The sequence below is a fragment of the Lactuca saligna genome, chromosome 1, assembly GCF_052625555.1.
Source record: "Lactuca saligna cultivar CGN05327 chromosome 1, ASM5262555v1, whole genome shotgun sequence".
Taxonomy (NCBI): Eukaryota; Viridiplantae; Streptophyta; class Magnoliopsida; order Asterales; family Asteraceae; genus Lactuca; species Lactuca saligna.
In genome coordinates, this window is record NC_136417.1 from 188,384,098 (window position 1) to 188,456,186 (window position 72,089).

General features: G+C 40.2%; 1 non-coding gene across 1 annotated transcript; it reads right to left on the minus strand.

Moving 5' to 3' along the window:
• Positions 1 to 30,323: 30,323 nt before the first annotated feature.
• Positions 30,324 to 30,430, minus strand: LOC145028035 (small nucleolar RNA R71). Its single transcript, XR_013675792.1, has one exon. It is a non-coding gene; the product is annotated as a small nucleolar RNA R71 (small nucleolar RNA).
• Between the last annotated feature and the right edge of the window lie 41,659 nt (positions 30,431 to 72,089).

A 72,089-nucleotide genomic window follows, 5' to 3' on the forward strand; every position in this document is an offset into this window, starting at 1 on the left:
GTCAGACACCTTTGAAAAGTTCAAAGAGTTCAAGAAAGAAGTGGAGAATCAATTGGGCAGGAAAATCAAGATGCTTCGATCCGATCGAGGAGGAGAGTACCTAAGTCTTGAATTCCACGATTATCTCAAGGAGTGTGGAATAGTTTCGCAATTGACGCCTCCTAGGACACCGCAGTTGAATGGTGTGGCAGAAAGGTGTAATCGAAACTTATTGGATATGGTTCGCTCTATGATGAGTCGTGCTTCACTACCTATCTTCTTTTGGGGGTATGCCTTAGAGAGTGCCACCCATATCCTTAACCGAGTCCCTACTAAGAAGGTTGCCAAAACACCTCACGAGATGTGGATGGGGAAAGCTCCCTCGTTGGCACATATCAAGGTTTGGGGTTGCGAGGCTTTCGTAAGACGAGATACTCACGACAAGCTTGAACCTCGAAGTGAGCGATGTATTTTCATCGGCTACCCGCAAACATCCTTTGGATATCTCTTCTATAGACCGAAAGACAATGTTGTCTTTGTTGCGAGGAGAGGAGTTTTCCGAGAGCGAGAACTCATAAGCCAAGGAGACAGTAGGAGGCAAATCGAACTTGAAGAGATTCAAGAGTCGATAGATGAAGGAACCTCTACCGTTGGCATTCAACCCGAGGAGGAAACTCCGGTTGAACCGATTGACGAATCCTTACCTCTTAGACGTTCTGATAGAGTTAGAGTTCATCCCCAGTTTTATGGTTTTCATATTACTACCGAAGGGGACACGTATATTAGTGATGGTACACTAGTAAATCTTGATGAACCTAATAGCTATAAGGAAGCCATGGCAGGCCTGGAGTCTGCGAAATGGAAAGAGGCAATGGATAGCGAGATCCAATCCATGTACGATAACCAAGTTTGGAATTTGGTTGATTATGTGCCCGAACGTAAGACCGTAGGGTGCAAGTGGATGTTCAAGAAGAAGACCGACGTGGATGGAAACGTACACACATATAAAGCACGATTGGTCGTGAAGGGCTTTACTCAAACTCCCGGAGTTGACTATGATGAGACCTTCTCACCAGTTGCGAAGATTAAATCTATTAGAGTAATGCTAGCAATTGCCGCATTTCATGATTATGAGATTTGGCAAATGGATGTCAAGACCGCTTTCCTTAATGGAAAGTTGGCTGAGGATGTTTACATGGCTCATCCAGAGGGGTTTGTGGATCCGAAGCATCCGAATAGAGTGTGTAAGCTTGAGAAGTCCATTTATGGACTTAAGCAAGCGTCTCACAGATGGAATCTTTGCTTCGATGAGAAAGTCAAAGAGTTTGGATTTGTACGAAGCGAAGACGAATCTTGTGTATATGTCAAAGCCAGTGGGAGTATAGTAAGCTTTCTCGTTCTATATGTCGATGACATATTACTCATAGGGAACGACATCCCGACTCTGCAGAAGGTTAAGTCCTGGCTCGGGAAGTGCTTTGCTATGAAGGACCTCGGAGAGGCTTCTTACATTTTGGGAATAAGGATAGTAAGAGAAAGAAGTAAGAGACTAATTGGACTTAGTCAGAATACTTACTTAGAGAAGGTACTAAAACGTTTTAGTATGGAAAACTCAAAGGGAGAATTACCGATACAAGGAAATGCCAAGTTGAGTAAGACTCAAAGTCCGAGTACCGAAGCTGAGATAGCGGAAATGAGCCGAGTACCATACGCTTCCGTAGTTGGCTCAATCATGTACGCTATGACTTGTACTCGCCCTGATGTAGCCTTCGCTTTGAGCATGGTTAGCAGATATCAAGGGAATCCTGGCAAAGCACATTGGATTGCGGTGAAGAACATCCTTAAGTACCTTCGGAGGACGAAAGAATGGTTCTTAGTCCTTGGAGGGAGTGATGACTTGAAGGTGCGAGGGTATAGTGACGCCAGCTTTCAGACCGACAGGGACAACTATCGTTCGCAGTCGGGCTGGGTCTTTACCCTAAATGGAGGAGCAGTGACATGGAAAAGTTCCAAGCAGGAAACCGTAGCTGATTCAACGTGCAAATCAGAGTACATCGCAGCGAGCGAAGCGTCGAAGGAGGCAATATGGCTAAAGAACTTCATCGGTGATCTTGGAGTTGTGCCGGCCATAAAGGAGCCCATGGAGATTTTCTGTGATAACGAAGGTGCGGTTGCCTTGACCAAGGAACCGAGGGATCATGGTAGATCTCGACATATCGACAGAAAATATCACTTCATTAGACATCGTGTAGAAGAAGGACAACTCGTAGTGAAGAGGATATCATCAGAAGATAACCCAGCAGATCCGCTTACGAAGGGACTGAGTAGGGTTAAGCACTTGCAGCATGCTAGGAGTATTGGGCTGAAGGATGATATTAGCATAGATTAGATAGTATTAGAAATGTATAATAGATAAATGTAATTAACATTTGATGATTAAATAAAGGAGTTTTATTTATGAGTAAAGTTACTGTCACATGTTAATTGTTTAACTATTGTTTCACTTTGCATGTTTTGACTTCCAGAATAATTGAGTTTATTAGGAATAATCGAATTATTCAAATGGTCCACAATCGTTCATATGTTGGGAGTAGATATGAATGAAGATTGTCATGAATTGGTGTGTAGAATGTCTAAATGGTGTTAGACATAGCAAGGGTTGCTGCAATGTTCATGAGTGCTTATGAACTGGTTTTGAGCATTGGAATAAACCCGTGCTTGCTGGAATCACTTTATGGAATACGATATAAAAGGTGATCGCGAGACGATAATATCATATAGTCTTAAAACCTAGATATATGGTTTATTATTTGTTAATTGATTGTGCATTGATAATGCGAAAACGCATCAGTAACTTGATGTTATAAAACGCATTGTTGTGTATAGTTGGTTAATGAATAAGTAAATGCATATAAGTCGAAGTTTATCTGTAAATTTTATCCTAAGAGGGTAGAAGAGATATCTTGGCCACTCGATGATTTGATTTGACTTATGTGCCGGGCCCGGTCAGAACTGAATTGATGTGTTCGATTAAGTTCTATGTCGAATAAATCAGAGATCGAGAAATCTAAATGCTAGACTAACCATTCCATAGGATTGTCAGCATGATATCTAACAGAGGACTGTACGATCCCTTATCTAAAGGACAAGATTGATTAGATCAGAGTTGACAGCGTCTTTGAGAGCTACGATTGCAAACTGAATTGTACTTGTATAGTTACTAGACTTATCCAAGTGGGAGACTGTTGGAATAGTGTCTAAGGCCGTAACTATATTCGGTTGTGCATGGTCCTTTTGGGTTGCCTTCACCATAGCAACTTGAAGGATGATTTGTTAAGAGAGAGTAAATATTATAAGGAATAATATATGGCTATTTGATTAATATAAGTCATAAATTAATTGGTATTAATTTGGTGATTTAAAGAGATTAATTAAATAAGAGGGTATAAACTGTCAATTGTTTGATAGTTACACTTTAGACTATAAATCCTTATCCTAGATAGGATGGACGATTTCTAGGGCTTGGATAAGCCAAAATCGTCCATAGGGTTATCTATGGAATGGATTTGGATAGCCTTAAGAGAAGATTATCCAATTAGGGTTTAGGTTGAAACCCTTAAGGAGTCTACAAGTATAAATAGACCCTAGGGGTGAGGGAATTCGAAACACAACCTTAAGCAAGGAACCTCTGGCTGAATTCCTCCCCTCTCCTCTCTCCTAAATCATCTTGCTTGCTATTGGTGTTTGTAAGCCATTAGAGGAGTGACATTTGTGACTCTAGAAGCTCCAAGACAAACAAGATCAACAAGGAACTCAAAGGTATGTTTCTAGATCTGTTTTAATATTGTTATTTAACCTAATTAGCCATTAGGAGTCTTGGATTCAAAGCATGTTTAATTAGAAAGCCTAGATCCAAGCATTAGGGTTTTGCATGCGCACATAGGAAAGTTCTTATGGCTAAAACCCATCAAGATCTTGTAAAACACCAGGCAACCATTGACTTACAAAAGATCCAACTAGCCCAGGCACAACAGGAAATAACTTTGCTACAAACTCAGCGGGCAGTTCTTCAAAGTTGCGCTGGTGACGTTACAAATATGTTAACAAGTGTTCTTGACACCCATGATCCCTTCCTGACCCTCACTATTCGTCAGCATCTCCAGGCAAAACTCCTTCCTGCAATTAATATCTTAAGTGAAATGAAGGGTGTCTCGGAGAAGCTTGTTCTTCCGAGACAAGGGGGAGAGGAAGGTGTGGCCAAGACAGAACCGAAGGGTAATGTAGCTTCGGGTTCTGGTAAACAAGTCCTAGTTGAGAGCGAATCAGATTCAGACGAAAGTATCACTGAAGCTCTTCAACGCAAGAAAAGGGACAAAGAGCTTGATGAAACGTTAAGAATAGCTCGTGAGGCCGAGGCCAGGGAAAGAAAGATCAGGGAGGATGAGGAAGCCCTTCAAGCCAAGAAGACTCTGTTCCCAGATTGGGACAGAGACACACTCATCACTCAAGCGATTGAGTTTCCTTCCATTTATTGGTTGGAACCGATTGCATCCTTTGAGTGTGAAAATTCAAAAGACTCGCAGTTTGACATGCCTATCACGCGCAAAGCTTTCACTTTTCATTGCTTTGATGTCACTGCCAATGTCCCTCATCCGAACCTGAAGGTTGACAGAGAGCTCATCGATTTCTATCTGAAATACGGTCAACCGCAGTACTTGACTTGGAGTGCTCAGAAAATTATTAAAGTCAAGGTACTGAAACCGACACAGGCTGGGAAATTTGTGAACGTCAACTTCAAAATCAACAGAGGAACGGCCAACACCGAACATCTTATTTCTCTGGCATATCTTCCCAGTCTGAATCCACATGATTGGATTTTGCTATACAACATTCTTCTCTCCAATCAAAGAGAGTATGAACCAATTCTTAAACATCTTAAGAGAATGTTGGCTTCCTACGTCCATGAGCTCGCCACTATGGATAAGGAAATAGCAAAAGTGATGAACAAGAAACCGACCGTCAAACCCACTTCCAAGACCGGAGATGTTCATAAAATGAAGATAGGGCAAATTGATTCTTCCAATCTGACGGTTATGTTCACAAGGGGCGACAAGCATAAGTTTCTGTTTGCTTTGGTAGACAAACATCTGTTTTCTATAGAGTGTCTGGAGCATATCATCAATATCATTCACCGATGCAAACAGAACTCAACAGCAGATAAGAAGAACTTTACTGACATGCTTCGTTGGTATATTACCTTCAGGCATCATATTCTGGCTTTAATACCGAAGATTTTTGAAACGGTAAAGAAGCCCTCTGCTGTGAAAAGAGAGTGAAGGTCTCGCTCCAAATTGACGCAAAGGGGGAGATTGTTGGGCTTTGTAGATTACGTCTTTTGGGCTCGACTGATTATGCTATTTTGTATTCCAGTTTGGGTCTGTCCAACCGTGAACCTTTTATGTATTGTATAGAAGTTTACGCTTGCATGCATATTAGGTCAAGGTTTTAGAGATCTGAGAATAACAATACATCTAGACGACAACAGGTTTCTTTGATCGTTCTTGTAACCTTCCAATCCTCTACAGTTGATGTTCTTAATCGAGCTCTTCTGAGGATTTTGTTTAATCATTCGACACGTTTGATTCCATCTTGTCTTGTTCTTATTATTGTGTTTATATCGTCCTTGTTTACTTACTTGTTCAAGATCTAATCGATCTTTATAGATTAAAGGTTGTTTAATCTCATCATATATATATATATATATATAGGTTCAGGTTCATTTGAGACCATTCTAATTTTGTGAGACCGTAAGACCAAATCTAAAAATAATTTTAAAATGCAAAATAAATGGAAAAATCCAAAAATTCTTTTTTTAAATATTATTTTCGGAATTTGAATTAACTAAAAAAAATATAAAAAAATAAAAAATAATAAAAAAAATTCCGTTTTTTTTGAAAAATACGTGAAATATTCTAAATAGAATATTACACTGATATATTCTAAAAAATAATTTTAAAATGCAAAATAAATGGAAAAATCTAAAAATTCTTTTTTTAAATATTATTTTCGGAACTTGAATTAACTAAAAAAAATAAAAAAAAATTAAAAAAAATCTATTTTTTTTGAAAATACGTGAAATATTCTAAATAGAATATTACACTGTACATATTCTAAAAATAATTTTAAAATATAAAATAAATGGAAAAATCAAAAAATTCTTTTTTTAAATATTATTTTCGGAACATGAATTAATTAAAAAAAAAAAAAAGATGCATCTCACGGTCTCACAAAATATAAGTGGTCTTAAATGAACCTAACCCTATATATATATATATATATATATATATATATATATATATATATATATATATATATATATATATATATATATATATATATATATAAAAGTTATTTACAAAGATGTATATTACATTATTACGCTTATTTTTACTTGGAATTTCACTAAAGTTTTAGTTAATGAATGAAAAATGATTGCATATTTTTCATTTGTCTATTAAAAACATTGTAGTATTATTTTTTTATATACATTTATTTATTGGTTTTATCGGTCAAATAATAGCTTTTCATGAGTCAAATCTAGTCCGGTGTACAACAAATTAGCCCATTAATCCACTTAAAACTAGAGCTGCACATTCGCGGTCTCAGATCAGTCTTGGGTCGGCCACGAAACGGTCCGTTTTTTTGGAGGTCGGTCTCGGAATGGTCCGGTTTTTTTTGGACCGGTCCCGATCCGGTTTTTTTAGATCAGTCTTTTTTGGTCTCGTATCTCAGTCTTTCCATGCACCTTTTTCAATTCGATTTATGAGTTTTTTTTGTTCGGTTTCGGTATTTTTCGATTCTTTTGTTTTGGTTTCGAGTTTTTTCCATTAACAAATATGAGGTTATCACCAAAATTATAAATTAAGATTTATTAAAAATGATAATTTAAATTTAATAAAAGAAAAAATGAAATAAATTAGATTGTTTGTTATTAACAATTGTATAATTAACACAAAAAGTGTATAGTTTGGTTAATTATGTTTTTATAGTCTTTCAAAACTAGAGAAAACCCATTTTCCTTAATTAAATAGTAATTTAGGTAATTAGTAGATAAAATTACATAATCATTTCGTTCTCTATGTTCGATACCCGACTATTGTGCTATTCTATTTTCAACAAGGTACACTGACTTAGGAAGTAAGAATTAGTTATATTAGTAGGTTAAATTAGTACATAATTATTTACACATCAAGTTTTTTGCGCCGCTATTGGGGAACAGTCCATTTTTTAGTTAATTTGAATCTGTTATTTTATTAGGAATTTTTCTATCTAATTTTCTTTTAAATTTTCATATAGTTTTTCTTCTGTTTGACTTACCACGTTGTGGTCATAAACACCATGTTGTGGTGTCGTAACAATTTTAGTTTTTTTTTCTTTCGTTTTATGTTCTTTTTACACGTTTAATTTTATTGTTTCAGTGATTTATGACCCGTGGATCAAAGACACCGATCATACCACCGTTTGACGGTCCCGAGTCAGAATTCCATAAGAATAAGACAACCAAACTCGGAGAATCAAGCAAAAGAACTATAGAATGTGAATTCGAAAGTTTTGAGAAGACTCCTAAGAAAAAGGAGTTAGGTTACGAGCCAGAAAGAGAACAAGAATCAGAAAAAGTAAGTGAACCCAAAAGCCAGACAAAAGCCAACATGACAGACATTGCCAACATGATGATGGAGGCATACAAGAGACGAATGCATGAAGACACCAGACCGGGACTTGTGAAACCCACAATTCCCAACACAACCAGCTTGGAACTGAAAGGCTACATAGTTGCTGAACTGAAAGACATACCCTTATATGGGAAAGACCACGAGGAGGCCTACAAGCACATTGATGAGGTTAATGACATCGCCAACTACTTCAACATACCAAACAAACCATGCGAGACATGTTTTTTAAGAATGCTCCGCGTTACTCTTAGGGGTGCAGCAAAAGATTGGCTGAAGGCACTCCCACTAGGAACAATAACAACATGGGTACAAATAGGTGAAGAGTTCATACAATAGTTTTGCCCAACTTAAAAAGTTTCCAATTTGAAGAAGGTTATTGAGAATTTTGAGCAACAAGCGGGAGAGTCATTGTATGAGGCATGGGGGCATTATAAGGGGTTGCTTAGAAATTGTCCTTAAAATGATCAAAATGTGCAACAAGAAGTCTCGATTTTCTATGATGGGGGTAAACTTCACTACTAGGCAACTCCTTGATTCTCAAGGGCCACTCACAAAGAAAGAACCAACCGTGATCAAGGAGCTAATCAAGGAATTTTCCAAACATTCAAGAGATTATCATAACCCTCAACAAGATGTAACTAGGGGAACCGTGGATTCTGCTTCAGATGACATGGCGGAGGTCTTAGCAATGTTGCATAGAATGGATAGGAGGAAGACTAAAATAGATCAAACAATCCATGCCATATGAGTGGGTGTGAAAACTGTAATGGGCCGCATTTAACTAGAGACTCTAATCTTGATGAAAATGGAACCGAAAGGCCCAAGCTTGCTATTTGAGTGGTGATCGTTATGATGAAGACGGGAGAAGACCCAAAAAGAAGTGGTTACCTTATGATGAGTACAAGAAAACCAAGGGAGAGAAGTATGAACAAAATGGAAGAGGCTTTTACCAAAAAAGAGGAACCAGCTCCCGAAAATAAACTCGATTTCAAGACCATGCTTGCTCGTTTTGTTGATGCGTCACAGAAGAGACACGAAGATACTAAAGCAGTACTTAGAAATCAGCAAGCTGAAATAAATAACATTGAGCAAAAAATTGGGAAACTATCAAAGAAATTCAACGAAAGACTACTGGGCACACTTCTAGGAAACACCAAACAAAACCCGAAAGGAGCTCCCATCCAGGCCATTACAACTAGAAGTGGGAAAATTGTTACCAATCTGAATCCTATTAACATCAATAACCCAGATGATGAGCAGGAAAAGCGAGAAGCACGTGAAGAAAAGATTTTGAACAGTCACCACGACATAGTGAAAACACCACGATGTGGCAAGCACCTGAAAACAAAGTTGTTAAACCCGTTAAGCCATACCTCCCACTGCTTCTTTTCCTAGTAGATCAAGGCAAGATAAAAATGCAGAAGACTACTAGAAGTTCTTAGATCACATCAAATCCCTTCAAATCAATATCCCTTTCATTGAAGCCTTAGCTCAAATGTCAAAGTATGCAAAATTCCTTAAGAACCTCCTAACAAACCGAAAGAAGATGGGGGAGGTATCTAAATTGGTACTAAATGAAACATGATCGGTGCTATGTTAAACATGCTACAAAAGAAGATGGGTGGTCCAGCTAGTTTAACACTTTCGTGCGAATTCGGGAATCTAGACACAAGCCATGCTCTAGCCGATTCGGGAGCAAGTATCAACCTAATGCCTTATTTATTCTTCAAGAAACTTGACCTCCCAAAACCAAGACCAATCCGAATGGCCATCCACTTAGCAAACAAAACGATGACCTTTCTAAGAGGAATTTGTGAATACTTATTAATTAAAATAGACAAGTTTGTTTTTCCCACATATTTCTTTCTTTTAGACATGGAGGAAGACAAACAAGTACCAATTATTCTTGGAAGGCCCTTTTTGAGCACCGCCTGAGCCTTAGTTGACATAACAGAATCTAAACTCACTCTTCGAGTTGGAGAAGAAGCATTAACTTTTGGGGTTAATCGAGCAATAAAACATTATAAAATAAGTGATGATATGGCTTTCTCGGTAGACGTGTTTGATGCAATTTTGGAGAATGAGCTTAGAGGTTGGAAGGAAAAGGAAACTAAGGGTTACATGGTGCTACAAGAAGGAGATTTTGATGTTGAACATGTGTTGCAAGAAATAGAGACGTTAGTAGTAGAGCGTAAGTACAATGAATTGAAAAGGCAAGGAAAGAATCACCACTACGTGGTAATGACACCACGACGTGGCCATTTGAATTTACTCGATCAGACGTAAAAAACTGGAACACCACGTCCCACGGCGTGGCAAGATGCCACATCGTGTTCACTGAACAAAAACCAAAAACCGAGTAAAAAGCTTTGCCCGAACATCTGGATTATGCATTCTTGGAAGAAAATGAACAAATCCAGTCATCATAGCAGCTGATCTCACACAACACGAGAAAGAAAGCCTAGTAGAAGTACTCAAGAAACGAAAGAATGCCATCACATGGAAGATAAACAACATCAAAGGCATTAGTACCTCGAATTGATCACATAAAATCAATTTAAAAGAGGGAGCTAAAACAATGGTTCAACGCCAAAGAATATTAAACCCAAACATGCAAGAAGTAGTGAAGAAAGAGGTAGTCAAACTCTTAGATGTCGGTATCATTTACCCAATATCAGATAGCCAATGGGTGAGTCCTGTACACGTGGTACCTAAAAAAGGAGGCATGATGGTAGTAACAAACAAAGAAAACGAGCTAATTCCAACAAGAACGGTAACCGGTTGGCGTGTGTGCATCGATTATCGCAAGCTAAACGATGAAGAAAGTGGTAGTCAAACTCTTAGATGTCGGTATCATTTACCCAATATCAGATAGCCAATGGGTGAGTCTTGTACACATGGAACCTAAAAAAGGAGGCATGATGGTAGTAACAAACAAAGAAAACGAGCTCATTCCAACAAGAACGGTAACCGGTTGGCGTGTGTGCATCGATTATCGCAAGCTAAACGATGTCACATGCAAGGACCATATTCCTTTATTATTTATTGACCAAATGCTCAAAAGATTATCCGGTCATCTTTATTCATGCTCTTTAGATGGGTTTTCAGGATACTTTCAAATCCCTATTGATCCTCAAGACCAAGAAAAGACCACGTTCACTTGCCCTAGTTGGACCTTTGTTTGTCGATAGATGTCATTCGGGTTATGCAATGCACCAGCCACGTTCCAAAGATGCATGATGGCTATTTTCCACGATATTGTTGAAAGTTCATGGAACTCTTCACCGACAGTTTTTTGGATTTTGGGTCCTCTTTTGACGATTGCTTGTCCAACCTAGATTTGATGCTTGGAAGATGCAAAAAGACCAAATTGGTCTTAAATTGGGAAAAGTGCCATTTTATGGTCAAAGAAGGTATTGTCTTGGGACATAAAGTCTCAAAATCGGGGATAGAGGTGGACCGTGTAAAGGTTGATACTATAGCCAAATTACTACCTCCAACAAATGTGAAATCGGTAACCCAAAATCTTTTGAAAGATGCCACATTCGATTTCTAAAACGAATGCCTTGAAGCCTTTTAATTATTGAAAGAGAAATTAACCAATACCCCGATCATGATCGCCCCAAATTGGAGTCTCCCATTTGAGCTTATGTGCGATGCTAGTGATTTTGCAGTAGGAGCGGTCCTTGGACAAAGGGTTGATAAACATTTTCAACCTATATATTATTTTAGCAAGTCACTAAATCCAGCTCAAGAAAATTACATTACCACAGAAAAGGAGCTTCTTTCTGTTGTTTATGCCTTTGACAAATTTGGCCCTTACTTACTTTTATCCAAAACTTTTGTCTTTACTAACCATTTTGCTCTTAAGTATCTTTTTGCTAAACAAGATGTTTCTCACACCCCAAACCGGAATGGTGGAAACATTCGGGGGCAGAGGACATCATGTATAGTATCATAATAATTTCATAATAGTAAAACAAGCAACAACATCCTGTAACGACCATAAAATTCAAGCCAAATTAAAACATTTTAATTCATTCAAAACCATTAAGTTCATACATTTGTTTTCAAAATAGTTTAAACATCAGAGCATTTTCTAGAACCATATCATATAATCCTAAAACATGAGGAGCAGTACGATCACGCCTTCGACTTGCCACGGTATCCTGAAGTACCTGAAACAATACACTGAAACTGTAAACCCGAAAGCTTAGTGAGTTATCCCCAAAATACCGACCACAATATCATACACATAAAATATCATATCATAAACAGAACAACCATGCATATCTAAACTACAGTGTGAATGGTCCGCCTGCACCAGGCCTTCAGTCCACCCGGTCCACTCTCTGTCTGAGTCTACAGTATGACTGGTCTGCCCGCACTGGGCCTTCAATCCACCTGGTCCACTCTCTAAGCCTCGACATGTCTGGTCCTCCCTCTTAGGGCCTTCAGCCTTTTTGGACCGCTCGTCGGGCCTTCGGTCTAACCGGTCCACCTTGGGTATGTTGGCCTACAGCACAAAGCAGGACCCGCCTCAACCCAACCCCAGTCCAACAACCATGTGCACATAAAATTATAATCATATGGCAATTCACAACTAATCAACCGATCTAGCAGATCACATAACATAACAACATCCTAACCAGGATACCGACCTAACCGGTCACTAACATAGCATCATCCTATATACCAGGATACCGACCTTAACCAGGTCTCTAACATAGCATCATCCTATATACCAGGATACCGACCTTAACCAGGTCTCTAACATAGCATCATCCTATATACCGGGATACCGACATTAACCATGTCTCTAACATAGCAAAGCAATAACATAACAAAGTCGGTATCCTTCGGTCCAAGGACTGCTCCTACTGCAAAATCACTAGCATCGGTCCCACAACTCTGGTAGACCTTCCGACACTACCATAGCTTGCCTTCTGACCTCAGCTCTGATTGCCCTCCGACCATAACTCTGATTACCTTCCGACCATATCTCTATCGACCTTCCGGTCCCAAATCATACAACATATACATATCACATAAGTCACATAGCTCATACAAATATATATAAGACCTTCCGGTCACATATCACATAAGTCACATAGCTCATACAAATATATAAGACCTTCCGGTCACATATCACATAAAGTCACATAATTCATTCATACACATAAGACCCTCCGGTCACACCTAGTTACCATGCCTGGTAAAGTATAGTGAGAACACTCACCTGACATTGCTGAAGTCCCGCAGACTCAATCCCACACTGCTGAAGTCCTGCAGACTCAACCCTAGCTGTTGGATGACAGATTCCCGATCTGTCGATATCAAAACATCACCCAATTAATAATTGGATCCCACTACATAACTATTAGTACATTCGTTGGGTAATTACTACTTTACCCCTAGCTTGGCTTATCCAAGCCCAAGGACCAATTCTTAGGCCTAAAGTCAATTAGGAATCAAAGCGCAACACATGGCCTAATTTTCCAAATTGGACCCACTTCTCATATGGGCCTTACCTCAAAGCCGATTAATTATTCTAGTCCAATTGCTTCACTTTGGATGGCCCAATAATAATCCAATCATCAAGTCCCAATAGAAAGGCCCAACAATAAACCCAAGAGAAATTAGGGTTTCATATAAAATGACGATTAGGGTTAAGTTTCCTACTTAACCCATTGAGAACTTAATTCTCTAAGGACTTAACTCATTAAGTCCCATATCGCTTAGCTAAACCTTGCCCATGATTATTATTCATGTTTCAAGTTATTAATAATTCCCGAGTGTGTGTGGGTACCAATTTATTCTCAATTTAGGGTTTTATTGGCATTAGGGTTTTCCAAACCCTAATTAAGGTTTCTAACCCAAATATTATCCCATTTATTATCTTGTTGGACTTTTAGATGAATTAGGGATTTATTGGGCCTATTAAGCCCATTAGGGTTCTCATTAAGCCCATTAGGCTTCATTGAGACCATTAGGGCTTCTTTGGGCCTATTAGGGTTTCTAGCACCCCAAACTAGTCAACACAACCAGGCAAAGCACACCGCCACCCAACACGGCGGCCGGTGGCGGCATCCACCACCTTAAGGTGGTGGTTTTCTCTTTCCTTTCATTATTTCATTTTTTTGTTACATCTTACAATGCTAACACCCCAAATAATCACACACACACACACACTAATGCAAACACATATACATAGCAACTAATGGCAACCGGTGGTGGCGAATGGCGGTAGCTACCATGGCTGGCGACCATGTCGGTATCTTCTCTGTTTTCTGGCCTTCAAATACCATTTACAATTACACACACATGATTCTAATCTGCTCAAGAAGCCCGACCACCCACCTGGTGGCTCATAGCGGCGGAACAACTAAGTCTCGATGGTAGCCACGACCTCATGGTGTGGTGGTGTTCCTTTTTTTGGTTTCCAATCAAACAACTTCAACCCACGCGAGTAGAAAGCACACGATTCCAATCCCAGTCGCATGTCATGCACCCACCTTGGTCACTTGGGTGGCAGTACCAGACAGTCGGAGAAAGGGACGACGAAAGGACGAACTTCTAAACACCTACAACAACGGAATCATGGACTAAAACATAGCACCAATGATCGGCAATGAGGCTGAGAATTCGAGCGACAACAGCGGCCTGAAGAACGTCCACTAGGCCCTCACTATTGTCGACAGTGAAGCATCGGAGGAGCTGAACAGCGTTCCACCATGACGGCTGGAGAATCGGCTGGTAGCGGTGCTTGTTTGGAGACATGAGCGGTCGGAGAAACGCAAACAAGTGGCGATGACGGCTGGGATTGCTCACACATGGCAGATGAGATGCACACGAGAGGTGGTGACGGCTGTTTTCCAACATTCGGGTTAGGGTTAGGAGGTGGCGGGTCTTTATACCCGTTTCATACAACTTCAACCCATAATGACGGATATGTCCCATCCTTATTCATTTTCTTTAAAATTAATCCTTAATTTACCAATTCAACCCCGTATTCTAAAATCCCTTACAAACTAAGCCTCGTAAATTACCGAACAACCCCCAATAGCTTAACTATGACATATTCAACCCCTCCACTTCATTTCTTTTAAAAATAATTCTCGGTGATTACCACAGAGCCCCTGCATATATAATTATTTATTTTAGGCTACCATTCGTTCATTAATTAATTCATTAATTAATTCATTTAACAAATAAATAAACGGGTGTTACAACTCTCCCCCACTTAAATTAGACTTCGTCCTCGAAATCACTCCTTACTATTTCTTATATGCCAAACCACTTCTAGTAACATGATCACCGTCTTGGGCACACCGTATCCTTCCCAGGGTAGCTGTGACCAATCTTCGCAAAACCCTAATATCCTCATATGAATGAATTCCTCGCAACAGGATCACATCTACTTCATCTGAATCTACTATCTCGAGATGGTCTGATTCCCCAACAGACCACTCATACTGAATCATTATCATTGAATCCAATCCGTTCATCCCTCAATAGGCTACTCAACTCCTGATAGCTCGAGGTTCCCACTATCAGTAGGGTCACATACTCCTGTTGATCACTCGTACCTGACCAAGGTTCAGATACTCCTGTTGATCTATGCTAATCACTCGTACCTGACCAAGGTTCAGATACTCCTGTTGTGAGTGATTTTTCACTCCTCAAATCATCTAGCTGTTCCGTCCGTACTCGCAACGTGAAGCACGAATGCTAACACTTCCTAAACGCAGAAACTGCTCGAACACTGATCCGCTTGAATCAGTATGTTGTCACATGCTTGCTTCCCAATATCTACCGAGACCTTCCTGGCCTCAATTCATCCATTAATCGTTTGAAACATTAGGTTCCAACCCGGCTGCGGAGTCAGTAGGACTCCCACCTAGTCGTCTTACACAACTTCTGAATGAAATCCTTCTCTGGAACTAGTTACCACTAGTTGTCACACCATTGTGACTCTAACAATCTCTTGATCCAACCGAGCGGGTCCATATGTCAAACCCTGACATCACCAAATACAAGCTAAAAGTGATTGCTACCTAACAGATGGTAGCCTTATATCACAAGCAATCTTATACAGTCCATTGCTTCCCTGATCCCACAACTGTAGTGGCACTCCTACAGTCGTATCACTGACTCAACCAGATCTAATCCCTTTAGGAAATTCTGAATTCCAATATGTGGATTTCCATATCCTTACTGCTACACCTGAACTGGTTGGTACCACCATTCCTTTCCGCATTCCAACAACACGCTCATGCCACTTACCAGATCGCTAGTGAAGGCTACGGCTACCCCCCGTAGTCTTACAACACTTCCCACACTACCTGATCGCTAGTGAATGCTACGGCTACCCCCGTAGTCTTACAACACTTCCCACACTACCTGATCGCTAGTGAATGCTACGGCTACCCCCGTAGTCTTACAACACTTTCCATGCTATCTGACCACTAGTGAATGTTCCGACTACCCCCATAGTCTTATAACACTTTCCATGCTATCTGACCACTAGTGAATGCTACGGCTACCCCCGTAGTCTTACAACACTTTCCAAACTGGGTCGGACATGCACTCGACCTAACATACCATTGAACTTGAGTCCTAACCGGAATTCTAACCTGGTTCCTAAAACCTGCTATCACATGACCGCACTGTATCAGTACCGTACCCATGCTTGTGATCAAAGCGTCATAGTAACCCATGAAATCATCTACACCCTCTGAAAGGGTGAGAATCGGTGCACTGAACAACCACTGTCTGAGAGTCTTGAAGGCTGCCTGTTGCTCAGGCCCCCAGCAAAAGGCCATCGACTTCTTAGTAAGTAGGGTCAAAGGAACTGCAATCTCGGAGGAGTCCCATACAAATCTCCGGTAATAGCCCGCTAGACCTGGGAAACTCCGAATCTCGGATGGAGACCTCGGAATCTCCCACTGCATTACGACCTCTATCTTGGCCGGATCAACTAGAATACCCTTCTGGTTGACAAGGTGCCCAAGTGATCGCACCCCGCGCAACCAGAACTCACATTTGGAGAACTTTATAAAAACTCTCTCCCCCATTTAGATTCGACTAAGTCTTCACTGCGCATGAGAATTGAAGGATTCCCAATCCTTCTCGCTTTCTATTATCCCACTGATGACAACCTGTGTCTGCCAATGCTAGAGTTTAATCACCGATTAAACCTTGAGATCTCACATCCTCAGAAATCTCGATGAGTACTCTTGAGATCTGATCCAGTATGCCACCTCGGTCCATCTAACATGTTGTCAATTGAAGGTCTCAATCTTCACACTGGCTGACGAATCCTCGTTCTCATTTCCAATCTTGAAGTACCACTGAACTCTAACCGAACACAACCCATGCGAAAATACAGTTCTCCTGAACATGCGATGACCAACCATTTATGCATCTAACACCCGCGACTGACACTACCCTTTACATGTCACCAGCTTTGTCCTAGCAACGATAGTGCCTTGAACTCCAAAGTTCACCCATAGTCAAATTCCGACCATACCTGAACAATGATAAAACCCCTGAACACTGACTTCACTGTAGAACTATTAATCTAAACCTGACCGAGGATCTTCACAAACAATACTCCTGCACAGATCTCGACAAAGATCCGGAATGATACGGTAAACGCGGAACCCGCTCCGCAAGATGCATCCCTCTGTGGGTTCATCAATGACTTTTCAGCTTGCAAGATGGCATATATGATCCTTGATAACCCAAACACTAGCACGAAACCGACCCGAGATCTGACTTATCCCAACTCACTCACAATCCCAAAGTGATACGTATCCCCAACATCCATCTAGTAGCAATAGAAGATGACATACTCGCAACACCTGGAGGAATATTGATCACGTTCTGCTGACATGACCAATCCCGTTACCCTGTAGCAGCCTAAACCCTTGGATTGTCAAACTCCCTTGTGCACTTTCTCGTGCGTGCTACACTAACTTCGGCCTCGCTAGCCTTTCACCCGATGATCAGAAGTCATGGGTCTCTTCCCGGGACCCTCTACTATACGCACCTTACATGCACCTCTCTTCCCAGGGTGCTCCCAAATCGATCCCGCATCTGCAACTCTTGGAAATCATATCCTTCAGGGTTTGACACCCTGTCGCGCTCACTAGCTCGCTTGCCAGTGGCTAAGCTGCAACAACTGGAACGTCCTCTGTCCCCAAACTGGGTCACAAACTCTTCCCTGAAGCTTCTTAGATTCTCCAAGACTCTTACTGATTCGAGTATGGATCCTGTGCTTTCAGTAGTACGGGCCCAATACTACCTTCCACACCTATCCATACTTTCCTCATCAATCCTCCCGAATCCTCCAAGTCACTTCCTCAACTGGTACACCCAAGTCTAACTGAGCCTCACTACTAACCCACTGAATCATATCCTAGGCTTCCCTAGGTTCCCGAACTCACCCAGTCCTCAGCTGCTGAAAGATCCCCAGTAATGTCAACTATCTACCTCATGTATATAGCTATCTCACATTACTAAGAGTCCCCCAAAGCACCAAGAAAGCAGCATTCAGACAATGTTAAATCTAACCATCCTATTCCAATCAAACCTTTCTATCCTCTACTTATGGATCTGTACATGCAATTCGAAGGCTCATACAATTAGGCATAACCTAAACAGACTATCCTATCACTGATTGATCAGTACTAGCATGCAGGTCTACAAGCACATACAGTAAGCATATAAGGCATCCTTCCTAGATCCTTAGTCCTAATCTAACATGCAGTTCTCATAATCATATCATATCATAACATATCACAACATGTATTGGTATCTTGGGAAAACTTAATTGAGCTCGGCTGATTGCACGCATCACACACCTTGTTCTTTTCGAAGTTCTTTTCTCCATCCAAATTCTTTTTAGACTTCGTTTATAAAATAATCTTACTTTTGAAAATTTTCATACCAAGTCCTTAGTTTGAGTTCAGACACACCCAATAGTGTGACCGAATCCCTCAAACCAAGGCTCTGATACCAACTTGTAACATCCCAAAATTCTAGGCCAAAAGTTTCATTTTTAATTAAATTATTGCATAAAAGCGATTAACATAAAAACTTTCATAATAATATCTCATATCAAAAAATAAAGTGTCATTAATCAAACAAAGTATCATAAAACCATATCAGAGTGTAATCCCAAGGATCCAGTGTGCGAAAAACATAGTGTGATGCGCTGCGACCAAGCCGACTCCTTTCTGTTGAAACAATGTACCTGAAAAACATAACACATAACACGGTAAGCACACATGGTTAGTGAGTTTCCCAAAATACCGCATAAATATATTAGCCACTCGAGGCTATAGCTCTGTAAGACCTTTCGGTCAATGTGTCTCAGCGGGACCCTTCGGTCCCACAACTCTGGTAGACCTTCCGACACTACCATGGCTTGCCTTCCGACCTCAGCTCTGATTGCCCTCCGACCATAACTCTGATTACCTTCCGACCATATCTCTATCGACCTTCCGGTCCCAAATCATACAACATATACATATCACATAAGTCACATAGCTCATACAAATATATATAAGACCTTCCGGTCACATATCACATAAGTCACATAGCTCATACAAATATATAAGACCTTCCGGTAACATATCACATAAAGTCTCATAATTCATTCATACACATAAGACCCTCCGGTTACACCTAGTTACCATGCCTGGTAAAGTATAGTGAGAACACTCACCTGACATTGCTGAAGTCCCGCAGACTCAATCCCACACTGCTGAAGTCCTGCAGACTCAACCCTAGCTATTGGATGACAGATATCAAAACATCACCCAATTAATAATTGGACCCCACTACATAACCATAAGTACATTCTTTGGGTAATTACTACTTTACCCCTAGCTTGGCTTATCCAAGCCCAAGGCCCAATGCTTAGGCCCAAAGTCAATTAGGAATCAAAGCCCAACACATGGCCCAATTTTCCAAATTGGGCACACTCCTCATATGGGCCTTACCTCAAAGCCGATTAATTATTCTAGTCCAATTGATTCACTTTGGATGGACCAATAATAATCCAATCATCAAGGCCCAATAGAAAGGCCCAACAATAAACCCAATAGAAATTAGGGTTTCACATAAAATGATGATACTTAACCCATTAAGAACTTAATCCTCTAAGGACTCAACTCATTAAGTCCCATATCGCTTAGCTAAACCTTGCACATGATTATTATTCATGTTTCAAGTTATTAATAATTGCCGAGTATGTGTGTGTCCCAATTTATTCTCAATTAGGGTTTTATTGGCATTAGGGTTTTCCAAATCCTAATTCGGGTTTCTAACCCAAATACTAGCCCATTTATTAGCTTGTTGGACTTTTAGATCAATTAGGGCTTTATTAGGCCTATTAAACCCATTAGGGTTTTCATTAAGCCCTTTAGGCTTCATTGAGCCCATTAGGTCTTCTTTGGGCCCATTAGGGTTTCTAGCACCACAAACTAGTCAACACAACCAAGCAAAGCACACCGCCACCCAACACGGCGGCCGGTGGCGGTAGCCACCACCTTATGGTGGTGGTTTTCTCTTTCCTTTCATTATTTCATTTTTTTGTTACATCTTACAATGCTAAAACCGCAAATAATCACACACCCACACACACACTAATACAAACACATATACATAGCAACTAATGGCAGCCGGTGGTGGCGAATGGCGACAGCCACCACGGATGGCGGCCATGGTGGGTATCTTTTATGTTTTCTAGACTTCAAATACCATTTAAAATTACACACACATGATTCTAATCTGCTCACGAGGTTCAGCCACCCACCTGGTGGCTCATGGCGGCGGAACAACTAAGTCTCGATGGCAGCCACGACCTGACGGTGGTGGCGGTGTTCCCTTTTTGGTTCCCAATCAAACAACTTCAACCCATGCGAGTAGAAAGCACATGATTCCAATCCCAGTCGCAAGTCACACACCCACCTTGGTCACTTGGGTGGCAGTACCAGACAGTCGGAGAAAGGGACGATGAAAGGACGACCTTCTGAACAGCTACGACAACAGAATCATGGACTATAACATAACACCAACGATCGGGGTTGAGGCTGAGACTTCGAGCGACAACAGCGGCCTGAAGAACGTCCACTAGGCCCTCACCATCGTCGACAACGAAGCATCGGAGGAGCTGAACTGTAACACCGTAAATTTCAAAACAAAATTTTAAAATTTTTATAAAACATTATTCATTTAGTATTTAGAAAACAACCACATTTTGTTATCCAATTCAAGTAAATACAAAATCCCAAGATCTCAAATGTATAAACTCCGTGCGTGTGCATGGGTCAAGCCGGCGCCTTCCCGCGGTCGTCACTAGTACCTGAAACAATAACATCAAACACTGTAAGCACAAAGCTTAGTGAATTCCCCAAAATACCACATATAACACATATTAGCCACTCGAGGCTATAACTCTGTGGGTTCGTGCACCCAAACTCTGTGAACCCTCAGGTTCAAACTCTGTAAACATCCACAACATAAATCACATAGAAATAATGCAGTACAACACATAACATACATAGCATACAAATACTCTATCACATAACTCTGGTTACCTACTCAATAAGGGTGTCAATTTATGACACGACACGACAAAAATACACGAAACGAAACGAAATTAGGACGAAATCAAAATTCGAATTCGTTTCAAGATTAAAAAACACGATGTCGTGTCGTGTCGTGTTCATGTTCATAAATCGACACGAAATTGACACGATTAAGCATGTGGTTGTCGGGTTTTTCGTGTTTGTCGTTTTTTTCGTGTTATATATCTTTGAGTATAAATGAAATACACTAATAGTTATGTAATATTATCTTTGTCGTGTCGTGTCGTGTTGTCGTTTTTTAATTGGTTCGTTTTCGTGTTAATGAAAAAAAAACACGACATCGTGTCGTGTCGTGTTCGTGTTATACAAAACTTTGTCGTGTCGTGTCGTGTCAGAAAAAAACACGACACGACTGCCCGATTTGACAGCCCTACTACCCAAGGTAAAGTATAGTGAGAAGACTCACCTTGCGTGTCTCGGTAAGTCGTGAATCCTAAAATCACTAGTGCTCGATCTCCCGAGCTATAGTCCTCCTAAATCACAATACATCTCTAATTAACACTTTCCGAACTAAGGTTGACTACTCTTTAACAAGTCAACTTAGGTCAACGCTGGTCAACGGTCAACGGTCAACTTTGATCAGACTCGGCAAGTGCACTATAGCGACTCGGCGAGTCTGAGCGTATACACTGACTTCCCTGAAATCCTCCATTGACACGTCGAGTATTCTCCCAACTTGACGAGTTCCACCTGGCATGAGTTGTGGGGCCACAACGACTTAACTCACCGAGTCTCAAGAACAACTCGACGAGTCCAGCTTGACTCAGTCCACCTATCCACTCTGACTTCCCCCCTGACTCACTGAGTCAACCCTCCCCAACTCAGCAAGACCACTCGTTGTGTGGTCGGGCAATATTTATACTACTCGCCGAGTCTGTTCTTTGGACTCGGTGAGTCCGTACCATGCAATGACTCAAACTTGCTCATAAGGTCAGATCCAGTCCATTAACCCATAGATCCAATCCTTCCAAGCTTATTTAGCACGTAAAGTCACTATCTTGATGCACATACAATCTCTATATGACCATTTATGATGTTTTTGTCTCAAATATTACAACTCAAGGTCATAAACTCCATTGCTATACATAAAGCTTGATGAGTGAGGCTCTCTGGACCTCTATGGATCCAGATCCAGAGCCTCAACACAAGAAGGGAACTATTTGGCATCAAATCAACCCAAAAATGTCCATAAGAAACCCTAAATCCCATTATACTTCACAAAACAGAAAGTAAGCTGAAATCATACCTCTAGATTGATGATCTAAGCTTCAAATCCACATAATAGCAACCTCCTTTGCTTCCTCTTGCCTAGAATCTCCTCCTTCTTGCTAAATGTCACACACAAGGTCAAGAAATGCTTCCTTTCTCTCTCAAAACGTTCAAGCACTCAAGGATTTCTCTCTAAGGGTTGGGTGAGCACAAATGACGACCATAAGGCCTTTTAAATAGGTCTCAAACCCCGGAAATTAGGGTTTCACCACACAACGTGGACTCGCCGAGTCCACCCTTGGACTCGTCGAGTCTGGACGTGAACCCGTGCCCAAATCCGCGATCCTACTCGGCGAGTTTGAGCTCCAACTCGCCGAGTCCACTCACAATTTTCATAAATAAATCCAAAATAAATACCTGGAAATTCCGGGCTGTTACAATTCCCCCCCCCCCCCCACTAGTACTAGACTTCGCCCTCGAAGTCTCACTCTGCAAATAACTCCGAATGCTGCTCTCGCATCTCACGCCTCGGTTCCCACGTCATCTCGGACCCCTTCCGATGCTGCCACTGAACCATGACCAAAGGTACCTCCTTGTTCCTCAGAACTTTGATTTTCTGATCTCTGATGGATACTGGTCTCTCAGCATAATTCAGGCTCGCATCCACCTGAATATCATCTAATGGAACCACTGCCGACTCATCGGCTATACACTTCCGCAATTGCGACACATGGAAAGTGTCGTGAATCTGTCCCAACTCTGCTGGCAAATCCAAGCGATAGGCTATCCTGCCTACCCTCGCGACTACCCGAAATGGTCCGATATATCGGGGCCCCAACTTGCCCCTCTTCCTGAATCGGATCACTCCCTTCCAAGGAGAGACCTTCAAGAGCACAAAATCACCGACCTGGAACTCAAGTTCGGACCGGCATCTGTTGCATAACTCTTCTGTCGACTCTGAGCAGTCAGTAACCTATGTATGACCTGCTGGATTTGCTCTATCGTCTGAAGCACTATCTCCGTATTGCCCATAACACGCTGCCCGACTTCTCCCCAACAAATGGGGGTCCGACACTTCCTCCCGTACAACAGCTCAAAGGGTGGCATACCGATGCTCGAATGATGGCTGTTGTTGTAAGAAAACTCATCCAACGGCAAATATGTATCCCAACTTCCCCCGAAAGCCAATACACATGCTCGGAGCATGTCCTCGAGGGTCTGAATCGTCCGCTCACTCTGTCCGTCTGTCTGGGGGTGATATGCGGTACTAAAATGCAACCTAGTACCCAACTCCTCATGGAACTTTTTCCAGAACCTGGAAGTGAAACGCACGTCCCAGTCGGAGACAATCGAGATCGGCACCCCATGCCGAGATACCACTTCCCTCACATAAATCTCTGCTAACTTCTCTGCGGAAGAACTCTCACTGATGGCAAGGAAGTGAGCGCTCTTCGTCAACCTGTCCATAATCACCCAAATTGCATCATCTCCCCGAGCAGTCCTTGGCAATTTGGTGATAAAATCCATGGTGATCTGTTCCCATTTCCATTCGGGAACCTCCAATGGCTGCAACTTATCATGCTGCCTCTGATGTTTGGCCTTAACCTTACGGCAGGTTAAGCACCTCTCAATGAACCACGCAACATCTCTCTTCATACAGGGCCACCAATACTCCTTCCTCAAATCCAAATACATCTTAGTGGCCCTGGGATGGATCGAGAATTTCGACCGATGAGCCTCTTCCATCAAAATGGCATGCGTACCTCCCACGAACGGTACCCAAATACGCCCCTGAAAAGTCATAAGCCCCCGACCATCGGTAATGAACTCCGATACCAATCCAACAACTCGGTCTCTCTTCTGGTTTTCCGACCTCACTGCCTCAACTTGTGCTCCTCGAATGGTGTCCAACACCGGAGTCATCACGGTCAAACGCAAACATACACCTCGCAACGGGGCACTCTCTGCCCGACGACTCAGGGAGTCGGCTACCACATTAGCCTTGCCCGGATGGTACAGGATCTCACAATCATAATCCTTAACCACATCCAACCACCTCCTCTGCCGCATATTTAGGTTGGGCTGATCCATCAAATACTTCAGACTCTTATGGTCCGTGTATATCGTACACCGAACCCCATACAAATAATGGCGCCAAATCTTGAGGGTGAACACCACTGCCCCCAACTCTAGGTCATGGGTGGGATACCTCGACTCATGAGGCTTCAACTGCCTCGATGCATACGCTATCACATGCCCTCTCTGCATCAGTACCGCTCCCAACCCCAAAATCGATGCATCGCAGTATACAACAAAGTCCTCCATTCCCTCCGGGAGGGCTAACACCGGGCCCTCGCATAACCTTTGGCGAAGCGTCTCAAAGGAAGCCTGTTGCTCGGGGCCCCATGAAAAAGCAACACCCTTCCGGGTCAACCTAGTGAGTGGCACTGCGATCTTAGAGAAATCCCTGATAAATCTCCGATAATAACCGGCCAACCCTAGAAAACTCCTGATCTCGGAGGGTGACCTCGACACCTCCCAACTCATCACTGCCTCCACTTTGGCCGGATCGACCAATATCCCATCTTGGTTAACAAGATGTCCTAGGAACTGGACCTCTCGCAACCAGAAATCACACTTGGAGAATTTGGCATCAAGCCTCTCCGATCTCAGAACTCCGAGGATCTCCCTCAAATGCTCCTCATGCTGCTCCCTAGATCTCGAATATACCAAAATGTCATCAATAAATACGATCACCGACCGATCCAACATCGGCCTGCATACCCGGTTCATGAGATCCATGAACATTGCCGGAGCATTGGTGAGCCCGAAAGGCATCACCACAAACTTATAATGCCCATAACGCGTCCTAAACGCTGTCTTCTGGACGTCCTCATCTCGTACCCTCACCTGATGGTATCCAGACCTCAAATCGATCTTGGAGAACCAAGATGCTCCCTGCAACTGGTCGAACAAATTGTCGATCCTCGGTAATGGGTAACGGTTCTTGACCGTCAGCTTATTCAACTCCCGGTAATCAATGCACATCCGGTGTGAACCATCCTTCTTCTTTACAAACAGAATGGGCGCTCCCCACGGAGAGCTACTCGGCCGAATAAACCCTTTTCCCCAGTAGCTCCTGAAGCTGCGAGGATAGCTCTTGCATCTCTGGAGGTGCAAGACGATAAGGCACCTTAGCGATAGGTGCGGCCCAGGGGACCAAATCAATACCGAACTCTACTTGCCTCACGGGAGGCACCCCTGGCAACTCCTTTGGAAAGACATCCGGGAACTCACGCACTATAGGAACCTCCTCCACCGACCTTGGCCTCCTGGAATCAACCCGCGTATTTGACACGTACGCCACAAAACCCTTACAACCCTGCTGTAAACACTTCCTCACCCTAGCGGCCGAACAAAATGCTGATCCAGAACGGGTACCCTCACCGTACACAGTAAGAACTCCCCCACTAGGGTCTCGTATGGTCACTAGCTGCCGCTCGCAGTCGATAACCGCACCGAACTTGCTCAACCAGTCCATGCCCACGATGACACAAACACCCCCCATGGCAATAGGAACCAAATCAATCGGGAACTCAACACCGAAAATCTCAAGTACGCACCCACAGATCACCTCCGTGGCATATATCGCCTTCTCTTCGGCTATAGAAACTCTCAGAGGCCGACTCAGCGCCTCGCGACTAATATTGATGTGCTAACTAAAAGCCAAAGATACAAAGGACTGACTCGTACCCGAGTCAAATAATACCAAGGCAGGTACAGAATTCATAAGAAAAGTACCTACGCATCACATAATATAAGCATAATATTTCAACATTACAATAAATACACGAAAGAATACATACCAGCCACGACATCGGGTGCTGTGCGGACCTCCTCTGCGGTCAACTGAAATGCTCTCCCACGTGCCCTCGGCGCCTCAGCCTTCACTGGCCCACTCCCGGTAGCTCTGATAGCGGCAGGGGCAGATCCCTGAGGTGCTCCCTGAGCTGATCCCCGCAACTGCGGACACTCCACCTTCCGGTGTCCGGTTTGGTTACAGTGAAAACATACTGCAAACTCCTTGGGGCAGTCGTTGGCCATATGCCCCTCCTTGCCACATTTGTAGCAAGATCCCGCTCTACACACTCTACCATGACCCTTGATGCACTTTCCACAAGTTCAACCCTTCTACCTCCCTGATTTGGGATCAGCGGGCTTTGCCCGCTTGGCTGCCGGCTGGAATTGTGCCGGTCGCCGATCCCTCCCATGAGACTCAGCCTCCTCCATAGCCTGGGTCTCCAACTCGATCTCCCTCTTCCGGGCATTTTCCTGAAGCTCAGCAAATGTCCGGTATGAGGAGTTCGCCACGAACTCCCGAATGTCCCGTCTCAAAATACTTAAATATCGACTCATACGTGCCTGCTCAGTGGACACGTGCTCAGGGCAGAACATCGCCCTCTCGTGAAACATCCTGGTGATCACCGTAACAGACTCAGTGCCCTGCTTGAGGGTCAGAAACTCCTGGGCCAAACGCTCCCTCTCCACCTGGGGAACGTACTCATCTCGGAACATGGCAGTGAACCTCTCCCAGGTCACTACCGCAAGCTCAGTAGGCAAAAAGTGTGCTGTGACAAACTTCCACCAGTCCTTCGCTCCCAAGCGAAGCTGGTTCAGCGCGAACAATACTCTCAAATGCTTAGGAGATGAGCAAGTGAAGAAACACCCCTCTATGTTAGAAATCCATCTCATGGCCGCCACCAGGTCCTAAGTCCCATCAAACTCCATTGGTTTCGTGTTGCTGAACTCCCGAAACAGCAACACGTCACCACCCTGCGACCTAGCAGCAGCAACAGCTGCAGTGGCCGCCGCCACCGTAGCCTCGGAAAGAGCGGCATAACGCTCGTCGAAGGTCTCAATCTGCACGGTTTTAATAGACCCAAACATCTCTGGGATCTCTGCCCTGATGACCGCAGCCACCTCCTCATGAATGATCTGTCGGATCTCCTCATCACTAGCCCCGACACCCTCCGACATATGACGTGTCCTCACCATGATCAACCTTTGAAATACAACATACGATAAATTAGAATCCGCTCGAGCATACTCTCACTCGACAACCCATCCCTCCTTGATTCTTGGTATTCCGAAGATTCTTACTTGGACCTTGCACCGCCCCGGTGCTTTCATTAGTACGGGCCCAATACACACTGTCTCAGTACACACTCCAAATCCTCCTCTTTGGATCCCAAATTCCAGGTACTCTATCACTCTCTAACAGATCTCTCATAAGCTCCTCGCTACTACCTATTCGCTCTTAAGCATCTCATAGCAGCTCACATCTCCCTAGGCTAAGGCATCACAAATCAGGGCACTCTAGTCCTAATAAGAATACCTAGCTGATACGTGCATAATTAGTTAATTATTTAGTACACACTCTTAATCATTTTTAATTAATTATGTGAATAATGTGGACAAAAGGTACTTAAAATGGTTTGAATTTTGTTTTCAGTCCAGAAGACATGCTTGGGAGTAAAAGGGAGCAAGGGAAAGCACTTGAAGACCAAAGAATAAAAATAAGGGCAAAAGACCATCTACTCGGCGAGTACATGACTCTACTCGGCGAGTACATGAGGATATTCCAGAAGATAGCTACGATTCCTGATTCAAGACAGATAACTATGCACCTACTCGGCGAGTTGGTCCTGCTACTCGCCGAGTACATCCTGTTTTGAGATATCTATAAAAAACGAGTCTTTATCCAATGGGGCAACATTCCTGGCAATTTTTGAAGGTCAAGCTGCGATTAAGAGCCCTAGAAGATGCTGAGGAACCCTAAGCTTCAATCTTTTGAAGAATTCAAGCAACTAGGTTAATCCTACCACTTAGATTTAGGAATTGAATATGTTTGATCTAGTTAAACTTGTTTTTGTGTTTGTTTCTACTGCAACTATGAACTAAATACGTTTTTGTTTCTGTTTGGGGAATACCAAAGAACTCCTATGGTTTAATTATTAGTTTTTGTTTGATTGTTTATTAGTGATCTATTAAATTAAGTTTGTTAAAGAACCTTATGCATTAATCACTACTATTTTCTGTTAATTGGAAGACAATTAGGCTGCATGAACATCTCTTAGTTGTTAACCTCATATGTCTATGTGAACACTAAACCATATGCTTAGGAGTAATGATTATAGAACTAAGATTAATAAGACAATAGGAAGATTAATGTGTGAGCTTGTTTGAGAAACCATCAAACAAGAGGTTAATTGAGTTAGTAACTTAATTGACCACTACAAATCTTATTTAATCCAAATCATTAATCTAGGGAATTAATTAGTTTAAACACTTGATCACCGCTTAAATTAGTTAATTGTCTAAGGGTTAGGAGTAATGAACATGAACCTAACCACTATAATTGGTAGCCAATAACAATTAATCTATCATAAATACAAATAACCATAGGAGTGAATTGGTTGAACCTAAATAGAAACATCTTTATCAAATTTGGTGAATTAGTTGTTTGCTTTAGTTATTTAGTTAATTTAGTGTGTCTAAGTTTCTAGTCTTGCAAAACTAGAAGAAACCCCTTTTACTTTTATTAATTGTTTTAGTTAAAATTAGTTATTAGTTTAATTTTCCGTTCCATGAGTTCGACACCTTACTTACTAATCTAAACCACTAAAAGACAGGTTCACTGCCTTTGTGTGCTAAATTTATTAATAAAAAGTAGGGATAAAACAAGTGCATTTTACACACATCAAGTTTTTGGTGCCGTTGCCGGGGAACGGTTCTAAATAATTAATCTAATTCCTAATTTTTTCTATCCTTTGTGTGAGTTTACTTGCATAGAGTTCATTTATTGCAATTTAGTATTTAGTAATTAGGTTTTAGCATCTGTTTTAGTTTTAATATTAAGTTTAGAATTTTTCAAAATTTCACTGATACTCACCGAGTGTAGTCGCACCTACTCGGCGAGTACCAGTTTATTTAGCAGTTAATTTTTTATTTTTTTTAGTACATTTGTTTGTTCTTTTTACGATTTTATTCTATTTATTTAAGGGCTTTCATGACCAGAGGATCAAACACCCCATTGGTACCCCCGTTTGAAGATCCCGATTCCGCATTGAAAAGGAACAAAGAAAAGGACGTGGAGAGTTCAAGTACACCAAAGAAGTCGCCTTTGTCCAATTTGAAGACTGTTTTTGGGAAAAAGAAGAGCAGTAAATCAGGAGCATCCAGTGCCTCTTTTATAATCGAAGATCCAATTCAAGAAGATATCAAGTATGAGACCGAGGAAGAAGAGGAGCCTACATACGAGCACGAAACCGAGTCCGAGGAAGAGTTAGCTTTCACAATGGCTAACATTGATGAAATCCCCATGGGAGAATGGAAGAAGAGGATGCGTGACGACAACGGCCTGGGACTTGTGCAACCCGCAATTCCCGCGACTGCTACCTTCGAGCTAAAGGGTCAAATCCTAGCTTCACTCAAAGAAATACCTTTTTATGGAAAAGATCATGAGGATGCCTACAAGCATTTGGATGAAGTCAATGATGTAGCTGATTACTTCAATATTCCAAATGTAACCCGCGAGACTCAACTACTTCGTATGCTTCCGGTGACATTCAAGGGTGCTGCCAAAGACTGGCTCAAGTCACTTCCCCCCGGATCAGTCACTACTTGGGCCAAGATGAAGGAAGAATTCATTAATCACTTTTGCCCACCTTCTAAGATAGCCAAGTTGGAGAAAGCCATTGCAAACTATGAAAAACAAGATGGAGAGTTACTATATGAAGCATGGGAGAGGTACAAGAGTTTACTAAGAAATTGCCCACACCATGATCTAAACAGCCAGCAAGAAGTCTCCATCTTCTATGATGGAGTCAATGTCACAACCAGGTAGTTACTAGAATCGCAAGACCCACTTACAAAGAAGCCGCCCCCGGTGATTAAAGAATTGATTGAAGAATTCTCTAAACACTCTAGAGAATACCATAACCCTAGACATGATGTCACTAGGGGAGCTGCTTATGCTGCTACTGAAGACTTATCCGCGGTCATGGCTATGCTAAAAACCATGGATAGGAGAATGGATAAAATGGATCAAACGATCCATGCTATTCGGGTGGGTTGTGAAAACTGCAATGGGCCTCACCTCACTAGAGACTGCGATTTAGATGAGAATGGCAACAAGAAGGCGCAAGCGTGTTACTCAAGTGGAGACCGATATGATGAAGATTGACGCAAACAAAAGAAAGAGTGGCTCCCTTATGATGAGTACAAGAAAGCCAAGGAGGAGAAGTATAGACAAAAAGGGAGAGGGTTCTACCAAAAGGAGGATCCGGTGCAAGAAAGGAAGCCGAGCTTGGAAGATATGCTCACTAAATTTGTAGCTGCTTCAGAAAAAAGGCATAGTGATCATGATGCTGCAATTCAAGAAACAAGAACCATGCTCAGGAACCAGCAAGCATCTATCCACAATATAGAAACACAACTTTGGCAACTTGCTCAACAACTTAACCAAAGGTCACCGGGCGAACTTCCTAGCAAAACCGAAAATAACCGACGAGGCGCGCACATAAACATTGTAACAACAAGAAGTGGGAAGATAATCACCCCCTGACACCTATTTGGACTGAAGCACCCAAGGATTTACAGAAGGATGAGGCAGAAAAGCAAGCAGAAAACCAAAATTTACAATCTGAAAGTCCTACTCGCCGAGTACCTCATATGGACTCGGCGAGTACACCATCAAAAACCAATGAGCAGGTTCCTGAAAAGCCTTACCAGCCTCCAATGCCATACCCATCCCGAGCTAAGAAGGAGAAGCAGGAAGAAGAGTATCAGAAGTTTCTAGACCACATCAAGACTCTTCAAATCAACATACCCTTCATTGAAGCCGTCATGCAAATGCCCAAATATGTAAAGTTCCTTAAGGAACTTCTCACCAATAGAAGAAAGATGGAAGAAGTGAAGAAGGTAGTACTCAATGAATAGTGCTCTGCTGCGATGCTAAATAAGCTACCAAAGAAGAAGGGTGATCCGGGGAACTTGACTTTACCTTGCCAATTTGGCAACTTGGCTGCTATTCATGCCTTAGTTGATTCTGGAGCAAGTGTGAACCTAATTCCATACTCATTCTTTAAGAAGCTGGACTTCCCAGAGCCAAGGCCAATTCGCATGGCAATACACTTAGCAAACAAGACAGTCACCTTCCCAAGAGGTATATGCGAAGACTTACTAGTGAAAGTGGATAAATTTGTCTTTCCTGCTGATTTCATCATTCTAGACATGGAGGCGGATCCACAAGTTCCAATCATCCTTGGAAGGCCCTTCCTCAACACGGCCAGCGCTATAGTAGACATGAGAGACTCAAAGCTCACCTTGCGGGTCGGAGAAGATTCAGTTACATTCGGGGTGGACCAAGCTATGAAGTATTCTAGGAGCAGTTTCGACACGACATTCTCAATAGATATGCTTGACGAATTATTGGAGGAAGACATAACTGAAGATTCCAACAAGTTTACAACCTTTGATGAAGCATTTGATCCAGAAAAAGATTTAATGGAAATTGAAAGACTGTTGGAAGAAGCAGAGTATGAAGAGTTAATGAAGCAATCTCACAGTCCTACTCGCCGAGTAGGACCGATCTACTCGCCGAGTACCTCTGAAGAAAAGTCAGAATTCGTGAATGCAGCCACCAACTCGCCGAGTACCTTACCTGCACTCAGCGAGTCCATCACTCAGAACATGGAACAGAGCTCAAAACTTTACTAGACCATTTGGAGTATGCTTTTCTGGAAGAAGGCAATCAAAAGCCAGTAATCATAGCCTCTGATCTGTCCAAGTCTGAAAAGGAAGAGCTCGTGCAAGTGTTGAAGAAGTGGAAACGGGCCATAGCATGGAGCATCACCGACATCAAGGGAATAAGCCCATCCTATTGCTCTCACAAGATCAATCTGGAAGAAGGAGCAAGGCCGGTTGTACAACACCAAAGAAGGTTGAACCCGAACATGCAAGAAGTAGTCAAGAAGGAAGTGGTCAAACTCTTAGATGCAAGAATCATTTACTCCATTTCCGATAGTCCATGGGTGAGTCCGGTCCAAGTGGTGCCCAAGAAAGGAGGGATGACGGTCATAACCAACGAAAAGAACAAGCTAATCCCGACACAAACGGTAACCGGTTGGAGAGTGTGCATCGATTATCGAAAGCTAAATGATGCCACTCGTAAAGACCATTTTCCCTTACCTTTTATTGATCAAATGTTAGAAAGACTATCGGGTCATAGCTATTATTGCTTTCTAGATGGATTCTCGGGTTATTTTCAAATACCCATAGACCCAATGGACCAAGAAAAGACCACATTCACTTGCCCAAGTGGGACTTTTGCCTATAGACGCATGCCTTTTGGGCTATGCAATGCACCCGCGACTTTTCAAAGGTGTATGACAGCTATATTCCACGATATGGTGGAAAAATTCATGGAAGTTTTTGATGGGTTTTAGCCATAAGAACTTTCCTATGTGCACGTGCAAAACCCTAATGCTCGGATCTAGGCTTTCTAATTAAACATGCTTTGAATCCAAGACTTCTAATGGCTAATTAGGTTAAATAACAACATTGAAATAGATCTAGAATCATACCTTTGGATTCCTTGTTGATCTCGTTGTCTTGGAGCTTCTAGAGTCACAAATGTCACTCCTCTAATGGCTTACAAACACCAATAGCAAGCAAGATGATTTAGGAGAGAGGAGAGGGGAGGAATTCGGCCAGAGTATCTCTACTTTAGATGGTGTGTCGAATTCCCTCACCCCTAGGGTCTATTTATACTTGTAGACTCCTTAAGGATTACAACTTTAACCCTAATTGGATAACTTAGACTTTAAGTTGATCCATATCCTTTCCTTGATAACCCTATGGACGATTTTTGGCTTATCCAAGCCCTAGAAATCGTCCATCCTATCATGGATAAGGATTTATAGTCTAAAGTGAAACTATCAAACAATTGACAGTTTATACCCTCTTATTCAATTAATCTCTTTAAGTCACCAAATTAATTCCAATTAATCTATGACTTATATTAATCAAATAACCATATATTATTCCTTATAATATTTACTCTCTCTTAACAAATCATCCTTCAAGTTGCTATGGTGAAGGTAACCTAAAAGGACCATGCACAACCGGATCAAATACTTGCCTAATATAGTTGCAGCCTTAGACACTATTCCAACAGTCTCCCACTTGGATAAGTCTAGTAACTATACAAGTACAATTCGGTTTGCAATCGTAGCTCTCAAAGACGCTATCAAACTCTGATCTAATCAATCTTGTCCTTTAGATAAGGGATCGTACAGTCCTCTGTTATATATCATGCTGACAATCCTATGGAATGGTTAGTCTAGCATTTGATTTCTCGATCTCCGATTTATTCGACATAGAACTTAATCAAACACATCAATTCAGTTCTGACCGGGCCCGGCACATAAGTCAAATCAAATCATCGAGTGGCCAAGATATCTCTTCTACCCTCTTAGGATAAAATTTACAGATAAACTTCGACTTATATGCATTTACTTATTCATTAACCAACTATACACAACAATGCGTTTTATAACACCAAGTTACTGATGCGTTTTCGCATTATCAATGTACAATCAATTAACAAATAATAAACCATATATCTAGGTTTTAAGACTATATGATATTATCGTCTTGCGATCACCTTTTATATCATATTCCATAAAGTGATTCCAACAAGCACGGGTTTGTTCCAATGCTCAAAACCAGTTCATAGGCACTCATGAACGTTGCAGCAACCCTTGCTATGTCTAACACCATTTAGACAATCTACACACCAATTCACGACAATCTTCATTCATATCTACTTCCAACATATGAACGATTGTGGACAATTTGAATAATTCGATTATTCTTAATAAACTCAATTATTCTGGAAGTCAAAACATGCAAAGTGAAACAATAGTTAAACAATTAACATATGACAGTAACTTTACTTATAAATAAAACTCCTTTATTTAATCATCAAATGTTAATTACATTTATCTATTATACGTTTCTAAATACTATCTAATCTATACTAATATCATCCTTCAACCCAATACTCCTAGCATGCTGCAAGTGCTTAACCCTACTCAGTCCCTTCGTAAGCGGATTTGCTGGGTTATCTTCTGATGATATCCTCTTAACTATGAGTTGTCCTTCTTCTACACGATGTCTAATGAAGTGATATTTTCTGTCGATATGTCGAGATCTACCATGATCCCTCGGTTCCTTGGTCAAGGCAACCGCACCTTCGTTATCACAGAAAATCTCCATGGGCTCCTTTATGGCCGGCATAACTCCAAGATCACCAATGAAGTTCTTTAGCCATATCACCTCCTTCGACGCTTCGCTCGCTGCGATGTACTCTGATTCGCACGTTGAATCAGCTACGGTTTCTTGCTTGGAACTCTTCCAAGTTACTGCTCCTCCGTTTAGGGTAAAGACTCAGCCCGACTGCGAATGGTAGTTGTCCCTATCGGTCTGAAAACTGGCATCACTATACCCTCGCACCTTCAAGTCATCACTCCCTCCAAGGACTAAGAACCATTCTTTCGTCCTCCGAAGGTACTTAAGGATGTTCTTCACCGCAATCCAATGTGCTTTGCCAGGGTTCCCTTGATATCTGCTAACCATGCTCAAAGCAAAGGCTACATCAGGGCGAGTACAAGTCATAGCGTACATGATTGAGCCAACTGCGGAAGCATATGGTATTCGGCTCATTTTAGTTATTTCAGCTTCGGTACTCGGACTTTGAGTCTTACTCAACCTGGCATTTCCTTGTATCGGTAGTTCTCCCTTCTTTGAGTTTTCCATACTAAAACGTTTAGTACCTTCTTTAAGTAAGTATTCTGACTAAGTCCAATTAGTCTCTTACTTCTTTCTCTTACTATCCTTATTCCCAAAATGTAAGAAGCCTCTCTGAGGTCCTTCATAGCGAAACACTTCCCAAGCCAGGACTTGACTTCCTGCAGAGTCGGGATGTCATTTCCTATGAGTAATATGTCATCGACATATAGAACGAGGAAGCTTACTATACTCCCACTGGCTTTGACATATACACAAGATTCGTCTTTGCGAGACGCTTGCTTGCTTAATATGTCATCTGCGAGACGCTTGCTTAAGTCCATAAATGGACTTCTCAAGCTTACACACTCTATTTGGATGCTTCGGATTCACAAACCCCTCTGGCTGAGCCATGTAAACATCCTCAGCCAACTTTCCGTTAAGAAAGGTGGTCTTGACATCCATTTGCCAAATCTCATAATCATGAAATGCGGCAATTTCTAGCATCACTCTAATAGATTTAATCTTCACAACTGGTGAGAAGGTCTCATCATAGTCAACTCCTGGAGTTTGAGTAAAGCCCTTCGCAACCAATCGCGCTTTATACGTGTGTACATTTCCATCCACGTCGGTCTTCTTCTTGAAGATCCACTTGCACCCAACGGTCTTACGTCCGGGCACATAATCAACCAAATTCCAAACTTGGTTATCGTACATGGATTGGATCTCGCTATCCATTGCCTCTTTCCATTTCGCAGATTCCGGGCCTGCCATGGCTTCCTTATAGCTATTAGGTTCATCAAGATTTACTAGTGTACCATCACTAATATACGTGTCCCCTTCGGTAGTAATATGAAAACCATAAAACTGGGGATGAACTCTAACTCTATCAGAACGTCTAAGAGGTAAGGATTCGTCAATCGGTTCAACAGGAGTTTCCTCCTCGGGTTGAATGCCAGTGGTAGAGGTTCCTTCATCTATCGACTCTTGAATCTCTTCAAGTTCGATTTGCCTCCCACTGTCTCCTTGGCTTATAAGTTCTCACTCTTGGAAAACTCCTCTCCTCGCAACAAAGTCAACATTGTCTTTCGGTCTATAGAAGAGATATCCAAAGGATGTCTGCGGGTAGCCGATGAAAATACATTGCTCACTTCGAGGTTCAAGCTTGTCGTGAGTATCTCGTCTTAAAAAAGCCTCGCAACCCCAAACCTTGATATGTGCCAACGAGGGAGCTTTCCCTGTCCACATCTCGTGAGGTGTTTTGGCAACCTTCTTAGTAGGGACTCGGTTAAGGATATGGGCGGCAGTCTCTAAGGCATACCCCCAAAAGAAGATAGGTAGTGAAGCACGACTCATCATAGAGCGAACCATATCCAATAAGGTTCGATTACGCCTTTCTGCCACACCATTCAACTGCGGTGTCCTAGGAGGCTTCAATTGCGAAACTATTCCACACTCCTTGAGATAATCGTGGAATTCAAGACTTAGGTACTCTCCTCCTCGATCGGATCGAAGCATCTTGATTTTCCTACCCAATTGATTCTCCACTTCATTCTTGAACTCCTTGAACTTTTCAAAGGTTTATGACTTTTTCTTGATTAAATAGATATACCCATATCTACTATAATCATCAGTAAAAGTCACATAGAAGCGGTTCCCATCCTTCGTGGTTGATCTAAAGGGTCCACATATATCGGTATGTATTAGGTCCAATAGCCCCTCACCCCTTTCACAAGTATTCGTGAAGGGTGACTTAGTCATCTTTCCAAGTAAACAAGACTCGCATGTGTCATCTTCCCTAAGGTCGAATGACTCCAACACTCCATCCTTTTGGAGTTGGGCTATGCGTTTCTTGTTGACATGTCCAAGACGGCAATGCCACAAGGATGCTTTATCCAAACTAGTGGAAGAATCAATATTCAAAACATCATTTCCTAAGTTATCAACAATCATAACAGTTTCATATATTCCATTACATGGTATAGCTTCAAAGTAAAAGACACTATTTAGATAAACCAAAATAGAACCATTCTCATTATTAAAAGAAAATCTAAATCCTTGTCTATATAAACCATGAAATGAAATGATGTTTCTAGCCATTTCTGGCGAATAGCAACAATTGTTCAAATCTAAACACAAATTATTCCTAAGCACTAAAGAATACACTCCATTCTTGGTAACAGGCGACGATCGTCTGTTCCCCATGATTAGATTGATCCTTCCTTGCTCCACATCCCTACTTCTTCTTAGTCCCTGCACATTTGAACAAATGTGATAACCACAACCGGTGTCAAGAACCCAAGAAATAGCATGGTTAGAATCATTAGATTTAATTGTGTATATACCTGCGAAAGATGGCTTGATCTTTCCTTCTTTGATTCCTTTCAGGTATTCTGGGCAGCTTCTCTTCCAATGTCCTATCTTGTGGCAGTGGTGGCACTCTGCCTCCTTCGGGTTAGGATAGGGCTTAGAGGGATCAACTTTGGTCCCACTAGAAGAGGCACCATCTCGGGCTTTAACCTTGCGATAGTTCTTTGATGAAGCCTTCCTCTTCTTTCCCTTTCCTTGACCAATTGCCAAGACAGGAGCAGCAGACGGATTGGGAGTAGGTGCAACAGACTTGTCTTTGAAGTTGCTCTCAGCGACTCTCAAAAGACCTTGGAGCTTGCTTAGGGTGACCTCCTCTTTGTTCATGTGGTAGGTCATCCTAAATTGGTTATACATCGGAGGCAAAGAGTGAAGCACCATGTCGATCGCCAAGTCTTCCCCAAAGTCAACATTTAACTTGTGAAGGCGATCGACATACCTTTGCATCTTTTGCAGGTGCACGGTAAGAGATTCTCCATGACCCATCTTAGCGGAGATCATGTTAGTGAAAATCTCATAACGCTCTTGTCTCACGTTTTGGTGGTACCTCTCCAATAAGTCTTGATGCATCTCGTATGGATACATGTCCTCGTAGGACTTTTGGAATTCGGAGTTCGTGGTGGCAATCATGATGCAATTTACCTTCGTTGCATCTCGCTCATGAGTCTCAAAAGCGGTGATTTCAGCCGGAGTAGTGATTTCGGGGTTGATCTTCTCAAGCTTTTCATCGAGGACATACTCCTTATCCTCGTAGCGAGCAATGGTGCGAATGTATCTTATCCATTCGCTAAAGTTCGCTCCATCGAAGGTGACCTTTTGGCAAAGGCTCATCAACGTGAAAGAACTCGCAGCAGCGTTGTTTGTGTTCGACATCTATAGAAAGGACAAAGATAGATTAGAATAAGAATCCCTAATTATCACCCAATAAGAAAAATTAGGGTTAGGATCCAACAATAACATTTACATATTAGAAAAGGGATGTCGTAATCCAACATGAAAATAAATTGAAGGTAAGTGAATGACGATTCACTAATTCTCCATTACAAAACCTAGACTATTAGTCCTAAGTGTATTGAGAATTCCTAGGTTCGGATGAGATTCATTGAACTATTCAATGGCATGTTTAAATCTCGATATGCCCCTCTTGTTTGTGACTGGGATGCCGAGGATCACAAAGCGGGTGTGAATTACCATGCAAATTCACATGGTGCCTTCATTGTAACGATCACCTATTCGATGTGCCGGTAAACCACACACGCTCCATCGAACTATGATAAACAATGAATCACCCTTTGCCACCTTTGCTTAGAACCAATTAGTGTGCCGGTAAACCACACACGCTCCACTAACTTCTTAGCAAGGGTGCAAAGTGTAATTTCATGGGATTGCATCAATTCACTTTTCCTAAAGTAACTAAGATTGGGAAAAAAAAATTTAAAACGCGTAGTTACTTTGTATTTCTTATTATACTTTTAATGAGAGGATGAGGTTGCCCTATCCTACCCGTTCGGCTAACGACCCTCCACCAATCAAGCAAGCGGTGGGTGTGAGTGTACACCCATTAAGCGCCATTTTATAGGCCGCAACCTTATACCCACCTTATAGATCGGTTTCGTGAATGAGGCCTACTAACGGTAAGACTAGCATTTAGTTATACGTATATATATATATATATATATATATATATATATATATATATATATATATATATATATATATTATTCTAGTAGTATCATATTAGTATAAGGTTGTGTTTTAAACCTTTTAAAACGTAGGGTTTGAAATTTAAGTTGTATAAATTAAAACCTTTTAATCACAAATATAAATTTCAAAACTTGAGGGAAAGTTTTAAACACTTTAAAACATGGAGGATCAAATAACAAATAATTCCAATTAACAATTAATATCCTAATTATCTTTATTTGATTTATCCAAGATTTCTTTTAAGATAATTATCAAAATAATTAATCATTTATCATATAAGGGAATTAAATATTTTATTAGATGATAAATATCTTTAATTAGATCAAGATTATAGTCATATATATCAAAAAATCAGATTAGGGATGATCTAATATGATTAAGGTAAGTTTCCATAAGATAAACATGAAAAAATCCCGGTTTTGCCTAATCCTGACGCCCGGACTCGCCGAGTACACAAAGGGACTCGCCAAGTCAGGCCTACTCGCTGAGTCCACTTTGGAACTCGCCGAGTCCATGACTCAAAAACCCAAAAAATTGAATTTTGCAGGTTTGTTTCAGTTAATCAAGCAACAATTTAAAGAAAACCAAGCTAGGCTCTGATACCACTGATGGGTTTTAGCCATAAGAACTTTCCTATGTGCACATGCAAAACCCTAATGCTCGGATCTAGGCTTTCTAATTAAACATGCTTTGAATCCAAGACTTCTAATGGCTAATTAGGTTAAATAACAACATTGAAATAGATCTAGAATCATACCTTTGGATTCCTTGTTGATCTCGTTGTCTTGGAGCTTCTAGAGTCACAAATGTCACTCCTCTAATGGCTTACAAACACCAATAGCAAGCAAGATGATTTAGGAGAGAGGAGAGGGGAGGAATTCAGCCAAAGTATCTCTACTTTAGATGGTGTGTCGAATTCCCTCACCCCTAGGGTCTATTTATACTTGTAGACTCCTTAAGGATTACAACTTTAACCCTAATTGGATAACTTAGACTTTAAGTTGATCCATATCCTTTCCTTGATAACCCTATGGACGATTTTGGCTTATCCAAGCCCTAGAAATCGTCCATCCTATCATGGATAAGGATTTATAGTCTAAAGTGAAACTATCAAACAATTGACAGTTTATACCCTCTTATTCAATTAATCTCTTTAAGTCACCAAATTAATTCCAATTAATCTATGACTTATATCAATCAAATAACCATATATTATTCCTTATAATATTTACTCTCTCTTAAAAAATCATCCTTCAAGTTGCTATGGTGAAGGCAACCCAAAAGGACCATGCACAACCGGATCAAATACTTGCCTAATATAGTTGCAGCCTTAGACACTATTCCAACAGTTTCTACACCTTCTGATACTGTTTTGAATGGTTTTAAAGAGTTTGATGATGTGGTTGGAAATTCTAATGTTTGTTATGATAGTAATGAAAAACCACCAGTTTCACAAGTTTCTCCGTCTGATACACCCTCACTTGTCTCACAACCTAATTCTTGTTCATGTTCATGTGAGAAAAGCAAAGGTGTTGGCATGGAAAACAAATCTGAAAAATGCAGTACAGGTTTTAAGAATAACAAACAGATTTGTTTCAATTGTGGTATTTGTGGTCATATATCTAGGAATTGTCCTAATAAAATGTTTGTACATTATATGTCTCCAAGAGGAGAGAACGAATTTAGGGTGGGGGGGGGGGGGTCTTTGACTAGAAAATCCTCTACAACTCATTCTCGGAATGATGATTGGAAGGTTGATCGTAGCAGAAAACGAGGAGTTTTTAAAATTAATAAGAAGGTTTTTCACAACAAAGTCCCGAATAGTTTGCCAAAACCAAACATGGCTCAGCCAAGATTGGTTTCGTCAAGGAGTAGCTCTGGGTCTTCAACCAATTCTGATAGAAAACCCAGATACTTAATAAAAATCATGTTTCAAAACCATCAGTAACTGTTAGAAAACCTAATTGTCAATGGCTACCCAAAATAAGTTCCAATCTATCATCTGTATCCTCTGAAAAAATTAGTAAATAATGATAAATCTGAAAAGGCAATGGGACAACCCAGGAATGTGTTGACCTGGGTTCCCAAATCTAAATGAGCCCGCACATTTTGCAGGGACAGTTGCGGGGGAATGTCATCAGACCGTGGTTCATCGACAGCGGCTGGAGAAAGTTGCAAGATCACTCAGAGAGGAACCATCACAAATGGAGTGTTAAGTTTCGAGAATGTCAACTTTGCTCCTGAATTAAACCATAGTTTGTTGAGTGTGTCCTAAATATGCGACAAAGGCTATTCTACACATTTCACTGATAAGGAATGTATGATTCTCAAGCCAGGATTTGTCATCCCAGAAGAGTGGATCCTTGTCAAATCTAAAAGGGATGGGAATGCTTACATCATTGATATGAATAGAAATCTTCCAAAAAAAAGTTACGTGCCTCTTTTCAAAGATCTCATAACAAAATGTAATGTTGTGGCACCGAAGACTTGGTCATGCTAACGCCAAAAACCTAAATCATCTTGTTAAGAATGATAAGGTTTGTGGTTTACCTATCAGAGACTTCATATCATTCGAAAAGTGTGTGTCATGTACCCAGGGTAAACATCACAGAAAACCACACCTGCCAAAACAGGTTAACTCAATCAATCAGCTACTCCAATTATTATATATGGACTTGTTGGGTCCAGTTAACGTCCTTAGCATCAATAGAACTTCATACTGTCTGGTTGTGATTGATGATTTCTCTTGGTTTACGTGGGTCTTCTTCTTATCCAACAAAGTTGGGGTTGCAGAACTGATAAAGAAGTTCATAGTGCTAATTGAGAACCAAACCAACAATCAGGTGAAGGCGCTTCATACCGACAACGGAACAGAGTTCAAGAATTCTATTCTTGATAATTTTTGCGCTAAAAAGGGATCATGCATCAATACAGCTCCGCTCACACACCTCAACAAAACGGTGTTGTTGAAAGGAGAAATAGAACCTTAAAAGACGCTGCAAGGATGATGTTGTGGGACTCCAAGTTACCAGTCTTCTTTTGGGCCGAGGCAATCGACAATGCTTGCTATGTTCAGAATCGTGTGTTGATCAACAAAGATCAGATGAAGACTCTGTATGAGATTCTCTATGGTCACAAGCCATCAGTCAGTCATTTTCGTGTATTTGGCTGCTCTTGCACCCTTCTTCACCTAGAGCCCAACCTGAAGTTTAATGCCAAAGCTAATGATTGTTACTTCGTAGGGTATGTTGCACGCACTGCATATAGGGTCTATAATAAGAAGACGGAGCAGATTGTGGAATCCTATGACGTGCACTGGTTAGGGGAAAATGAAACGGATGCTCGAGTGGGTCCGGATTGGCTGTTTGATTACACATCGCTTTTCAAGTCCATAAATGTGTCTTTGGATAGCTCATCTGGGTCTGTCTCTGGTTCGAAGAATGCTTATGAAGATGAAGACGAAGAAGTTGTCTATAGACCCCCAACGGTATCCTCTTCGCCATCTGATGGGGAGTCCTTTGCTTCGCCTGAAGGGGAGTCATCTGTACCACCTGATAGTCCAAAATCTCCAGTTCAGAATGATACTCCTGATGTTGAGGCTACACCACTCACTCCTGTTGAAAGAGAGTTCATGTCTAGAGATGCTTCTGCTGTCACTTCAACTTTTATGGAACTACTCTTTCTTGAAGACATTTCTAATGAGTTTGTAGCAGAGTCATCCAGTGTGGGACAATCAGCAAACAAAGGAGGTGTCAAAATTCACAATCTTCCCGTCTCGCTTAATGATATTAGCCAGGAGATACCCTCAAGAATTCAACGTGATCATTCGATCGAGAACATCATTGGTCAGCTGGGAGATGGCGTTAAAACAAGAAGTCAGAGTGCAGATGTCAATGCATGCCTCTACTCTTGCTTTATCTCTCAAATAGAGCCCAAGAATGTTGAAATGGCTCTAAATGAGCCCAGCTGGGTAGACAGTATGCATGAAGAATTGAATCAGTTTGAAAAACTCGGGGTTTGGAAATTGGTTGAGTTACCAAAGGGCAAAAAGTCTCTTGACACACGTTGGGTCTATTGAAACAAGCAGGATGATTCAGGGGTTATAGTGCGAAATAAATCTAGATTGGTGGTTCGTGGGTTTCGACAAGTCAAGGGTCTTGATTATAATGAGGTCTATGCTCCAGTGGCTCACTTGGAGGCTATTCGTATCTTCCTTGCATATGCTGCCTACATGAACTTCACGGTTTATCAAATGGACATCAAGACTGCCTTCTTGTATGGCAAGGTGAAGGAAGAAATCTATGTTGATCAGCCCCCTGGGTTTGTTAACTCGAAGTTTCCTAATCAAGTCTACAAGTTGGATAAGGCATTGTATGGGTTACCTCAAGCTCTTCGAGCGTGGTATGCGACTCTTGCATAGCACTTACCCGAGCATGGATACTCTCGTGGCACTGTCGATCAATCTTTGTTTATCAAGCATGTCGATAATGATCAAATCTTGGTTCAAATTTACGTTGACGACATTATCTTTGGGTCTACCAGTCCGCAGCTATGCAAGGAGTTTGAAGGAGTTATGAAAAAGCAGTTCGAGATGAGTTTGTTGGGAGAGATGACCATGTTTCTGGGGCTTCAGATCAAACAAAATTCAACCGGAATCCTACTACATCAAGCCAAGTATGTGGAGGATATTCTTGAGAAGTTTGAGTTTAAAGACGCTAAGCCTGCATCGACACCGATGGCTGAAAGACCTTTTCTGACTCCAGATCCTGATGGCGAATCCGTAGATCAGACACACTACAAATTGATGATCGGATCATTGATGTATCTTACTGCAAGCCGACCTGACATCATGTTTGTAGTTTGTCAATGTGCACGTTATCAGACTAATCCTATACTTTCACATGTTATTGTTGTCAAAAAAAAAAAAAAAATTTGGTATATTAAAGGCAATCCAAAATTGGGTCTTTGGTATCCGAAAAATTCTGAATTTGATTTATATGCTTTTGCTGACGGTAATTATGGAGGTTGTGAGCTTGACAGAAAATCTACTTCTAGAGGGTGTCAATATCTTGGAGATCGGCTGGTGTCATGGCAGTGCAAGAAGCAACACATTGTCTCAACTTCAACAGCTGTAGCGGAATATGTTGTTGCATCTGCATGTTGCTCTCAAGTCATATGGATCCAACATCAGCTGTTGGATTACAGTTTGAATTATCTAGAAACCCCAATCTATTGTGAAAATGAGGCTGCGATTCAATTTGCTAAAAATCCTGCCCAAAACTCAAAAACCAAGCACATTGATATTAAAATTCATTTTATCAGAGACTGTTTTGAACGTTCACTCATCCGGCTGGAACAGGTTCTCACTGCTAATAATGTGGCGGATCTGTTCACCAAGTCTTTTAACAAAGCTCGATTCGATGTGCTTGTTGAATTTTTGAAAACGATACGTTTTGAGGATTAATTTTATTTTTACCTTTTTACTTAATTTAAGTTTTTTTATTTTTGTTTTTCAATTCTTATCTTCAATTTTTTATTTATTTTTATTTTTGGTTAGCTTAGTTTAAATTTGCGTATTTTAGTGATTTCATTCTCACCCATGCACAAATTTAGGGGGGGAAAGAAACAAAAACCAAACAAAAAAATTTCAAAAAATTCAAATATCCAAAAACAATAAAAAATCAAAAAGATGTTACTGATAATCTTGCTTGTAAGTGATGTGTTGGGAAGTGATATTATCAAGTGATAACGGGCAATCTGAATCTGCATAACATACCAGAATTGAAATGTCTACGCCCTGTGCTCGATGTGTCGGTAGGCACGAAAGATTCTAAATGGACTTGACTAGGAAGATATGAACTTAAGGAATTCAAGGACTTGACAAAAATTGAACTAGTTAACCTGACAATACGACACTCGGATAGGTTGAGCAGGGATATATAGATGGGAATCTACCGGTCACACTAAAAGAACCCGTATCTAGAACTGTGGATTCACTTTTCCTCGATGTGTGGATTATGTCCTTAATTCCGGTATTGATGGGGTAACTGGGGAATTCCGATAAATTAGGTCTGTAGAAAGTTATTTTCTTTCTCTCTGTTTGTTAGCCATATGTTGCATCCTTTGCGTGATCGAAAGATCCGACCTAGACTATAACATATGTAATTCTATCTCTCTTCATCTTCTTTCTATGCAATTCTTCCTATCTGTTAGCCATATACTATCTCCTCTGAGTGACTCAAAATCTGACTTGGTACACAGTATATGCATCATTCTTTTTCTCAATCCCTCTGAAACTTCAGTTGGTCATATGTTTCATCCTCTGCGTGATTGGAAGAGATCCGACCTGGGTGTATAGCATATGCATTCTAAATCTAGCTTCTCTCTTAATAATTGTCTGCTCACCCGGTGTAAGGAGTATTCTGGAAATTCTTGAATACTAGAGCATATCAGGAAGCGGGAAACATGTTCTGATACAATTAAAATTAAACATACAGATTTTCTGTAGATCTCGCTGCTCAATTTAGGTGGACAACAATATTCGTGGTCGTCATTGGCTAAATGGTCCCTAGGAAATATATCTAAGAATATAGGATCAAAATGTCTTGTCATTATTAGTTTGTCCAAAATTACAAATTTTTCGTGTTTAAGTGGACCACAATACCGACGATCGATCAAACATAGACATGAAGATGCAGGTACCGATAAGTAGACTAAGGTTGTCTAACAACTTTAATCTCAAAGTCACAAAATTAATATTCAGTGTTTGTGTAGATAAAGTTTAGTCCATTTTGTCTTGACTCTTATTTTTATTTTCTTTTGAATTGTCAAAATTTAAAATTCAAAATTTTGGAAATTGTTTTGTTCTATTTTAAGTTTAATTTTATTTTATTTCATTTTTTATCTATTTTATTTTATTTATTATTTATTTTTTTATTTTTTATTTTTATTTCTGTTAAATTTTTATTTCTGTTAAATTTTTATTTCTGTTAACTTTTTATTTTGTTTTATTTTTATTTTTAGTCTTATTTTAATTTTTAAAATCCTCAAAGTATTATTTTTTTAAAAAAAAATTAAAATTGGACTGTACCTTACACAGTGTGGAAAGCAGGTAAAGAGGTCAAGCGTAACGACCATAAAATTCCAACCAATTTAAACTTTTCAAAAACAACCCAATTTCATTAAATTATTACAAAAAGGTTTTCAATACATTTATTATCAGAGTATTCACAGAACCATAATCATAAAACATAAACTCGAGGAGTGGTACAATCACGCCTTTGCCTTGCCAAGGTCTCCTGAAGAGCCTGAAAAACATTAAACCACAACTGTAAGCCCGAAAGCTTAGTGAGATACCCCCAAAATACCAACCACATATACCATACACACGTAACATGCTATATCATAACAATTCACAGAACAGTCATGCATATCGGGTCTACTGTGTGACCGGTCCGCCGTATCGGGCCTTCAGTCCACCAGGTCCACCCTCCGAGTCTAGTCATGTCCCTCGAGTCTGCAGTGTGGTTGGTCCGCCCGCACCGGGCCTTCAACCCACCTGGTCCACTCTCTGAGTCTACAGTATGACTGGTTCGCCCACATCGGGCCTTCAGTCGGCCTGGTCCACTCTCCGAGCCTCGGCACATCTGGTCCGCCCTCGTGGGGCGTATGTAACGTCCGCAGATCCGGGCTAGTCAATTTAGAGGCAATAGGGGTCGAAAATGACTTTTCGACAAAAGATTACTTAGAATAAATAATCTTAACCAAGTTGTGGAATATGTCTCAAGCTTTCCGTACATATAAAGAACGCCAAAATCCGAGTTATAACGAAGAAGTTATGGCCCGCCGAAGTTTTACGGCAAAACCGGCACGGCACCGGGAGACGTAAATAGTGAATTTACGATAGAAGACTTTTTAGCCTTAGCAATCTAAACAAAAGTCGTAGAATATGTTAAAATAAGAGCGTCGATAAAAAGAACGCCCAAATCTGACTTCGTATGAAGAAGTTATGATTTTTCTAAGATTCGGCTTAGTAGTGTACAGCCCGAAACTCGAATTTTAGTTCGAGCGGTTTTTGGCTTACGCGAACTAAATGAGAGTTGAAGATCTCATTAATAGGAACTCGACGGTAAAAAGACAGACGAAAACGGAGTCCGTATGAAGGAGTTATGAACTCTTCGCGGCCATTTAACAATCTAAACGCCTCCTACTATTAAATTTGAGATCGGTCGAGAATTAGCCGATGGAGTCTAAACGAAAGTTGTAGATCTTGAGTTTACCTATGCGTGGATATAAAGAATGTCGAAAACGGAGCTCGTATGCGAAACTTATGATTTTTCTAAGTTTGAGGGCTGATACGCGATAGGGGGTGACGTGGCACCACCAGAATTGGACACGTGGCACCACCAGAAGGCCACCACATGGACCAACTCGACGAGTCATGACTCAGACTCGGCGAGTCCACCAGTCAGGCCTCCTATAAATAGAGGTGCCGGGCATTCACTTCTCTTCACACCTCTCCAACATTCTTTCTCTCTCTAGCCTCCGAAACCCTCCCTAAAGCCTAGGTAAACCCCCTAGCACCCGAAGGAAGCCCCGAGGCTCCCGGAGTCCTGAGAAAAAGGGTCTTTCGGCTCGGAAACGCTGCTCCAGCGAAGCCCGGTTTTGCGAAAAACCTGCTGTAAGTGAGCTATGCCTACGCTATCTTTAATATAGCTTATGTTTTAATATAGTAACATTATTAGGAACTTATAATGAGTATTTAGGCTATTATTATGAGTTATATTGAGTGTTATTTAACGCTTATATAATAATAATAATAGTCAGACTATTAATTAGTCACGGTTATCGTTAGACTAAACCCTAGTGGTACTGGTACTAGGTTTTATCGAAGGAATATCATTTTGAGAGTATCGAAGCGCTGTCCGAGTGTTGAGTCACCACCTAATCAAGTGAGTGCATGGTCCCTTTCATCTTACACATAGATATGAAGTATTTTATATAAACTACGTGCTATGTGTGCATATTATCTGAATACTTGTTGTCTATGCTGGATGAACGTTTTATACATGTTTTAAAGGATTTAAACTGTATATGTATTTTATATCTACAAAATGTGTTGGGTAAAACATGGGTAGATGAAATAGTTGTTTTGTGATAACATAATGTTGTCAGTGATCCAGTCATCTAGTGGAGTATAGATGAAGACCATGGGCGATACTAGATGGTCCGATAGAACGCTAGTAAGCTCGTAACCTGTAGGTGTTTTTGAACTAGGTGCTCATTAGGTATTTTGAACTGAGTGTGTTCACTACGTATATTTGAACTGAGTGTGTTCACTACGTATCTTTGAACTGAGTGTGTTCACTACGTATCTTTGAACTGAGTGTGTTCACTAAGTATTTTGAACTAAGTGTGTTCACTAGTTACTTTTGAACTAAGTGTTTACCAGATGTTTCGGACTACGTGTTCACCAGATATATTCTATAAGCCTTGGTAATGATGGACTTCGTGTCGATTCCTTAGGATGATCCTTAGGAATAAATAAACGAGGAATAGTTGATTCTTAGGGTAGATCCTTAAGACTAAAGAAGATAATGGGGATGGGTAATTGGGTTGATTGTTTGATTGTTTAAACATAATAATTATATTATTGTGGGTTGAAAACCCTATGTACTCACCAGATTTCCCAACCTGACCCACTCAGTTTATTTATATCACAGGTGTTGATACGAAGTCACTTTACACTGAGAGATTTAAAGAGATGTAGATCACTAGTGTAAATAAATGTAAGTTCTGTTTATGCTTATGTTTCTGTATTAACGATGACATCCCAAACGTTTTAAGATGAATAAAAATACGTTTCTTCGAAAATGTTTTAATAACGTAATTATCGTGTTTTTCTGGGAACAAATTCCGCAACCTTTTTATAAAATGAAGTACTCTGATTTTCATAAAGCATAAACAAAATCGGTCTTTTCTGGCCGTGATTTTGGGGATGTCACAGTTGGTATCAGAGCATTAGTTTAAGCGAACTAGGAATATGGATTTATTTCTAGACTTAAACTTAGAATGCTAAGCAATGATTGTGAGGAGTGTGTTTAATAAAATTTAGGTAATACACCTGAATAGACACAAGCACTAGCTTATTTAGGGAAAATTCCTAACATGCTTTTATGTGCTAAATGATTTATGATATGCATTATATGATCGGATCTATGGTCTGTTGCCGACCGGATCTGGAAATTTTATGTGCTCAGGATTTCTAAACGTTTAATTACGATATTAGAACGGGCATGTAACTTTTTGGAGTAATAAGGAGGAATACGCGTCTAATTCTTCCTCTATCTATATTCTCGTTTCGATACACCAAACGCTTGCTTTGGAGAATAGAATGTCATGATGACGACTCACAGAGAATTGAGTAAGTGGAGGAAATGAAAAGGCTTATGATAGTGAATGACACCTATCGAAAGATATCATAAGAGTGATATCTTGCCTTTAGAATATGTCATGTTGTACGTTTAGAGGAGTACAGTACGTCCGAAGTACACCTTCGATTGGCAAGATGATGGAATAATTGGCGTAATTCATGAAGTTGACCCATCGTATGGTATTTCCACTGAGCTGAAGCAGAATTGATGATTGAAGATACGCATAGAAGAAGTCCTAGTAGAGTCTAGGGAAAATTTTGTGATTGTTTGGACACATTTTTATGTGTTAAAAAAATTGTTTTGTGATAATAACTTGGGAAAACTGCGAGACAATACTTGGGACGAGTATGAGTAGGTGTGAAAGGTAGTAGATGCATATACTACCGGAAGCACAGGACTCACGCTTGGATCAGGGAAAGTCACAAGGTTACCAAGAAGCTAGTAATTGATTTCGATTTATTCAAGTGTGTTGTTACCATTGTTTCGGTAATGACTAGGACGATTGTTGATATCCCGACCCTAGTGGTCATATCGAATTGAGTCCGACTACGATGAGTATGTTACGCGGTTCAGAGAACCAAGTTTAATGTAGCGTCCGACTTAAACCAAATGATTGAAATCAAAGCGATCAATAGAAGTATCGCGCTCGTTGTTAAAAGAATATGGTTGCTAGAGATGCTACCTTTTTAGATGCGACTAGAACATGAAGGAAGGTATAGACTGTTCTGGAATTTGACTCTAAGAGACCTGAGTCTGAGCATTGCAACATACGATGATAGGTCATTAGAATATGACACATCGGTCCATTGTATTAATAAAAGAACTTATCTTAAGTTCGTATCCAGAGAGGATCGAGATTGTGACTTGAAGGTCATAATTTGGAGTCTAACGTGAGATAGAGAGCGTACGCAAGATCGAGCACCGCCTGTAGTCAAGGAGTCTAAGAGTTAGATACACGTTCGAAGAAACCTCGAAGTTATGACTTAGGATGAATAGATAACAAATGGAGTCATCATGTGAGCCATGTTTCGTTGATGATTCCGGGATGTAATCATCCTAAGGGGGAGATAATTGTAACGCCCGCAGATCCGGGCTAGTCAATTTAGAGGCAATAGGGGTCGAAAATGACTTTTCGACAAAAGATTACTTAGAATAAATAATCTTAACCAAGTTGTGGAATATGTCTCAAGCTTTCCGTACATATAAAGAACGCCAAAATCCGAGTTATAACGAAGAAGTTATGGCCCGCCGAAGTTTTACGGCAAAACCGGCACGACACCGGGAGACGTAAATAGTGAATTTACGATAGAAGACTTTTTAGCCTTAGCAATCTAAACAAAAGTCGTAGAATATGTTAAACTAAGAGCGTCGATAAAAAGAACGCCCAAATCTGACTTCGTATGAAGAAGTTATGATTTTTCTAAGATTCGGCTTAGTAGTGTACAACCCGAAACTCGAATTTTAGTTCGAGCGGTTTTTGGCTTACGCGACCTAAATGAGAGTTGAAGATCTCATTCATAGGAACTCGACGGTAAAAAGACAGACGAAAACGGAGTCCGTATGAAGGAGTTATGAACTCTTCGCGGCCATTTAACAGTCTAAACGCCTCCTACTGTTAAATTTGAGATCGGTCGAGAATTAGCCGACGGAGTCTAAACAAAAGTTGTAGATCTTGAGTTTACCTACGCGTGGATATAAAGAATGTCGAAAACGGAGCTCGTATGCGAAACTTATGATTTTTCTAAGTTTGAGGGCTGATACGCGATAGGGGGTGACGTGGCACCACCAGAATTGGACACGTGGCACCACCAGAAGGCCACCACATGGACCAACTCGACGAGTCATGACTCAGACTCGGCGAGTCCACCAGTCAGGCCTCCTATAAATAGAGGTGCCGGGCATTCACTTCTCTTCACACCTCTCCAACATTCTTTCTCTCTCTAGCCTCTGAAACCCTCCCTAAAGCCTAGGTAAACCCCCTAGCACCCGAAGGAAGCCCCGAGGCTCCCGGAGTCCTGAGAAAAAGGGTCTTTCGGCTCGGAAACGCTGCTCCAGCGAAGCCCGGTTTTGCGAAAAACCTGCTGTAAGTGAGCTATGCCTACGCTATCTTTAATATAACTTATGTTTTAATATAGTAACATTATTAGGAACTTATAATGAGTATTTAGGCTATTATTATGAGTTATATTGAGTGTTATTTAACACTTATATAATAATAATAATAGTCAGACTATTAATTAGTCACGGTTATCGTTAGACTAAACCCTAGTGGTACTGGTACTAGGTTTTATCGAAGGAATATCATTTTGAGAGTATCGAAGCGCTGTCCGAGTGTTGAGTCACAACCTAATCAAGTGAGTGCATGGTCCCTTTCATCTTACACATAGATATGAAGTATTTTATATAAACTACGTGCTATGTGTGCATATTATCTGAATACTTGTTGTCTATGCTGGATGAACGTTTTATACATGTTTTAAAGGATTTAAACTATATATGTATTTTATATCTACAAAATGTGTTGGGTAAAACATGGGTAGATGAAATAGTTGTTTTGTGATAACACAATGTTGTCAGTGATCCAGTCATCTAGTGGAGTATAGATGAAGACCATGGGCGATACTAGATGGTCCGATAGAACGCTAGTAAGCTCGTAACCTGTAGGTGTTTTTGAACTAGGTGCTCATTAGGTATTTTGAACTGAGTGTGTTCACTACGTATATTTGAACTGAGTGTGTTCACTACGTATCTTTGAACTGAGTGTGTTCACTACGTATCTTTGAACTGAGTGTGTTCACTAAGTATTTTGAACTAAGTGTGTTCACTAGTTACTTTTGAACTAAGTGTTTACCAGATGTTTCGGACTACGTGTTCACCAGATATATTCTATAAGCCTTGGTAATGATGGACTTCGTGTCGATTCCTTAGGATGATCCTTAGGAATAAATAAACGAGGAATAGTTGATTCTTAGGGTAGATCCTTAAGACTAAAGAAGATAATGGGGATGGGTAATTGGGTTGATTGTTTGATTGTTTAAACATAATAATTATATTATTGTGGGTTGAAAACCCTATGTACTCACCAGGTTTCCCAACCTGACCCACTCAGTTTATTTATATCACAGGTGTTGATACGAAGTCACTATACACTGAGAGATTTAAAGAGATGTAGATCACTATTGTAAATAAATGTAAGTTCTGTTTATGCTTATGTTTCTGTATTAACGATGACATCCCAAACGTTTTAAGATGAATAAAAATACGTTTCTTCGAAAATGTTTTAATAACGTAATTATCGTGTTTTTCTGGGAACAAATTCCGCAACCTTTTTATAAAATGAAGTACTATGATTTTCATAAAGCATAAACAAAATTGGTCTTTTCTGGCCGTGATTTTGAGGATGTCACAACGTACAGCCTATCCGAACCGCTCGTTGGGCCTTCGGAAAACCGGTCCACCCTGGGTGTGTTGGCCTACAGCACAAAGCAGGTCCCACCTCAACCCAACCCCAGTCAAACAGTCATGTGCACATAAACATACAATCATATAACAATTCTCATTCAATCAAACCGATCTAGCAGATCACGTAACACGACATACTCTAAGCAGGATACCGAACTAACCGGTCACTAGCATAGCATCACCCTATATACCAGGATACCAACCTTAACCAGGTCTCTAACAAATACCATCCTAACTACCAGGATGCAAACATAGTAAAACAGCAACATAACAACAATACCCGGATTACAATCCGATAAAGGGCCGGCCTTGGTGCCTTAGACACTGTTGATATAGTGAGGATAACTCACCTTGCAACTGCTGACTGAAAATATAAGATCACGCTGCTCCAACCTCCGAGAGGAACTCCACCCCTGATAAAGCTGAAAGACTAAACCCAATAAATACCACAAAATACCAAAATGCCCTTAGAAGTCAACTGGTCAACTCTTGATCAAAGTCAAAGTCAAAGTCAACCTTCTGGCTGACTCTACTCGCCGAGTCATCCCGCTGACTCGCCGAGTCCCCCAACACTGAAAAGACCCATCTCAACTCACTGAGTCATCCCTTGACTCACCGATTCTTAGCTTAACTATGAAAGGCTAAGACCTCAAGACCAGACTCGCCGAGTCCAAGAACAGACTCGCCGAGTCCAAGGCAATCTTCAACCAACTCGTCGAGTTGTTCTTCCAAGTCATCGAGTTCCTGCCCACCTTCAAGCAACTCGCCGAGTACACCCTTGTGACTCGCCGAGTACCACTAGCTCTTAACCCATATAGAATCCTTCCAGGCCATCAGTCGATCCAAAACATAGATCTACCCTTCTATAACCCATCCATCACGTTAAGTGGCAAACTTTACGTGAATCCAAAGAGATCTAGGCATTTTACACTCTAGGGCTAGGGTTTGGGACAAGATGGCTTCACGAAACACTCAATAACAAGGACTTTAATGCACTCTAGACCTTCTCCATACCAGATTTGAGGTAGAAACCTCAGATCTAACCTTCAAACTCAAAATACCACAAGCTAAACTTTCCACACATTCCAAGATGATGAATCTAGATGAATAACAGCCCAAAAAACGAAGTAATACCTCAAAAGGAAGCCCCAACAGGAGATAAATCCAATTCTTAACAAAGCCCCTTGCTCTAAGCCTCCTATCTCTCCAAGATCTCATCCAAAATCTCTTCTCCAAGGTTCAAATGCCCTCAAATAACTCACAAACACACCTTAGGGTTTTCTGGACTTCAAGAGAGGGTAAAGAGGCTGGGGAGAGGGTATAATGTCCTTTATATAGGGCTCATCCCCCGTAATTAGGGTTTTCCTCACTCAGTGCCTACTCGCCGAGTCCAGCCTCCGACTCGCTGAGTAGGCCACTTAACACGCGACCAGAGTCGTGACCCTACTCGCCGAGTCCACCCATGGACTCGTCGAGTTGCCCTTTCATATTCCACTTTGAACCCTGATCTTGCACTCCTGAACTCATGATGTTACATCAAGTGTATTTATAGGAGTTTACAGCTGGAAACTCCTCACTTTTCTGATTCCGGCCACAAACACCCCTTGTTCTCTCTCAACTTCAAAAAAAAAAATTGTTAGATTTCGTGAAATTGCTCCGTTCATCCCATAGGTAGGAGGATTCCGACCAAGGAAATGCATTCGCTTTCTGAAATCGATGAATTTTGAGGCCAAAATTGACGAAAAACAAACTGTCAAAGTTTACGGCCCAAGCTTACGGCCAGGATTTTGCGACCGTAAACTCGGTTTACTGCCCAAGTTCACAGCCAGGAGTTTACGACCGTAAACTCAGTTTACTGCCGTTAGCTTAAGGCCATGGGTTTACGGCCGCAAACTCAAGTTTGACAGTAAACCCTATGTTGACTGTAAAATTGTTCTTGATTAAAATAATTTATTATTTTGGGCTAAAATTGAAATCGATTTAATAATAAAAAATTATATTGTTCATTGCTCAAATGTCTTTCGTTTCTCATTTGGTATGTTTTAGCGCAGATCAAATGGCAGCTCTAAAGTTTGCAGACATGCACAATCTGGCGATAGTACTGGCAGATCCTCCGGTGGCACATGGATAATTTAAATTGATGATTCACGGACTAAGGGAATGTTGTCTGGCCTCCGCCATCACCATGAACACTGTCGTTTATCAGAACATTATCAGAGATTTATGGCAGACACCAAGATGAAAAGAGACGATGATGGAATTGTGACAGTATATGCAGTCGTGCAAGGATGCAAAATTGTGATCAATGAGTTGTTTGTGAGAGAGACATTGATGATCAATGACCTTCTGAGCTTACCCACTGAAATTGGTATTGAAGACGCTCAGGGAATTTTAAAGAAGATGGGGTATGAAGGTGATTCTCTTCCTACAATGAAGAAGCTTATGCCGCTCTATTGGAGATTTCTAGCCCACGTGTTTGTGAGTTGCGTCTCCGGCAGAAGGTCCGGTGCAGATGCGATATCCCTGAGAAACACCGACGCTATTGTTTCTCTTGCTGCGGGGATTGGCTTCAACTTTTCTAGGTTTATTCTGGACAAGTTTGTGGTCAACATCAATGCCACCACTCAGGATACCTTCTTAATGTACCCTCGATTCGTTCAGTTCTTCATCAATAAACAATTTCCTGACATGGTAAAGGAGGGAGAAACGCTTGATATGAAGTCCTTGGGCCCTCACACTATTGGGCTCATTAAACAAAATCGCAAAGGGAAGGTGATCTTTCAAGGACTATATCCATTGGTTAAATTCGGACGATTTGTTGAGCCGAATGAAGCAACCGAGTCCCACGGATCTTCAGATAAGATATCATCAGAGCCCACTTCATCAGAAAAGGTGATCTCGGAAGGATATGTGATCACCGTATTAGATCAAGAAGGGGAAGAGACCGTTGCTCTTGCAGTATCAGTAGCTGAGGAGCATGACCTACAAACAGTCCAAGTTGAAGGTGATTACAATGAAGGATCTTCCAAGAATGTTGTTGAGCCTAATCAGTATGAAGACCTTGATCTTACAGGTTTCGATAAAGATGATATTCCAACTAATTTTAAAAGCAATGATTACTTTCTTGCAAATGTCAACATCAACTCGTTGCTTGATAATCTCAGTAATGTTGCTCACATGGAAACGGAGATAAGGGATACATAAGATACTCTAGAATCGACACACATGACTACATATCAAGTGGTTAACTCTACAACTCCAATGGTGACAGTGTCAGGGATGCCTCCCCTTGAAGTTGTCTCACCTACTATTGAACCACTTTAGGGTGATGATGTAACGACCCAATTTTCACGTCCAAAAATCTCGTTTTTAAAACATTACTTTACAAAATATTAATAAATAAAAACATTGTTTGAACAAACTACATCACAACATAAACCATGTTCAAAAGTCAAGTCATACAATCAATCAAAACATCAGAGTATATATCCCAGGGAAATCTAGTAAATGCGGAAACTAATGTGTGTGCATGATGTGCCGCTACCGAGCCAACTCCTTCCCCTTCAATGAAGAGGTACCTGAAACCAAAACTGTAAACTGTAAGCACAAAGCTTAGTGACTTCCCCCATCGCACCACATACCATACAATACATATCATACATACTGCCAGGCTATTCTGGGGTACCTGACTACCCGGTACGGCCATTCTGGGGTGCCGACTACCCGTGTCAAGCCATTATGGAGTGCTGACCTACCCTGTTGGGTTTTGAGCAATCTAACACTTCCTAAGTGTGCATGCAACCCTAATAAACCTTGGATCTATGTTTGTCTAAATACATGCAAAATAATAACTTTCCAAGGTTTATAACCTATCTAACATGGCATGGGGAACATTTCAACATAAAGAATTAGAAGAGATTACATACCTTTTTGATGAGTTTGGTTCTTGAGGAGTTTGAGGGCCAAGCACCAATAGTGTGAATTCCTCAAATGGAATCACAAAACACCACAAACTCTTGGAAAACTTTGAGAGAGAATACACACTTGTATTTTCGGCCACACACAAGCACACACACACACTAGTTCACTAGTTACACTTAGGCTTACTAGGCTCCATTTCATGCTCCATAAGCATGCTTATATAGTGTGCATGGTTAGGGTGAAACCCTAATAACCCATGACCTTTCCTTTTCCAAGGATCCATGGGTTAAAAGCTCCATGGACTTCCATATTAGCTTAGCCCATTAACAAATGAGTATTAGCCCACACTATATAAAATATAATAGCCCACAATTAATTAGTCTTCCTTTTAATCTCTAAATTAATTCATAATTAATTTAAGACTAAGACTAATTAAATAACATGACTTCATATTAATATATTATAACTTATAATATATTAATAATCATATGTGTATAACTCTCATAAAATTATCCATAAATAGTTTGGATGAGATGCAACCCAAATGGACCATGCCGGGTCGGGTCAAGTATATACCAAATAAGTTATGGACTTAGACACCTTATCCAACAGACTCCCACTTGGATAAGTCTAATAACTATATTTGCGTATGTTACTTCAGGAACCAACCAGCAATCGTAGCTCTCGAAAACTCCGTTGAACTATGAAGACTCTGTTGAACTATGAAGCGCCATTTTAGATAAGTGATCATATAATCCTCTGTCCTCATGATATCAGCCGGACAAATACATGGAACAATGTCGTACTTATTATCCAGCAGTTTGTTTCCTAATTTTCCGATTTGTTTGACAAAGAACTTAATTGAACACATCAATTTAGTTCTGACCGGCTGGTACATAGGTCACAAAAAAATCATCGAGGGGCCCAGATTTCGCTTCTATTTCTAAAAGGAACAGATAAACTTCGACTCATATGCTTGTTCTACTACTTGTTGAATTGTACACAAAGGCACGTTTTATAACATCAAGTTACTGATGCGTTTACGTGAAATCAATGCACAACCAACTCATAGGTAACAACTCATATCTCTAGGTTTGAAGATTTATATGATATTACCGTCTCACGATCACCCGAGATAAATTCCATGAAGTGATACAAGTGAGCGTGGGTTTATTCCAATACTCATAACTTATGAGCACTCATGAATGTTGTAGCAACCATTGCTATGACTAAACCCATTTAGCCATCTACAAACCCGATTCATGATAGTGTTGATTCATACCTACTTCCAACATATGAACGACTGTGGAGTGTTTAAATAACTTAGTCATTCGGAAAGAATAACCTAGCTATTTTGGAAGTTAAAACATGCAAAGTGAAACACAATAATAATCGAATCTAATATGGTCTCAGAACCCTTTTGAATATAAATAAAACCACCTTTTATGTTACACCCCGAAAACCAAAGGCGGAAACGTCTCCGGGGTTGACTCCAAGTTGAGTATCAAATCCAATGTACATAGTAAGCAAAGTAAACAACCATTACATTACATATCAAAGTTTACATTTGTTTCAAAAGAATAAGTTATACAAGAGATACATATTATATATGAACAAAAGTAAAGACGAGTCTTCTGTACGCTCTGTCTTCTCCAAAAGATTTGCTAGGTACCTGTCTAATGTGGACCTGAGAATACAAGCAGTTTGAAAATCAGCATAAAGCTGGTGAGTTCATAAGATGTTTGTTTTGTGAAAATGTACGAGTTTCCTTTTGTTTATCGAAAAGTTGTCATCCAAGAAAATCCCATATTTTCTTAAGAGAGAAGGTTAATTGATTGTTAGATTACACGATTCTGGTTATATTTAACTATGAACCCAAGAAAGTCCCATACTTTCCTGATTGTACATTACTAGTTGTGAGAAATGTAATGTTATTCAGATTGCTACTCTTTCTAGTTATATAAGTGTTACCCGGGAAAGCCCCATGCTTTCCTGCTTGTTGGTTTCTAATGTGAAAGACGTTAAAGATGTAAAAGATAAACATGTGATTAGGTAATGTTTTGTTTTTCCCCAGGAAAACCCCATGTTTTCCTGACTGTGTGTGTGTGTGTCCTTACTGGTTACGGTTATGTTCAATATTCTTATTCTTAAACATATTTGTGTACTTATTCGTCCTCGTATTCGTATTCGTTACTGTATTCGTTTCTCTATTTCTACTCTTATTACTTTTCGTATTCGTATTCGTATTCGCAGTCGTATTCGTATTCGTATTCGCAGTCGCATTCCTATTCCTAATTCTACTCCTAATACTATTCGCATTCGTATTCGTATTCGTATTCGTATTCGCAGTCGTATTCGTATTCGTATTTGTAGTCGTATTCCTATCCCTAATCCTACTCCTAATACTATTCGCAGTCGTATTCGTATTCGTATTCGCATTCGTATTCGTTCTGTTCCTAATTATTGTTTTGTTATCCATTCTGTTCCTAGTTATAATTGTGTTATCCGTTCTGTTTCTAGTTATCGATTCTTTATTCATTCTATTCCTAGTTATAGCTTCGTATTCGTTTTCGTTTTCGTAATTAGTTATCATTGGAAATTAGTAAGTTATTTGTAGATTATGAAAATAGTTTAAATTAGAGCATTTCATCGAGATATCTATGATTCGTTTGAAAGCTAAATTCATAATTCGAACTATTTGATAAACACAGTTATTGATATTAGAACATACGGAATGAAAACGATTAAACTGAAAACAATAAGTTTGAGTACAAGTTTTCCTTGTACTTTTGCTTGTATTCCCCCCTGAAAACAGTGAAAACAGTTGAAAAAGGATAGGGGTATGAACTCACCGAACGAGAAATGTGGCGAATTCGGATGCTAAGTGTTGGTCCGGGACTTGTAAACACGTGAGGTTCCTAAGTATAATGTAAAGATACACATTTGTATCTAATTAGGACTTAGATTGATTGTTGGATAGGGACAATTGCTTCAAGTCACGATAACACTCCGATACAAGTGTTTGGAGGGACCCGGGTGGCATTTAGGGACATGAATGATGCAAGGGACTTGGGAAATGAGTTGGGACATCAAAGGAACATCCCCTTTAGGGAGTTTACGGCCAAAACACCCATTCCCCATGAGTTTACGGCCGTAAACTCATGATGGGTGGTTTATGGTGCAATTTGGACTTCCAACAATAAGGGGATAATTTCTAGACTTGGTTTAAGGACTTGAAATGAATTCAAAACATCAAATAGACCCCCTTATGGGAGTTTACGGCCTAGCATGGCTCCATGGCCATAAACCCCTATTTTTCCAAGGAAATGATGTTAAATGGTTCCAAAACAAATCACATGTGATTAATAGAATTATTCCAAGGCCTAATATGAGTTTGCAAGGAACATTTGGGGTGTTTATGGAGTTTACGGCCCATGAGACCCTCCTCATGGCCGTAAACTCTTATATAGGGTCATACAAAGTGTTTCAAGGTCTAAAACTTGCATAGAAGAGCTTCTAAAATCCATCTAAAGGCTTTAGGGGTGTTTAGTTTGCATTCTAACACCAAAAATCTTGGAGTTTACGGCCCAAGAACAAGCCTTGGCCGTAAACTCTTAGAAATCCCACAAATGATGTGATTAAGTCCCTTAAACTATTTTTGGTTGGTCCTTTGATTTATTCCAAGGCTTTTGGTGGTGTTGGATGGCTTTCTAACACCTTAGAAATGAAATTATGCCTTGTTTTGGGGAGTTTACGGCCCAAGCTTATGCCTTGGCCGTAAACTCCTTTAAATGGCTCAAAATCAAAGTTTCAAATGTTCTAAGTCCATATCTTGAAGTCCCATAGCCATATCTAAAGTCCAAACTAGTCAAGGAGGGGTTTAAGTGCTCAAAACCCATCATTTTTGGTGTTTACGGCCTAGGCACCTTCCTGGGCCGTAAACTCATACATTGTGTCCCATTTCATGTTTAAATCTCGAATTTGGAAGCCAAACATGCTCTAGATTAAGGTTAGGGAGGTACCTTAGGGATTTGAAGCCTTAAAAATTGAGTTTTGGACCCTTAAACTTGGATTTTAGGAGAGAGGTTAGAGAGAGAGTAGAGAGAGAAGGAAAAAGCTTCAAATGAAAGGTTTAACACGTTTATATAGTTCCCAAAACTTGGACGCAGTGGAATTCTACCCGATACCGGCATTAAACGGGGCTTTAGGTCGCACCCGATTAAGTTACCATCATCCGGCGGGAATGTTTCTAACTTTTGAAATGAACACTTTTTGGGTTAATTTCATGAGTTCCTAAGGGATTTGAACACTCATTAAATTATAATAACATATAAAATTTAATTAATTAACCCGAAGCGAGAACGAAACGAATTGATTGACGGCGAAGTCTCACGGGTAGAACAAGTTTTCGACGATGGAAAACTTCGAGTTGTTACATTATCCCCCCGTTAGAGGGAATTTCGTCGCGAAATTCAAAGATTTGGACTAAAATTGCAAGTTGAAAAGGGAATCGAGGATGAGTTTACTGCTTCGGATCTTCTCGCTTCCACGTGGAATCGAGTCTCTACTAGATGTTCCAGTGAACCCTCACTATCGGGAAGCGTCTAGGTTTCGTTGGGTAGATATTTCTAAAAGACCAAGACGTGACGTACCATAGAAATGTTTCTAAATTTCAAGATAAATCGAAGTTTGTATGTTACGGGATCAATCCTAATGAGGATTTCGAAAAGTTCTACGTTTATGGAGAGATTTGAATAAATAGATAACAGTTTATCTTTCTAGGTTAGAGTTGAAAAAGAACTGCAAGCGAAATGATCGTCGAAAAGGAATATACCTGGGGCAACTGTGGGATCGGTGGATGTCTCACCTTGTCCTATAGCTAGAACTCTTCCATAGTTTCCAGCTGTTGTTGCATTGGGGCAGTTTTTCTTATAATGCCCGATCTTTCCGCAACCATAACAGACCTAATTAACGCCCGCTCCGGGAGCTTGATTTGAGGGTGTTCTACAATTCCGCGCAAGGTGACCCTCTTGGCAACAATTTTTGCAAAGTTTTATACGACAGGGACCGGGGATATAATGGTGGTAACTGTAATGGTTACACCACGGGAGAACACCGGCATATCCGGTAATAGGTGCTCGGGCTGAGGAACCGATGACGGGTACAACAGCAGGGGTAGTGGCAGCGTGGACTGTCATCATTTGTTGTCTCTTTGAGTACTCCTGGGAAGGCTGATATTTATCCCCTGCCTCCCAGTACTTTCTTTTCTCACTACTTCTTTCTGTCGGCTTAGGAGTGGTGGCTGCTTCCTCTACGTCTTCACTATGGTCAATCAAGATTTGCGCTAGGCATTTGGCGCTATCGTATGTATCCGGCCTCGCAGCTAAGACGTTCCCTTTGGTTGGCTGGGTTAATCCCCAGATAAACCTCTCAATCTTTTTACTTTCAGGGGTAACCATCCCTGGACAAAGAAGTGCTAAGTCATCGAATCTGGATGTGTAAGCGGCGATATCGGAACCTTTCATCTTCAGATTCCAAAGTTCATGTTCCAGCTTCTGGATTTCACCCCGAGGGCAATACTCAGCGTGTAGAAGTTCCTTCATGACTTCCCAACCCATAGCATTGGCTACAGGTAGAGTTAGAGATTTGACTCGGCTGTTCCACCAAGTCAGGGCTTTGTTGGTGAGAGTGCAAGCGGCAAACTTCACTTTTTCGGATTCTGAACAAGCACAGATCTCGAAGATAGATTCGATTCTTTCCAACCATCGAGTTAGAGCAATGACACCTCCTGTGCCATCGAAGAATGTAGGTTTCGCATGCATAAAATCTTTATAGGAACACTCCTTTCGGTGTCCCTGGCTATTTTCCTGGTTTTGAGGTTGAGGACCACCTCCTGAACTTCCGGGGTTCGTTTGCGACATGGCTGCTGAAAATGCTGCAATTAAAACTGACTGAAGGGTTGCCAGGTCGATTTGAAGAGAAGGTGGTGTTTGAGGAGGGTTGTTGTTGTTCTGCGAGCTGGGTCTCTTTCTTGGAGGCATCTTGATCTAATAAGATCAGGAAGAGAGGATGATAAGTCCTCTGAATGGAATCAAGAGATATGATACAAAGGATATCTCTTTGTGGCATACCAAGAATTCTATTAAGCGATAACGTAGGAAGGATTTATCAAACAGATAAATTATCGCTAAAGAAATGATTAAGGAGTAATACTAGGATGAGAAATTCTATAACGGATTTGGCTCGAGAAATACTCCCATAGTATTTCATGATTCGCTGCAGCGACGGCTCATTGTTTGGGTATTGGGTAAGTCTTAGGCATGCTGCGTACCACAGTCACTCCCAAGCACATGTTGGCCGTGTCTTGCATGAATATAGTTGGCCAGGCTATATTGATACTAGACATGACTACATAACTGCCCAGGTTTAACCATAGTGTACAACATCCATTTACTTATGTTATGTTCTACTTGTAGTTACGGATTTTCGACTGTCGGGTATACTTGTACACTTTTTGAAAATACCTATATTTGAGGTATACTTTTAGTTCAGAGCTTTTAGGCCCTTTAGTGTTTATAGTTTTATACCATGTAAGGTTTGGTATACTCCATTCACTATAAACAAGGGCTCTGATACCAATTTGTCACACCCCGAAAAACAAAGGCGGAAACGTCTCCGGGGTTGACTCCAAGTTGAGTATCAAATCCAATGTACATAGTAAGAAAAGTAAACAACCATTACATTACATATCAAAGTTTACTTTTGTTTCAAAATCATAAGTTATAAAAGAGATACATATTATATATGAACAAAAGTAAAGACGAGTCTTCTGTACGCTCCGTCTTCTCCAAAAGATTTGCTAGGTACTTGTCTAATGTGGACCTGGGAATACAAGCAGTTTGAAAATCAGCATAAAGCTGGTGAGTTCATAAGATGTTTGTTTTGTGAAAATGTACGAGTTTCCTTTTGTTTATCGAAAAGTTGTTATCCAAGAAAATCCCATATTTTCTTAAGAGAGAAGGTTAATTGATTGTTAGATTACACGATTCTAGTTATATTTAACTATGAACCCAAGAAAGTCCCATACTTTCCTGATTGTACATTACTAGTTGTGAGAAATGTAATGTTATTCAGATTGCTACTCTTTCTAGTTATATAAGTGTTACCCGGGAAAGCCCCATGCTTTCCTGCTTGTTGGTTTCTAATGTGAAAGATGTTAAAGATGTAAAAGATAAACATGTGATTAGGTAATGTTTTGTTTTTCCCCAGGAAAACCCCATGTTTTCCTGACTGTGTGTGTGTGTGTGTCCTTACTGGTTACGGTTATGTTCAATATTCTTATTCTTAAACATATTTGTGTACTTATTCGTCCTCGTATTCGTATTCGTTACTGTATTCGTTTCTCTATTTCTACTCTTATTACTTTTCGTATTCGTATTCGTATTCGCAGTCGTATTCGTATTCGTATTCGCAGTCGCATTCCTATTCCTAATTCTACTCCTAATACTATTCGCATTCGTATTCGTATTCGTATTCGTATTCGCAGTCGTATTCGTATTCGTATTTGTAGTCGTATTCCTATCCCTAATCCTACTCCTAATACTATTCGCAGTCGTATTCGTATTCGTATTCGTAGTCGTATTCGCATTCGTATTCGTTCTGTTCCTAATTATTGTTTTGTTATCCATTCTGTTCCTAGTTATAATTGTGTTATCCGTTCTGTTTCTAGTTATCGATTCTTTATTCATTCTATTCCTAGTTATAGCTTCGTATTCGTTTTCGTTTTCGTAATTAGTTATCATTGGAAATTAGTAAGTTATTTGTAGATTATGAAAATAGTTTAAATTAGAGCATTTCATCGAGATATCTATGATTCGTTTGAAAGCTAAATTCATAATTCGAACTATTTGATAAACACAGTTATTGATATTAGAACATACGGAATGAAAACGATTAAACTGAAAACAATAAGTTTGAGTACAAGTTTTCCTTGTACTTTTGCTTGTATTCCCCCCTGAAAACAGTGAAAACAGTTGAAAAAGGATAGGGGTATGAACTCACCGAACGAGAAATGTGGCGAATTCGGATGCTAAGTGTTGGTCCGGGACTTGTAAACACGTGAGGTTCCTAAGTATAATGTAAAGATACACATTTGTATCTAATTAGGACTTAGATTGATTGTTGGATAGGGACAATTGCTTCAAGTCACGATAACACTCCGATACAAGTGTTTGGAGGGACCCGGGTGGCATTTAGGGACATGAATGATGCAAGGGACTTGGGAAATGAGTTGGGACATCAAAGGAACATCCCCTTTAGGGAGTTTACGGCCAAAACACCCATTCCCCATGAGTTTACGGTCGTAAACTCATGATGGGTGGTTTATGGTGCAATTTGGACTTCCAACAATAAGGGGATAATTTCTAGACTTGGTTTAAGGACTTAAAATGAATTCAAAACATCAAATAGACCCCCTTATGGGAGTTTACGGCCTAGCATGGCTCCATGGCCATAAACCCCTATTTTTCCAAGGAAATGATGTTAAATGGTTCCAAAACAAATCACATGTGATTAATAGAATTATTCCAAGGCCTAATATGAGTTTGCAAGGAACATTTGGGGTGTTTATGGAGTTTACGGCCCATGAGACCCTCCTCATGGCCGTAAACTCTTATATAGGGTCATACAAAGTGTTTCAAGGTCTAAAACTTGCATAGAAGAGCTTCTAAAATTCATCTAAAGGCTTTAGGGGTGTTTAGTTTGCATTGCCCAAGAACAGGCCTTGGCCGTAAACTCTTAGAAATCCCACAAATGATGTGATTAAGTCCCTTAAACTATTTTTGGTTGGTCCTTTGATTTATTCCAAGGCTTTTGGTGGTGTTGGATGGCTTTCTAACACCTTAGAAATGAAATTATGCCTTGTTTTGGGGAGTTTACGGCCCAAGCTTATGCCTTGGCCGTAAACTCCTTTAAATGGCTCAAAATCAAAGTTTCAAATGTTCTAAGTCCATATCTTGAAGTCCCATTGCCATATCTAAAGTCCAAACTAGTCAAGGAGGGGTTTAAGGGCTCAAAACCCATCATTTTTGGTGTTTACGGCCTAGGCACCTTCCTGGGCCATAAACTCATACATTGTGTCCCATTTCATGTTTAAATCTCGAATTTGGAAGCCAAACATGCTCTAGATTAAGGTTAGGGAGGTACCTTAGGGATTTGAAGCCTTAAAAATTGAGTTTTGGACCCTTAAACTTGGATTTTAGGAGAGAGGTTAGAGAGAGAGTAGAGAGAGAAGGAAAAAGCTTCAAATGAAAGGTTTAACACGTTTATATAGTTCCCAAAACTTGGACGAGGTGGAATTCTACCCGATACCGGCATTAAACGGGGCTTTAGGTCGCACCCGATTAAGTTACCGTCATCCGGCGGGAATGTTTCTAACTTTTGAAATGAACACTTTTTGGGTTAATTTCATGAGTTCCTAAGGGATTTGAACACTCATTAAGTTATAATAACATATAAAATTTAATTAATTAACCCGAAGCGAGAACGAAACGAATTGATTGACGGCGAAGTCTCACGGGTAGAACATGTTTTCGACGATGGAAAACTTTGAGTTGTTACATTTTAGTTATCACCATATTGATTACACATTATTCAATGTTTCAAATAATCAACTTAAGACTTGAATAAAAATAACAGTCGTCCCATGCTCCTAGCATGTACACTTTGTTTTCTAAACAATAGTTATGTCATACCCCAAGTATGCACACTATGTTTGTCTATGATCCTTACATTGTGATGTAGATCAATTGAACATGATTCCATTGATACTCATTTCACAATCCCAAATCCTTATTGTAAATGTGAGAATCCCCGATTCCTATCATTTACCCAAAAATCTGTTAGATTTTAAACTTTTATGCAATGTTCCTCTTGTAATGATTATTCACAAAGTCACCGAAACCTTGTCACCAGTCATTACAGAGTATTCCAAAGAAGGTCAACTTCTATGGAACGGAAGTCTCATATTCAAAGTACATTGCTTTGAACATCCTTCTTGCATTAAGGTTTTCTAAGCTTACATAGATTGAATAACTTCCACCTATGGAGACATTTCCATAGTCCCATTTTGACTATCACTTCCGAACAAGAGTTACCTCTTTTCAGAAAATGTCATTATGGTCCTGCCAAAATTAACACTATACTTCCAAATGTCCCTGAGCAACCAATCTTTAGCAAACCTCAGATTGTCCTCGACAATTGCTTAATCACTTTAGTCATATCCAGTTCTAGACTCTTTCCTTCTAAATGCCCTGAGCATTTGGAAAATATAGAAAGGATGAATATTATAGCACATGCAATCGATCCTATATCCGAAGCATATGGGACACGATTCATGATGTGTCACATAAAGACATGATACTAGACCATTCTTTTGCTACAATATTTTTTTTATTTGCCATGTTTTCAAAATTTAACTATGAAGAGGGATGTCGTAGTCATAATTGAATTTTGAGAATGCAATATATATAGAATTCCCTTAAGTCGAACCATTCAGACATAAAATTCATACATATATCCTTGACTAAAGATGATTAAAATCTCAATATAATTTTCTAGAATTGAAATGAAGTATAATTTCCTCTCCCTTAATTATAGCAAAACAACTTTTCAACCCCTGAAACTTCACGAATTGAAACTTTTGTTTTCTATAATTAACATTGCTAACTTGCAACACTAAATTTAATAATCATGCTCCCACTAACATGATGATTATCAGCATAACACTTATGCTCCCACTAGCTCTGACATATTTCCAAAAATCTGCTAAACTTCTGAAATTTAGATTTATACACCCTTTCTTAGATAGCTCACATGTGTGTCTAAACAATTTTTAGAACTATGAAAAGGGATGTCGTAATCATAGTCTCAATTGCTTAGGCATTTTCCATTTCTCACAAGTCCATGTTAGTGTGCCGGTTAACCACACGCGCTCCACTAACGACTTTTGAAAATGCAAATAACACAATTGATATCTACGTAAAATCTACTTAATGAAAGCATTTCCTCACCATCATTTTCATGAATCGGAGAGAAACCTTATGACACTTAGATTTTATGGTGTATGAGTTCCTATCCATGTGAATTTGTCAAAACCATAATCAGAAGAGAAGGTTAGTGAGAAATTCAGCCTTACATGGATTAAACATGTTCAATCTTAGTTTCTTGTCACCTTGGTAGCACAAGGCCCACCAATGCTTCCAAGTTGAACTCTGATAACTCACATGCAAATTCAACTTATTTGAAGTAGGTACATAAATAAGAATTATGTCAACACGATAGGTTGCAAACCTTAAGTCGTGTGCTAGTGATAAATTATAGGTTTTACTCTTGATTAAATCTTGAAACTCTTTCAGGATCTTTAAGGCTCCCACTGTCCGCTTGACATATAAGTTTCCCCAGTCAAGAACCATTCCTTGACAAAACAAATATTCAAGGGATAGTGCGGATTCTTATCAATACTAACACTTCACACAATTGGTATTAGTTGGTCTTTGTCTCATCCAAGACATCACAACTTACCAATCTCAAATGTACAAGAGTAGAAAACATTTTACTCTTACATTTGACTAGTGTTAATAAATCTTCCTTTATGTCACTCAAGGTTACAATCTTAGAGTATGACTCTAAGAATTGTTTTGGAACGAAGTATGACTCATCTTCTTGATTTTAACCAATCCAACAATTCATGACCTCTCTTCTTAGACATAACAATGCACTAAGATGTCCTTAGAGTATGAATTTGTGATATGGTTTCATAATCATTAAGATGATCATGAAATATGATACTAAAGTACTCTCCCATCTTTTCATATTTGAGAAACTTTTATCCTTCTGCCTAATTTGATTCTTCTCATTTGTTTTGTCATGCATTGTAACCTTTCCAATGTTACAGAATTATACTTAACCTTATATGTATAATCATATTTACTAATCTTTAGTAAATCATGACAAATCAATCTTTGTGGTGGACCTTAACCAGCGCACACCCAGTGTACCTAATTCCTTAGTCCTTCAATTGACTCACATATACATGTGATCAAAGAATTAGTCTTAATTTTCAAAGATGAAAATTCTCATTCATCATACAATACAACTTGTATGATTCCAAGTTTCTGTCCAATTGAAACTTGGGTGATGAAAAACTTTTTTTTCATTTGGTAAATTCAGACACTACCACAAATGAAGGAATAAAATCCACTTTCCAATATTGCTATTACTGGAAACATATAAGCAACAATTTTTCACAGATGCCATTGTAGGGATATTTTTAAAATAAATAAAATTAAAACCCCTTTTTTTCTTTTTTTTTTAAACTTTGCGGAAAAACTAATCCTTACAATCCACATGAAAACCTTGTTGTTATCTATTCCTAAGCAATATATTATAACTCTTAAGCAACATCTCAAAATTCTGATTACCGAACCATGCGATCGAAACCCGCCTTCGCAATCAGAATCAGCATATACTTACTTTAAGCTTCCTATCTTTTCTTTTGATTCTTAAAACATCCACATGTGACCCATTCACATTATGTAATAAGAATCTCCAAATAGAAAGTTAATAGAGTTGGTCAGTGGACTTTAACTGAAGTAGAGTCCAACTTTTTGACTTGATCAATCTTATGATCTTTCAGGTAAATATGGCAGCTTTGCAATCAATGTCCCTCCCTTTGGCAATAAAACATATAGACCCTTTGGTAAAGGCACATGAGACTATCTTAGACTTAGCCTTTCTCTTTACCATTTGGTCAATCGAGTTAACTATGGCCGATCCCTTTCCATTGGGAAGAGAAATCTTTTTCTAGATATCCAATGCTACCATTGTCAATGTCCATTTAAGACTTGGGATGTTGTTCTTTTAATCAAATCTGCTTTACTGGTGTTCCAAATCATTGCTGATTCCGCAGCACAAAGCAAATAGATAAGATCATTAAGGGTCATGTCATAGTCTGTCTCATAGTAGTCCCAAAGAGACTCACTATGTTACTAAGAAAGTGATTGAACATCCAACTTTCACAAGACTTTGACACCCAACTCTCCCGAATTGTCAATATGTGACTTTATCTCCAAGATGTGAGCACACATAGACTATGTTTGCCAATAGAGATTGAGTGAATTTAAACTTTTCAAGAACTTGTGGGTGAGGGAGAATAATTGGAGGAGGTGGAGGAAGTGAAGCATGATGTTGAGTGACACCATCTTCAAGAGATTTGGGAAGATCATAGTTGTCTGAACCAGACATCTATAATGGGAGAAAATCAAGTTAGTTGATTCAAAATCCTTAATATAACACCCAATATGAAATATTAAGGCTAGGACCCAACACAATATTTTATAACTTGGAAGAGGGATGTCGTAATCCAAACTATAGAATATTTGAAGGTAGGCGAATGACGATTCACCAATTTCCACCATGAAAAACGAAATAATTTATTAGGTTTTAATTGGATTCGAAATTCCTAGATCTTTTGAGATTCATTGAACTTTTTCAATGGCATGTTTCAATCTCGAGTGTGCCCTCTCAAATTTTGTGACTGGGATGCCGAGGATCACAAAACAAGGTGTGAATAACCATACCAATTCACTTGGTACCCTTAATATTATCACCTAATCAATGTGCCGGTTAACCACACACGCTCCATTGATCTATGACAAACATTAAGTCACCCTTCGTGATCCTTACTAGTTCAAGTTAGTGTGTCGGTTACCCACACACGCTCCACCAACGACTTGGTAAGGTACAAAGTGTGAATTCCATGGGCTAGCACCAAATTCACATTTTTCCGAAAGTAACTAAGATTGGTAATTAAATAAAAAAATATTTAGTTACTTTATCATAATCATTATACTTTTAACGATAATTTAAAGTCATTGTCCCACCCGTTCGGCTAACGACCCTCCACCGATCAAGCAAGCGGTGGGTGAGAATGGACACCCATTAAGTCGCCATTTTATACGCAACAACCTTATACCCACCTTATAGACCGGCTTCGTGAATGAGGCCTACTAATGGTAAAACGACTTATTCTTATACATATGTATAATAATTAACCATTAATGTTATAAATAGTATAAGGGTTGTATTTTAACTATTAAAACTCTAAGGGTTGGAATTAAAGTTTATTAAAGTGTGTGAAACTTTACATATTCCAAAACTTGAGGGCAAGTTTTGTAACTATACAAAACTCTTCATTTCATAACTTATGAATTAAAGGTTCATGAAAATGAAGACTCTTCATTTTCATGTAACTTATGTGTTTTAAGTGTGTGTTAAATAAAAGTGACCTTTGGAAATCTATAACTTGAGGACAAATTATGGACTCCATTAAAACACATAAATGATCAAGAATTAATTCTAAACAATTAAGCAAATAATTCCTATCATTATCTAAATTCATAAGAACATGAACATGATCATCAAAATTTCAAGAATTATATGAACACATAAAATCATGGAATTTTGATATATGCTATTGTAAATGGATTAGAACAACCATTACACCAACTAAAATAAGTTTTATAACACCAAAACAGTTTAGGGTAATGTTTCTAGTCCATTTCCAGCAGCAAAAGTCGAAAATATGCACTCTCTCGATCCTACTCGTCGAGTGCATGAACCTACTCGACGAGTAGTTTGAAGTTTGCCTTGGACTCGTCGAGTCCCCCCCCCCCCCATGGACTCGGCGAGTCCATCATGCAGACATCAAC